At 42.6% G+C, this 60,948-nt stretch overlaps 2 protein-coding genes across 4 annotated transcripts in view; one reads left to right on the forward strand and one right to left on the reverse strand.

The window, feature by feature from the left end:
* Positions 1–18,535, reverse strand: part of Atad5 (ATPase family AAA domain containing 5) — a 47,340-nt gene extending 28,805 nt beyond the window's left edge. For both annotated transcript variants that reach the window (XM_029483899.2, XM_021177374.3), the window contains exons 1-7: positions 18,109–18,535; positions 12,196–14,075; positions 10,114–10,210; positions 7,852–8,013; positions 5,756–5,885; positions 4,139–4,220; positions 1,013–1,197 (exon numbers count right to left, since the gene is read on the reverse strand). In XM_029483899.2, the coding sequence (XP_029339759.1) occupies positions 1,013–1,197; positions 4,139–4,220; positions 5,756–5,885; positions 7,852–8,013; positions 10,114–10,210; positions 12,196–14,075; positions 18,109–18,174 (2,602 nt within the window). In that variant the 5' untranslated portion in view covers positions 18,175–18,535. The remainder of the gene's footprint in view (positions 1–1,012; positions 1,198–4,138; positions 4,221–5,755; positions 5,886–7,851; positions 8,014–10,113; positions 10,211–12,195; positions 14,076–18,108) is intronic.
* Positions 18,536–27,768: 9,233 nt separating this feature from the next.
* Positions 27,769–60,400, forward strand: Crlf3 (cytokine receptor like factor 3). 2 transcript variants are annotated; one of them, XM_021176551.3, is made up of 8 exons: positions 27,769–27,947; positions 44,303–44,510; positions 47,556–47,643; positions 48,364–48,541; positions 49,728–49,950; positions 51,364–51,496; positions 58,202–58,314; positions 59,152–60,400. In XM_021176551.3, exons 1-8 carry the CDS (start codon positions 27,819–27,821, stop codon positions 59,406–59,408), a joined length of 1,329 nt encoding a protein of 442 aa, XP_021032210.1. In that variant the 5' UTR covers positions 27,769–27,818; the 3' UTR covers positions 59,409–60,400. The 2 variants fall into 2 exon arrangements, with proteins under 2 accessions (XP_021032210.1, XP_021032211.1); XM_021176552.2 differs by lacking the exon at positions 58,202–58,314.
* Positions 60,401–60,948: the final 548 nt, after the last annotated feature.

Here is a 60,948-nt window from a genome sequence, read left to right on the forward strand (position 1 = left end):
GTTGTGAGCCACCATGTGGTTGCTGGGATTTGAACTCTGGACCTTCGGAAGAGCAGTCGGGTGCTCTTACCCACTGAGCCATCTCACCAGCCCCTATTTATCTCTTTTTAAAGCCTTCTTTTTCCCTCCTTCCCTCCCTCTCTTCTTCCCTTCCTCCCTCCCTTCCTTCCTTCCAAACAGAGTCTCATAATGCCTTGAACTTGCTGTGTAGACCACACTGGCTTTTAATTCACAGAGATTCTCCTGTTTATACCTAGTAAGTGTTGGTACTATGATATTTTTGTGTGTGCACCTGAGTGTATATATATGTGTACCACATTTGTACTGTACTTATCAAGGACAGAAGAAGGTTTTTTTCTTCCTGAAAGCAAGAAACATAGATAGATCTCCCGGAACTGGAGTACAGGTGGTAATGAGCCCTTCATGTGGGTGCTGGGACTCAAACCCAGGTCCTCTGCAGGAGCAGTAAGTGCTCCTAACCACTCAACCATTTCTCCAACCCTTTATCTTTTTTAAAACAGAGTCTCACTATACAGCTCAGAAGGGCCTCAGTCTCCAGGTGTTTGGAGAGCAGGTGCATGCCACTACCCTTATGGCTTTTACCTTTCCGTGTGTGCAGAAGATCAAACCAATGGCTCCCATATGCAGGCAAGCATTCTATCAGCTAGGGACATCCCAAGATCCTTTTTTTTTTTTTTTAAAACAATGCATAGTATCAGATTAGTTCTAACAGGGTAAGCATAAATACTTAACCAGGGAGGGCCCCTGCCTATATCACAACACTTGGAGGGCTAATATAGAAGTACTGCTAAGTTTCAGGCCTAGGATAGATGCATAATCAAGGTCAGACAGGGCTACAGAATAAGAGACCCTGGCTCAAAAATAAATACATTTGAGGTGAGCCTGGTCTATGTAGTGCGTTCCAGGCTGTCCAAGCTACACAGAGACCCTGTCTAAATGAACACACACACACACACACACACACACACACACACACACTAAACAAACTTACCATCATCCTTCTGTTGTACATGAACAACCCTCTGGAAACTGGTACTCACTGCATTGTACACATCTAATGCAGCAGCTTTCTTTGCAATCTGACGTTTCAGTAAATCTGGCAAACCACTCATTAGAAAATCACGCTTTGCTTTAAATTGTACATCACAATCCTGAGTTTGTTCTGATGAATCTTGACTTTGAAGAAAATTATTTAAAAAGTAAAACCAAAAGTTATAAGCAACTGAAGGAATAACTACCCAAGTTCAATTCCCAGGAACCACAGCATGGGGGAGAGCCAACTCCCACAAACTACTGTCCAGTCTCCATATGCGAGCCTTGGCATGTGTGCACATGTAAATTATTAATTAGTTAATATAATAAAAATAATTAAATTAGCCAGGAATAGTGGAGCACACCCTTAATCCCAGCATTCAGGAGGCAAAGGCAAGTACAGCTCTGTGACTTTGAGGCCAGCTAAGTCTACTAAGTAAGTTCAAGGCAGCAGAACTGCACAGTAATACTATATCTTAAAATAAATAAATAAAGTAAAATTAAATTAAAAAATAAACTATTATTGCCAGTGAAGTAGCTTGCAGGTAAAGGTACTTGCTACCAAGACTAATGATCTGAGTTCAATCTCCAGGACTAACATGGGAGTAGGAAAAAACCCCAAACCTCTGCCCTCCACACACCCATACCCACACATAAGCAAGTGAATAAATGCAAAAGAATAGAGAATGAACCATCTAGACAGTGAGATGGCTTAGTGGGAAAGGCACTTGCCAAACAAGCCTGGTAACTTGAGTTCCATTCCCAAAGAGAACAAAGGGCCAATTACAATTTGCCAACATAGGCATACACATGCACAGACAAACAGACACACACACAATAAAAATGAAATCTAAAAAAACTTTTCAAAATTAAGCACACCCAATATATTAGCTGGTAAATTTCTCTTTTGCTTATCTACTCATGTTCATAAATTAAATGGAGACAAATATGTATACATTAAACAAACAAGTGTCTTAGCTAGGCAGTGGGGACCCATGCCTTTAATCCCAGCAGGCAGAGGCAGGCAGATCTCTGAGTTTGAGGCTAGCCTGGTCTACAGAGTGAGTTCTAGGACATCCAGGGCTATCCTAAGAAACCCCTTCTGGAAAAATCACCACCACCACAATAATAATAGTAATAAATAAAAAACAACAAAAAAAAAGTCTTTAAAAAAAAAGAGAAAAGAATCAAATTCACAGCCAGGTAGTGGTGGCATGTGCCTTTAACTCCAGTACTTGGGAGGCAGAGTTTAAGGCCAGCCTGGTCTGCCGAATTAGTTTCAAGACAGCCATGGCTGCACAAAGAAACCCTGTCTCAAAAAACAAAAAAATAAATGAGTCAAACTCAGACCTCAATGGGCAGTGGGGCTCCAACCTTAAATCCCAGCACTTGGGAGGCAGAGGCAGAGTGGTCTAAGACAGACAGGGCAACATGGAGAAACTCTGTCTCAAAAACAGCAAAAAACAAGGGGGCTGGAGAGATGGCTCAGTGGTTAAGAGCACTGACTGCTCTTCTAAAGGTTCTGAGTTCAACTCCCAACAACTACATGGTGGCTCACAATCATCTGTAATGGGATCTGATGCCCTCTTCTGGTGTGTCTGAAGACAGCTACAGTGTACATATAAAATAAAAAAAAAAAACAAATAAACAAACAAAAAAACAAATAGAAAAAGATTCAGAAAATAGGAGATGTGCTTTTCTACTGGTAGTGGAGGGAGCAGGGGTGATATAAAGGTAAAAATGTAGGGGAAGTTGTAGCTGAAGGTTAAGGGAAGTGGTACAAGGTATCAATGCATTTAGCATTTATCATCTTATACATATTGCTTCCTCAATTTATCTACTGAAAACCTAGAAGTACTGTCTACCCAGGAATGGTGAGCACAGAAAGCATGATTTCTGTACAGTTTCATAAGACAGAGTCAAGGAGTCAACAGCCCTTGGAGAAAAAGCTATTCTCTAGATGGTATGACTAGAAGGTGTACTCAAACAGTTAGTGACTGACATATAAGGACACAGGGTAAGCAGCTGTTTCCACTTGCTATAACAACCCCCCAAAACCTAGGTCATTTATAAAGAAAGCTTTATCATAGCTGTGTGTGGTGACACATGTCTGCAACTTTAACACTCTGGAAGAGGCAGGAGAATCAGGAGTTCAAGGACATCTTTGGCTACATAGTGAGTTCAAAGCCAGTCTATGCTACATGAAAATGTTTCAATAAAACAAACAAACAAACAAACAAACAAACAATCACATCTGGCATGATGGCTCGACAGGTAAAGTACTTGTTGCCACGCAAGCCTGGCAGCCTGAATTCAATCCCTGGAACTCACAGAAAGGTAGGAGACGACCTACTTCACAAAGCTGTACCCTGACTCAGGAGGCTGAATTTGAAGATGGAGGAAGTTAGCAAGACCCTGTCTCAAATAAAGGGCTGGAATATGGTTGAATGTCAGAGTGTTTATTAAGTAAGGACCTCTGTTCAATTTCCAGCACTGAGGAAAACACACACACACACGCACACATACACACGCACGCACCCGAGTCCCACAAAGATTTTTTTTTTTCCGAGACAGGGTTTCTCTGTGTAGCCCTGGCTGTCCTGGCACTCACTTTGTAGACCAGGCTGGCCTCGAACTCAGAAATCCACCTGCCTCTGCCTCAAGAGTGCTGGGATTAAAGGCATGCGCCACCACCGCCCGGCTTAAAATAAATAAATCTTAAAAAAAAATAAAAAAATAAAAAAAAATAAAAAGGTCCTCAGAGGGCTGGGGGTGTTGACTCAAGTGAGTAGAGCACCTGTTTTTGAAGTGTGGAGACTGGAGTTGGGATGCCATCGCCCACTTTACCCACTGCTGGGTAATGGAGGAAGACCCTGCCATCTGCCTCTGGTCTCCATTTACATATGCATGAGCACCTGCACACAAGTACATGTAAGCACAGACACCACAAAGAGGCATACACACACCACACATATATGCATATGAAAAAAAGGACTTCATATGCCCATTGACATCTAATTAAACAAATAAATACAACTTGTATTCCATAAAACATTCAATGTTTAAATATTTGTATTGGACTGACCTGCTTTCATCCAAATCAAAGACAGGAATGGCTGTTCTTTTGGTCCTTTTGGCAAGAAATAAAGGAGCAATTTTCATTTTTCCTTAGAAAAATCAATACTTGGATTAGTATTAAATGTTTACCATCTCCACTTACCTTCAATTGTTTTCAAAGTTATCTTTTAAATTTTTTAGAAATTTAACTTAATTATTAAAATGCTATATAATAATGTTTCATTAGCTTTGTAATATCAAATCCCCTGGGAAACTTTGATTTTTAACTATAGAATCCTATAATGCACATCTCAAAATTTTGCTCAGACGCTGGCTCAATAAATAAACACTGGTTTTCTTTTCTTTTTTGGTTTGTCTTTTCTTTTCTTTTTTTCTTTTTGGTTTTTCGAGACAGGGTTTCTCTGTGTAGCCCTAGCTGTCCTGGAACTCACTTTGTAGACCAGGTTGGCCTCGAGCTCAGAAATCCGCCTGCCTCTGCCTCCCAAGTGCTAGGATTAAAGGCGTGCGCCACCATTGTCCAGCAATAAATAAATACTTAAAAAACCAACAACGAAACCCCAGGGACTGTAGAGATAACTTTGTGGACAAAGCCTGACCGACACCCTGGGTTTTTATCCCTGAAGCTCATAAGATACAAGGTGGAAGGTGAAGACCCACACCTAAACTGTCTTGCACTCTCATATGGGAACATACAAATCAACCAATTAATAAATAAAGAAATGTTTTAAGGAGCACAGAAAAAATTGAAAGACATGTTTTAAAGCTGCTAAGTATATACATACAGAAGTACAATAATTTAAAGTATGTTCCCTGCCAGGCGGTGGTGGCGCACGCCTTTAATCCCAGCACTTGGGAGGCAGAGGCAGGCGGATTTCTGAGTTCGAGGCCAGCCTGGTCTACAAAGTGAGTGCCAGGACAGCCAGGGCTATACAGAGAAACCCTGTCTCGAAAAACAAAAAAAAAAAAACAAAAACAAATAAAGTATGTTCCCCCCCAAAAACTTAAAACATAAACAACATGCCCAATTTTTCTTTGAAAAACTTGATCAAAATTTTACTTATCAAAATGGAAATAATTAGACAGGCAAGGTGGCACACACCTATAATCCCAGCACCTGAAGGTAGAGGCAGGGAGTTGAGGTGTTCAAGGCCAGCCTCAATTATATAGTAAGTAGCCAGCCTGGTGTGATAGGAGATCCTGTCCCACAAAATATAACTGAGAACCCAGAAGCAGGCAGATCTCTGAGTTCGAAGCCAGCCTGATCTACATATTGAGTTCCAGAATAGTCAGGGCTATACTAAGAAACTCTATCTCAAAAATCTAAAAAACTAAAAACAAACAAACAAACAAAAAAGCAAAACCAAACCAAAGCTAGGCATTATGGTATATGCCTTTAATTCCAGCACTTCATATGCAAAGACAGGCAGATCTCTGTAGCCAGTTCCAGACCAGGAATACAGAGTGCAAGCCTGTCTCAAAGAAAACAAAACACCTAAAATTTATGATTTATGGGATAAGACACCAGAATATTCAAGATGAATTGCCCCCAAACACTTATGGATAGTAATCCATAAAACAGTACTGAATAAAAGAGTATCCATAAAACAGTATTGAATCCAATTACCAGGGACATTTTTAGAAGACTTGTTTAGAAGTTTTTTTCCTAGTACATCATTCAGATTCTGAAGTTTCTCCTGACTCTTCTCTGGTTCTCTTAGAGAAGTTGGACTTGAGTCTATTAGTATCACAGAGTCCTAAAACAAAAATACGAGAAAAAGCAAAAACACTTTAAAACAGCATTTTCCGTTACTCTCAGTAAATCCTAATAACCCCAGTGAATGTCTAAGACAGTTCTGAGCTAAGCTGTTTTCACATATACACATACTTAATAACACACAATGTCTATAACTTTTACAGAGATGTAACAGTGAAAATGAAGGATTTTCCCTTTTCTTCATAATTTCAGATAAAAGATTCTTATTACAGATTTTTGTAATTTCAGCATATAGTCTGCTCGCTCGCCCTCCCCCCAACTCTCTCTCCCTTCCTTTCTTCCTTTGAGACAAGTTATCTCAGTGTGTAGCCCTGGCTGCCCTGGAATTCACTCTGTAGACCCGGCTGGCCTCAAAGTCAGCACTTTTGTCTGAGGGGCTTAAAGGCACACACCACCATGCCCAGCTTCTTTCCTTATTAACTGAAGATGTTCACCTTTTCTACACTTTTCTCTTGTATACCCAAATTGCCAGCATTATTATTCTTGTACTATGAGGCCATTATTGAGCAAAACAAGGATGCTTGAACACAAGCACTGTTAATCCTGCCACAGCTGTCCAGATAACTGACGTGGCTCCTAAAGGGGAGATAGCAAGTAAAGCGAGGATACAGTGATAACAGAGTAACTGGTCTCACGGAAGGGTGGGGTTGCGGCTCAGTGGTAACAGTCTTTGGTATTCTATCATACAATATTTTATGAACTATCCAGAACAGACAAATCTATAGAAATAGAAAGCAGCCGGGCGTGGTGGCACACACCTTTAATCCCAGCACTCGGGAGGCAGAGGCAGTTGAATTTCTGAGTTCGAGGCCAGCCTGGTCTACAAAGTGAGTGCCAGGACAGCCAGGGCTACACAGAGAAACCCTGTCTCAAAAAGCCAAAAAAAAAAAAAAAAAAAAAGAAATAGAAAGCAGATAAGCAGCTATCATAGTGAGATGTGAGGACGGGGAAGCGACAGCTAGAAGAAAGGTAGAAAGGTGTCCTCCGTGGAGGTAACAAGAATGTCCCAAACTGGCCTGTGGCACATAGTCACAATCCCAGCTCAGGCAAAAGGATGGTGAATTTGAGGGACCCTGGGCTACACAGCAAGACCTTATATCAAAAATGAGAGATTTTTCTAAAATTGGCCATAGTAGAACTCTGAATATATTCAAAGATACTGAACTACATACTTTTTTTAAGACAGGGTACCAGGTAGGCCACACTGTCCTTGATCCTCTTACGTAGCCTGAAGATCACTTGAACTTCTAGTCCTCTACTTTACCTCCCTAGTGCTAAGGTCTCGATATGCACCGTAATGCCTTAGATTTTGAATTGTATACTTACATGGCATGTGAACTATAGCTCAATAAAACTATTTTTAAACATTTCCCAAAATAAGAAAATACTTTTATTGAGCTGTAATTCACATGCCATTTAAGATAGAATTATTAGCCGGGCGTGGTAGCGCACGCCTTTAATCCCAGCACTTGGGAGGCAGAGGCAGGTGGATTTCTGAGTTCGAGGCCAGCCTGGTCTACAAAGTGAGTTCCAGGACAGCCAGGGCTATACAGAGAAACCCTGTCTCGAAAAAACCAAAAAAACCAAAAAAAAAAAAAAAAAAAAAAAAGAAAAAGATAGAATTATTATCCTTTAGCAGGATAGTAAAAGCTAGGTAGAAGACAATACTTGGAATGTGAATTTCCAAGTTTGGAAATGAAGTGAAATGTGAGCTATCTGGGAAAAACTCAGAGTGCCTGTGATAAAGAAACTACTTAATGAGCGAGCAGAACAGGCTCAGTTTACAAGGCACCTTGAGAGACCTGAGACTCAAGAGCACTGTACCCTGTAAGCCAAATGCTCTTCAAACAGCACGCCCACCACACCCTGCGGCTGTCAAGTGGAAAGGTTTCCTTCTTCCACTCTTTATAACAAGGAAAACTAGCGGGAGACATTGGGATGCTTACATCTATCTCTGGCGACTTCTCCTTTGCAGGATGTGCCTGGTGCCTAGAGGACCGCCTCAAGGACACCACTGTTTCTTCAGCCTTTGATCCACCGACTTGGAATGCTTTTGCTTTCTCAATCACTTGTTTTGCTTTTGATATATTTTTTGAAGTACTATTTGCCTAGATAAAAATTAGGACTATTAATTGAGATCACAGCAAGAATTTCATATTTAAGAAAAAAATATAAAAAAAGAATTTCATATTCACAGAAAAAATAGAAATGTATAATAGAAAAATATATTTACATCACATTAATAGTCAACCAAGAAAAGATCATTCAAATCTTACCAGGGACCCCAAATGCAGATTCAGTGATAATTACTAGTTGTCCTTATAAGTGTATTTGCATGTCTGTAAAACACCCAGGAGGGCCAGAAAGACAGTTCAGTGCTGTGTGAGAATCTGAGTTTAACACCCCAGAACCAGCTGGGCCATGGTGGCTACACTGTTAGTCTCAAATTGAGGCAGAAGCACAGAGGCAGAGGGACGGAGAGGAAGAGAGGCAGACAGAGGCAGAGACAATCTGTGAGTTCAAGGACAACCTGATCTACAGAATGAGTTCCTAGACATCTAAGGCTACACAGAGAAACCCTGTCTCAAAAAACCAACCAATCAATACCTATGAATGAATGAGTGAACAAAACAAAGTCCCAGAACCAGGTGGGCACGGTGGCCCATGCCTTTCATCCCAACACTGGGAGACAGAGGCAGGTGGATCTCTGGGAGTTTGAAGACAGCCTGGTCTACATAGTATGACCCTGTCTCAAAAAAAAAAAAAAAAAAAACCCAAAACACAACTAAAATGAGATAACCTATCCAAGAATTCTAGGCAAAGACCAACACCACAGTGTGCTGTTGCATACTGCTATGAATATACATATGAGAGGCTGGTGAGATGGCTCAGGGGTTAAGAGCACCGACTCCTCTTGCAAAGGTCCTGAGTTCAAATCCCAGGAACCACATGGTCGCTCACAACCATCTGTAACAAAAATCTGATGCCCTCTTCTGAAGTGTCTGAAGACAGCTATAGTGTACTTACATATAATAAATAAATAAATCTTAAAAAAAAAAAGAATGTACATGTGAGTACATACATACAAACACATAGTATACAGATTCAAAAAACAAAAACTCAAAAGAAGGTCGATAAGTTACATTAGAATTGGTCAGGCCGGACGTGGTGGTGCACGCCTTTAATCCCAGCACTCAGGAGGCAGAGGCAGGCAGATTTCTGAGTTCGAGGCCAGCCTGGTCTACAAAGTGAGTTCCAGGACAGCCAGGGCTATACAGAGAAACCCTGTCTCGAAAAACCAAAAAAAAAAAAAAAAAAGAATTGGTCACTGTTTTCCTACAACCTTGATGATAAAATATGTTGGCTAATTGTATTTAATGTTAATTCTGTTTTCTCCATGAGGGGCTGCGAACAAGGAATGAGTCAGCACTCAGGTGATTTCCTGTAAACCTCCTTCCCAACTTAATTTATAAATAAAGGTTAGATCTGGTGATTGGACGGAGAAAGAGGGGAAGGTGGAGCTGAAGGTTTGGGGAGAAAAGGAGGTTGGGTGGGGGGGATGACAGAGGAGGAAGAAGAAGGAAAGTGGAGCAGAAGCACATGGCCTGGAGAAACTGCAAGCTGTAAGGGGAAGATGGGGAAGATGGTAGTGTAGTGGCAGATCTGCCCAATCTAGGCATGCAGCTTATATTCATATTAATTGAGTTGTTTTCATTGCCCAGACTTATTTGGATTGGAGATTTATCATAACAAATCTATTCTTTGATTTTAGTCAACAAATTCAGGTAAAGTATTAAGCTCTCATTACATAATATAAAGGAAAAATATATAATACATGTACATTGCCTTTATAGAATCTAGTATGACATGACAGGAAAGAGTTAGGAACAAAGCTGGGGACTGGGTGTGGTAGCACACACCTATAATCCTAGCTCTCAGGATTATAGATCCAGAGGCAAGAGGATCTCTGTTGAGTTCAAAGCCAGTCTGATCTGCATAGTGAGACCCAGTCAAGGACATATAGGAAGGGGCTGGGGAGGTGGCTCAGTAGTTAAGAGCCCTGGCTGCTCCTATAAGAGGAATGGGAATAAATGGCACAAGTTCTAATTAAGGGACCCTTGGGAATCTTCTTTGGCATGACTTTCAGTAACTACTGCCAGTCCTTTAAGGAAACAGTACTGCCTTCAGGATTCCAGTACTTTCCTTACCTTTTTCTTCTGAGAAGTGAGCTCTTCCTCAGTTGTTTCAAATTTCTTAGAACTTTTCTTGGATTTTTTGGGAGTACTAATTCTAGTGAATTTCATTCTAGAAAAAAAAATGACATTTATAAACATTTTCATAATATTGTACAAGAATCTTAAATATAAAAATAAACCAGTTGATATTACAATTTAAACAAACTGCAAAACCGATTGTCATCACTTTGATTCAACAGTAAGCTAAACTTTATTTATTTCTGGTACTGGGGATGGAACCCAGGGTCCTGTACATGCTAAGCAACCATTCTATTACATTGCCAGCCCCAAGGTTTATCATTTATTATTTCATTTAAAAATAGTAAACCTAATCAACACATTTTCAGGACCCCTTTCTGCTGCAGAGAGCTTACTTTTCAATAAAATCTTGCTTGTTACAAACAAAAATAATAGCCTTACCAGGTGTGGTGATAGACACCTATAATTCAATCACAAGGGAACCAGAGACAAAAGACCACTCATGGGGGCTGGAGAGATGGCTCAGCGGTTAAGAGCACTGACTGCTCTTCCAGAGGCCCTGAGTTCAATTCCTAGCAACTACATGGTGGCTCATAGCCATCTGTAATGGGATCTGATACCTTCTTCTGAAGGTAGTTACAGTACAGTACAGTATAGGTACTCCTATACATAAAAATAAAGAATTCCTTAAAAAAAAAACCAGATCACTTATGAATTCAAGGGCAGCCTTATCTCTATAGCAAGTTCCAGGCCATCCAAGAGAGACCCTGTCTCAACAAAACAAAGAAAGAAGGACAGAGGAAGGAAGGGAGCAAGCAAGGAGAGGCCAAGGGAGGGAGGGGAAGAAAAGAAGAGAGGCAAAGAGAAGAAAATAAGCCTACCTGCCTAGTATGAGCCCCATGGAGCATAGCAAAAGAAGAAACAAGAAGAAAGTAATACATCTTGAAGAAAGTTAGAACTTGTGCCAGGATCACTGTAACATTGGGCAAGGCCAGTATGCAAGCTCCATCATCTACTGGTCAGTTTACCTAAGGAATAACACTCAGCTGGCTGTGCTGGTGCTTGCCTTTAATTCCAGCACCCTGACCGCAGAGGCATGGGGATCCCTTTGAGTTGAAGGCCAGATTGGTCTACATAGAGTTCCATGACAGCCAAAGGTATACAGAGAGGCCCTGTTTCAAAACAATAATAAAAAACTGCTCTTATAATTTATTTTTAATCTCATATTTGATGAACTCATATTTGAAGACTATTTCTCTCCAAGGATTATCAACTATGACAAATAAGAGTTTAGAACTCATCTGAAATCTATCTGCAAATCTTCTGAAACGGACTTTAAACTATATTTAAACTATATTGTGGTGATACACACCAGGAATCCCAGCACTTGGAAGAGGATTTGAGTCCTAGACTAATTTTGTACATAACAAGAACAAAACTGGGGGGCTGGAGAGATGGCTCAGTGGTTAAGAGCACTGACTGCTCTTCCAAAGGTCCTGAGTTCAAATCCCAACAACCACATGATGGCTCACAACCATCTGAGATGAGATCTGACGCCCTCCTCTGGGGTGTCTGAAAAGAACAAGTCTGAATAGACAAAGTTGTGTGCAGACGTACACTAGATTTCCCAGCACTCACAAAACTGGAGCAGGATTGCTACAAGTTTGAAGACATTCTAGGCTACATACTGAGTCCTAGGCCAGCCTGGGCTACTGAGTATGACCCTATCTCAAAACAAAAGGCCAGTTTGGTGGCTCAGGTCTGTCAATCCAGCTACTTGGGAGAGTACAGAGAAGGAATACATGTTTAAGGCCTGGCAGGAAATCAGGGCCAGCCTAAGTAACCTATGATCTTTGTCTCGAGATGAAAAGAGGACGAGTATGTGGTTCAGTGGGGAGACAGACCACTTACCTAACCCATGAGGGCCAATCCTCAGGGCTATATACACATTAAAAATCATTTACAAATAAACTGTATTCTAGAAAATAAATGGACTCTACAATGCCTGAAGAATTTTCCTTCCCAATTAATAATACATGTAGATGCTCCATCTTAAGAAGAAAAACAAAATTTTACCTAATGGGGCTCTCGGAATCAGAAGATACTATTATTAATTCTGCTGTATACAGGCTGTGCTTTTCTGATGTTCTGGCTGATTTTGGAGTGGAAGCCTTCACTGGAATAGTGTCCTGAGCATCCTCAGACTCAGTACCTCCCAGAGCAATTGTGGCAGGTGTGCTGCTACTTCTCAGAGATCTCCTGGTTGGTTGGCGTGTAGAGACATACTCCAGGCTACTTCCAGGCTCAGCTTTGTGATGTGTAACCACATCCCTGGTTGGTGTGCTGCCGCTTCTTGATTTATTTCTATTACACAGAGACGTTTGTACAGAGTCATGTGCTGTATCCTCACAAACAAGATTTTCACTGTTAAGTAATGCATTGCTTTTGAGAACTTCTGATTTCTGTCTTACACTCCTTCGTAGGCTATTTTGATCCTGTTCATCTTTTAAGGAAAAGGCTGTTTTTTCCTTTTGTATGTTTTCTTCTCTATTTCCACCTGCAGTAGTCCTAGTTTTCTTACCCTTTTTATTTGGCTTTTTACTTTTCTCCTTAGGAAAACTTCCTCTATCGGCATGTGACTGTGGACAGCCTTGGCTTGAAACTCTTTGAATATTAGGATTTTCTATAATTTTTTCAGAACTGCTATCTCCTTCATGGACAGATTTTTCACTTGGGTCTTTCTGCTTCTCCAGAGGTTTTTTGAGTCCATTTTTGAGCGTGTCTGGCGGTGGCTGCCTAAATGCTCTCATGAACTGCTGTCTTTCCTCCATGCTGCACTTTGGTACTGAAGCCTCAGAGCTCCAGGCTTCCAGCACCGCCAGTTCTAATTGGCCCTCCTGGATCACAACGTTAGATTTCCTCTTCTGAACTGGTTGCTCATTTTCTGGATCAGAGAGACTATTCTCCAGCTCAGGCTGCTTCTGTTTCAAGAAAATTGGGGGTATTTTCCCTTTCTTCTTAGGGGGAGTGGGATGAACTTGTGCAAGAACAGTAACTGTCTTGAGGTGTAGCTGTGGAGATGGTTCGCAGCTTTCCGACGATTCACCTTCAGAACCACTTTTGACTGCTTCACCCGGCCCAGAAGGAACACAGGCTGGCACTGCAGGGTCAGGCATCTCTTCCACTTTAGCTGCCTTGTGACTTTTTAAAAATTCCTCATAGGAGACAGTAATTGTACTCTCCTTTAAATCAGCTCTTTTGGTTGCATGAGTCCTGGAGTCGTTTTCCTCAGCTAGGGAAGGTTTAGTCCGCTTGCTGTCTTTGCCACCGTCCTCAGGCAGACTAAGTTCATCTACTAAGGGCACACTTTCAGACTGACCTGTTATCTTGCTACGCTTCCTTTTCCTCAGTATCCTCCCATCACTTTCTGTGGTGCCTTGTTTAGGACTTACTTTCTTTTTGGAGTTCTTTTTGGAGGACTTAGTATTTGACTGGATTCTGCTGTCTTCAATACTTTCTGCGAGAACGTCCACATGTTTCTTGTAAAGGGAAGCAGAAGTACTGTTTTCCACAAAATCACTTAAACCACAGTCCTCCTTGCTATCATTGTTACTACTTTCAAATGGACACTCATCCTGAATTTTAATATCATTCAGTTGAGAGGATAAACTAACTCTCTTTCTTTTCCTCTTAAATTCTCTATTTGAGAACACTTCCAATGGCGTCTTACAGTCTTTGCTGTTGCCAACAAGCAATGGGGGAGATGGCTTTATCTTATACGCCTTTGTCGATTGTAGCTTCTCGGTTGTGGGTGAGGATTTTCTAAAATAATGTAGAATATTACTGGGTTTTGGTGGAGAGAAAACCTTGTCTCCAGTCTTCCCAATTGGTGATAAATATTTGGTGATTGTTTCGCAGGAAGAGTTGTCATCATCTTTTCTCCGCTTTTTGCATGGCTAGCAATTTAAGGAGAAAAAAAGCCACAATTCATTTCAAGTAAAATATGAAATATGACCTGTAAACCACAGATAACAGTTTAAATAATTGGATAGAAAAACTACAGAAGGCTCCATTGTATATACCTGTGAAGTGTGTGTGGTACACTAGAGCATAAACGTGTGCAAGGATGCTTGCAGAGGCTGAAAGAAGATGTCAGGTGTCCTGCGATGTCACTTTCAGCCTTATTGCCTTAAGACAAGTTCCCTCATTATATCTAGAGCTAGGTTGGGGGCCAGCGGGTCTCAGCAATCCTCCTGGCTTTGCTGCCCCACAACTCAGGGATAAAAGGCATACCTTTTTGCTAGGGATTTTACCTCAGATCATTATACTTGTACAAGAAGCATTCTTACACACTAAGCCATCTCCCTGCAGAGAAGGCTACTTTAGGTGAAAAACGAACATATTAAATGACCTTTAGTGTTAAACCTACATTCAATTTTTAATGTTATATTAACTTGTATATGTAATTTATATTACACACATACATACACACACTATACTTTAATAAAAAGTTTATATGGCCAGGAGGAGTGGTTCATGCCTTTAATCCCAGCACTAGAAAGTCAGAGGGAGAAAGACCTCTGTGAGTTTGAGGCCAGTCTTGTCTACTGAGTGAGGGTTCTAAGTCAACCACTATATACAGAGACCCTGTCTCAAAAACAAACAAAACAACAACAAAGCTTATATGGTCCAGTACTAAGGAATCTGAGACTGACAGATGTCTATGAGTTTGAGGCCAGCCTGGTCTACATAGCAAGCTCTACGCCAGTGAATATAGTGAGACTCTGGCTGAAAAAAAAAAAAAAAAAGCTTATATTGGAGCAAAGATATAAGAAAACATAAATTCCTACTATCTTCTATTTTATTTTACTTCATTTGTTTTATTTTATTTATATATTTTTGAGACATGATCTTTCTATGTAACCCTGGCTGTCCTGAAATTCACTATGTAAGACCAGGCTGGCGTCAAACTTAAGAGATCTGCTTCCCTCTGCCTCCCAAATGCTGAGACTAAAGGTGCACCAGCCCTCTATTCATAACCTTAAAAGTGCACCATCTACCTCACAGAAGCTGTAATAAAAATACGTGGAAGCCAACACAAGGTAAGGAACCTACAAACAACCCCTTCCGTTTTACTTTTGTGGTTAAAAATATACACATCATTCTAAATATCTCTAAGAAACAGTTAATATTTCTATCAGAACTCACAGTGAAAGATAACCAATGAATACTTGCCTCAAGTCTCTACCATGATCCACTGCCTACCTCCTGCAGTAGCCATCGCCCCCCTGGAGTCAAGGTGGTTATGACACTGAGGACAGCCATAGTTCTAGCAATCACTTGCAGTCAGCAATGATCCTTGCACCGAGGCGTGTTCAACAGAGATTATCGCGAGCCCACATATGGCTGATGAGACTCAGCAAGGCAATGGATGCCAGGACAAGAGCATTAGGCTCAAAATGAGAAATCATGAGCCAGGAGATACTGTCAAGATAACCGTCATTGTCATTGTCATAACTAAGTCTGGGGAGAATACTGCCTAGGCAGGTACACAACCTTAGATTTGACTCCCCACTATTACGTAAAATCAGGCATAGTGCACTCCAGCAGTCCCAGCACTGAGGGCCTGTTAGGGCTACATGATACTACGGGGGGGGGGGGGGGCCGGGACCAAACCCTAAAACCCAGTGTCATAACCTGAACAATTAACCATCTTCTAGAAGTAGACTCTACTTGGACACCGAGCAACACAGATTCAATGCTGTTCTCTGTGGCCCTACTGCAAAACTGGTGAATACTGAATCTGACTAGGGCTCATCCAGCTGCTGGTTCACTAACAACAGTCATCCCATTTTTGGCTGGACATATATCTTACAAAGGTTTAATGGATTTACCTTGGAGTACAGGTGAGATGAAGTGTGAAACCTATGGGGCAGCACAGGGGAAATGAACTGGCCTCATCTCCTGTGGTCTGTATTTGTTTTCTTGACTATGTGTAAATGGTACCTTGATCTTGCTACTACACTAAGAACGTATCTCACTGTTCTGAATTGACTAGATTAGAATTTCTAAGCCTGTCCTTAGAAGAATATTATTTCTCATTTTGTTTCTATGTGTATCGTAGGCTTAAGTATAAACATGGGCTGGGCATGGTGACTCATATCTATCTTCCTAGTAACTTGGAAGCTGAGGCAGGCTATAGTGAACCCAGGTTGCACTCCTGGGCTACAAGATGAGAGCTCAAAGAAGTCTAAATAATATTATCTACTTATAAAGATCCTTAAACCTGGTCTATAAATTCACTAAATTAAGCAAATATGTTGTGGTGATGGTTTGATTAAGAATGCCCACCATAGGCTCATATATTTGGATTATTGAATTGTGGGGGTTTTGTTTGTTTGTTTTTGTTTTTGAGAAAGTTTCTCTGTGTAGCTTTGGCTATCCTAAAACTCTCTCTAGACCAAATTGACCTCAAACTAAGAGATTCACCAGCCTTCTCTTCTCACAAGTTGTCCTCTGATCTTCACACATATGCTGATCCTGGCACATACAATAAATAAATAAATGTAACAAAATAATTTTAAAGGGTAAGAGGAATTTGTAAGGGGTCAAAATAACATTCAAAATAACCGGCAGGAATAATAAACGATATTGGGACAAATTCTGACCATTTAGATAAATGAGGTAAAATTAAATATGTTGAAATAATAAGTGAATTAGAAGTGAATTTATTATTATCATCTTTAAAGCTTTGAGATGGCATCAGAGGCACCACACAACAGACACTCAAGTAAGATCTAAGTTCAAGTACCAGCCCTGACATCTACTGGTATGGAAATCTTAAGCAAATTAATTTTTAAATATAACTTGGGGCTGGAGAAATGGCTCAGCTGTTAAGAGCACTGACTGCTCTTCCAGAGGTCCTGAGTTCAATTCTCAGCAACCACATGGTGGCTCACAACCATCTGTAATGAGATCTGATGCCTTCTGATGTGTCTAAAGACAGCTACAGTGTCCTCATTTAAATAAAAATAAATCTTTTAAAAACAAAACAACAAAACTTGATGAGCGGGGTGTGAATGGTGCATTCCTGTGATCCCAGAACAAGCAGGCTGAGGTGAGTAGGTGATGAATTTGAGATGTGCTGTGCTACACAGTAAATAATATAAATATTCTGTAGTTGAAAAAGTTACTTGATTATAAAAATTAAGAATTAGAATTTAAGTGAATACACATCTTAGCTCACATTAAGGGCACCAGAACACATCAGAAAGCTAGCCCGAGATATGGTTTATAAAAACCATAGCATCTATGAAGAGGCACAAGCCTGTAATGATGACAGAAGAAAAAGTAGGTCAGAGATGTACTTTAAGATCCTAAAAACTACTTCTAAATGGCATAGAATATCTTTATAGTTGTTTAGTATATATTTCTCTTTCTTTCTCAGAAAGCAAGGGCTTCCTACATTAAGCACTGTCCTCTGCTTAGTGTATTCTCTAAAACATGGTAAATATTAAGCACCTACATGTCACAGAGACTCTTAACTACATTACATTAAGCTCTGCGGCCACCGTAAGTTTCTTACTTGATCCATTTAAGTGACATTCTAAATGGAATTCCTAGGACAGGTATTTGTACGGGACTAGCTGGACTTAAAGCTTCATCTTCTTCGCCGTTCTGTGATCCCACATCATCATGAACAAAGAAAGTGACCCTGAAATCCTTGGTGACATGCTATTCCACCAACGTTTCAAGGACCCGGGAACTGTGGTTTTCAAATCCTGACTTAACAAACAGCCCGAAAACACCTTAAAATTACAACGCTTTTGTGAGAGCTTTACACGGTACACTGAGGCAACTATCCCACACAAAACTATGACTGTGGGTCATCGTGTCCCTCCTTCCTCGTTCCAGAAGCACGCAGGACTCCCCCCATCCTCACGCCACAAATCCCCAACACTGGCAGAAAGGAACTTGACGGATTCTCACCTCAATCTCGTAGTCCTTCACAGGAAGGGGTGCTGCAGCCGCCGCCATGGTCAGGACCCCCACCATGATCTCTGCCTCCTAGAACCCGGGCTCCTAGGCCTTTCAGAGGTCCGGCCCAGCCTGGCTGGAGGCCATAGGGGCGGCAGGTCCAGTGGGAGCGAGCAGCGAGCCGGGGAGCCCGTCTCGGGTCTCCTAGAGACCACCGGCCGGACGCGAGTGCGAGGCTGGGCCCAGGGCCGCCGAGCCGGGCTCAGACAGAGATGTCGGGGAAGCCGGGGCGCAGGCCCCGAGGTGGCGGCAGGACAATACAAGGTGCCCCCGGGGCAGATTCTCCAGAATAAGCGCTCGAGCCCCGGGAAGCAGGGGGAGCGGCGCACAGAACGCAGATCGGACTAGTGGGGCTTCGGCGGGAGTTCTGTCAATTGGGTTTTCCCGCCGTCCGGAGCGCAGGGGGCGGAGCCTACGACCGCTGTCGGAGGCTGCGCAGACGGTGAGTCGCGAAGGCCAAACTACTTCCTTTGGCGAAACTGCGCAGCAATTTTAGCTTAGGAATCTAGTTGAATTTCAGAGATTCGCACTTCCGTGTTAAAGTTTGACTTATTGAAGACGTGTTTTGTCTAAGGTTACATAATCATTTGGTGGCCGAATTAAAACTTAGACTTTAGCCGGGTTTTTTGTTTTGTTTTTTTGTTTTTTGGGGGTTTTTTTTGTTTTGTTTTTTCAAGACAGGGTTTCTCTATGTAGCCTTGGCTGTCCTGGAACTCACTCTGTAGACCAGGCTGGCCTCCAAGTGCTGGGATTAAAGGCGTATGCCACCACTGCCCAGCGACTTTAGCTATTCTTAAAATTATATTTTTGAAGCCAGGAAGTGGTGGTGCACTTGGACGGCAGAGCAGCAGATATCTTTAAGTTTGAGGCCAGACTACGTAGAAAGTTCCATTTCAGCCGAGAGACTCTGTCTTTATATAGATAGACTGACAGACAGACAGACAGACAGACAGACAGACAGAAGTTAAAAAGACATAGAGGCTCCAGGCAACTGTGGTACACTCACACCATTAATTCCAGCACTCTGGAGTTAGCAGAAACAGGCAGATCTCTGAGTTCGAGGCCAGCCTGGTATACAGAGAGAAATCCAGGACAGCCAGGGCTACACAGAGAAACTCTATCATGAAAAATCTAAAAAAAGAAGAAAAGAGGCAGCCAAAAGACACCTCATGTTGATCTCTGTTCTCTGCATGTATGTATGTACATCTGCACTAACCCACAGGAACATATTATACACATCACACACACGAATACACTTTTTCTTGTTTTTTTTTGTTTGTTTGTTCATTTTTTTCAAGACAGGGTTTCGCTGTGTAGCTCTGGCTGTCCTGGAACTCACTTTGTAGATCAGGCTACCTGGAACGCAGAAATCCGCCTGCCTCTGCCTCCCAAGTGCTGGGATTAAAGGCATGTGCCACCACTGCCCGGCTTTTCTTTTTTTAATTTTTAAAATACTTATTCAGGGCTGGGGAGATGGTTAAGAGCACTGACTGCTCTTTCAGAGGTCTTGAGTTCAAATCCCAGCAACCACAGGGTGGCTCACAACCATCTGTAATGATATCCGATGCCCTCTTCTGATGTGTCTGAAGATAGCTACAGTGTGCTTTTATATAACAAGTAAATAAATCTTTAAAAAAATTACTTATTTCACTTTATGTGAATGAGTGTCTTGCATATATGTGTGTGTGTATGTGTGTGTGTGTGTGTGTGTGTGTGTGTGTGTGTGTATTGGAGGCCGGAAGAGGACATGGAACTGGAATTACAGGCAGTTATGAGCTACCATTGTGGATGCTGGAAACCAAACCAAGGTCTTCTGCAAGAGCAATAAAGCCCTTTACAACTGAATCATCTCTCAGCCCTCAGAAATCTTGGGCTGGGCTACTGAGCTACATACCCAGCCTACAACTTAACCATTATAAACAGTCTTTGTAAAACCCAGTCACAGTGGTTAAAGATTTAACTGCTGCTGGGGCGGTGGTGACCCATGCCTTTAGTCCCAGCACTTGGGAGGCAAAGGCAGGTGGATTTCTGAGTTTGAGGCCAGCCTGGTCTACAGAGTGAGTTCCAGGACAGCCCAGGGCTACACAGAGAAACCCTGTCTCAAAAAACTAACTAAATAAATAAATAAATAAAAATAAGAACAAGTAAGTGGACTGTCTGTCAATGTTGTTGGAGTGCCACAGTGGATCAGAGAGCTTGCAGCACAATCATGAAAACATCCCAGCCCCGTGGAACACACTGGGCATTGTGTGTATCGCTGGAATGCCAGCTCTGAGACCAGCAGAGATAGGAGGGCCCGGCCTCCAGCCTAACTGGGAAACCATGAGGCCAGGTTCCTGGCTACTCACAACCATGGGTAACTCCAGGCCCAGGGGATCTGAAGCCCTCTTTTGGCTTCCATAAGCACAAAGGCTCTGAATGAATGGGGTACAGAAACATACATGCATGCAAAATATTCATATACATAGCACACACACACATATATACCTGGGGCTAATCGGATATAGTAACACACACCTGTAATCACAGCACTTAGGAAGTAGAGGTGAACGGTCAGCAGTTCAAGATTATTCTTCACTGCACAGTATGTTTGAGGCCAGCCTCAGCCTCAGGAAACCCTATATCAAAAAACAAAAACTAAAACAACTTAAAAAGCAAATAACAACAACAACAACGAAAAACAAAACATTCCGTCTGGGCTCTTCTACCCTGAGTTCCTCAGGCATCTTCAGATGGGAGGTAACCCAGTTGTGAGTGGTTCCTCTCTGTGGATTCAGCTGCAGCTTCCTGCTGTAGACATAGGCAAGTACACCTCTTTCATCCGCTTCCCAACTCCCAACCATTTCCAGGCCTCTCTGGTAGTCTTTTGAGCCCTTTCAGGCACCAGTGTTTCTCCTGTTCCTTATTCTAACATTAAATTCCTTCACTACTATTTGACAGATTTTGGAAAGAAAAGAAGAAAAAAAGGCAGACAGCCAACCCTGGAAGCACTACAAGATCTAGCTTAGGGGTTACTTGCTTTCTCTGAGGAACTGTCCCTGGAACCTCTGCACACCTACTTTGCCTCAGTCAGGATTCTGTGCCTTAAACTTAAGGTTTCTGAGCTTCCATTGTACCTGATGCATTATGTTCCACCTTTCCACTTAGTCTGTGCTGTCAGGGCTGGGCTGTGAGAGCAAGCAGAGCGCCCCCTGCTGGTTTCATTCCCAGTTGCTCTCTAAACATTTTGTGCCTGAGTGTGTGCTGTGTGTGCTTGTACACAGCCACATGATCCAGCCTTTCACGTAAGCACTTTGACATTGCAAAAGAGAAGCTTTAACTTAATCCCAGCACTCCGGAGGCAGAGGCAGGCGGATTTCTGAGTTCGAGGCCAGCCTGGTCTACAAAGTGAGTTCCAGGACAGCCAGAGCTATACAGAGAAACCCTGCCTCGAAAAGAGAGAGAGAGAGAAAGAGAGAGAGAGAGAGAGAGAGAGAGAGAGAGAGAGAGAGAGAGAGAGAGAGAGAGAGAGAGAGAGAAGCTATAACTTAGAGATGTTTACTTTTGGTGGTTGGTTTCATGTTTGTTTTTGTTCTTTTGAGACAGGGTCTATGTAGCCCTGGCTGTCCTGTAACTTGCTCTGTAGACCAGTCTAGATCACCCCAGCATCTGACTCCTGAGTGTGGGAATTAAAGGTGTGTGCTACCATGATCAGCTATTTAAATTCTCTTTTTGAAAGATTTATTTATTTTTTTTTTATGTGAGTACACTGTCACTTTCTTTAGACACACCAGAAGAGGGCATTGCATCCAACTATAGATGGTTGTGAGTCACCATGTTGTTGCTGGGAATTGAACTCAAAACCTCTGAAAGAGCAGTCAGTGCTCTTAACCGTTGCGCCATCTCTCCAGTCACTATTTAAATTCTTTTGAAGAATTTTTTTGTTACTCTTTTGGGCCCTCAAAACAGGGTTGTTTTTTTTGTGTGTGTGTAGCCCTGACTGTCCTGGAACTCACTCTGTATACCAGCCTGGCCTCGAGCTCACAGAGATCTGCCTATCTCCTGAGTGCTGGGATGAAAGGCATGCGCCACCACCACCACCAGGCTTACTGTTATTATTCTTATTTATGTGTTTGAGTGTGTGTCTGTGTGTGGTATGTGCAAACATGTGAGAAGGCCAAGGCATCACATTTGTCTGCAAGTAACAAGGGGGTTGGGCGCTACCCTACATGGGCACTGGGAACCAAACTGAGTTCCTCTGCAAGAGCAGTATGCACTTTGAACTGCTGAGCCAACTCTGGAGTTCCTCTTTTTCGTTGTTTTTGTGCAGTGCTGGGAGGTGGTGACATGTCAAACCAAACAGGGCCTTGCACATCCTAGGAGAGTACTGTCACCAAACTGTTCTTGTGCTCAGAGATACTTAAACCTCTTGTCATCATCCCTGCTCTTCATAACCCTTTCTCTTGTCCTTTTGGTGTCAGTGCAGTCCCCTGGTTGTTCCACTGACTTAGGGAAGGCTAATTCTATCCCCTGCTCTGAATCCTTGTAATATGAGCTGTTCCATGGCCAGTTGGCATCTGCCCTTGCTGCTTCTAGATTCTCTTCCTCTCTTGTCACTCTAGCCACAAGATGATTCACTCTAGAAATTTCCTCTGTTAGGTTGAAAATAGCAGGGCCTTCCAGGTGTGGTGGCACAGACCTTTAGACCCTGCAGACACAGGGCAATCTCTGAGTTCATGGCCAATCTGGTCTACAGAGTAAGTCCCAGGACAGCCAACATTATTAAGAAGGAAGGGAGGGAGAAAGAAAGAGAAAAAGAGACAACAGACAGACAGACTGACAGACTCTGCCTTAAAAACAAACAAACAAAAGCTGGGCCCAAGAGTGGTTAAAGGTGCTTGCTGACAAGACTGATAACCTAGATTTGGTTCCTTGGACTCACATGGTGGAAAGAGAAAAACTGACTTCTGTGAGTTTTCCTCTGATTTCTACACATGGCACACTTAGAATACATACATACATACAAACATACATACAAAGGTAAACAAACAAGCAAATAAATAAATGTAAAATAAAATTATAAAGTTCAAATAGCAATGCACTCCCTAACCTCATGGCTGTGCAGAGGAGTTTCTCAAGAATTCATTCAGGTGCCTTTTTTCTTCTTTCTTTCTCTTTGTTTCTTTCTTTCTTTCTTTCTTTCTTTCTTTCTTTCTTTCTTTCTTCCTTCCTTCCTTCCTTCCTTCCTTCCTTTCTGTGTGTATGTGTGTGTAGTGAGGATATCCTACATACAAGTTTTTGCCTTCCATCCCTCCATCCCTATATTAAGAAAATAGGGGCTGGAGAGTTGACTCAGTAGTTAAGGCTGCTCTTCCAGACTGTGGTTCAATTCCCAGCAACCACATGGCAGCTCACAGGTGTCTGTGACAACAGTTCTAGGGGAATCTAACACCTTCACACAGACGTGATTGCAGATAAAATAAATTTTTAAAAATTTTAAAAGAAGAAAAGAAAAGTAGGAAGGAAGGACGGACGGACGGAAGGAAGGAAGGAAGGAAGGAAGGAAGGAAGGAAGGAAGGAAGGAAGGGAAGGAAATAAAACAATGTTGGCCAGATTTGGCATCTCACACCTGCAACCTCAAGAGGCAGTGGTAGGAAGATTGCCTCAAGTTCAAGACCAGCCTGGTCTGCATATTAAGTTCCAGGTCAGCCAAGGCTACAAGACTTAGAAACAAAAATCCCAAACATTTTTACCAAGTTTATTGCCAAAGCCCTACTATTCTCTTGGACTGTTTGACTAAATTTTCCCTTCTTTCTAACTGTCAAATCTCACTAATGGTCACCATCCTAATTCAAGCCTCTTTTATCATTATCATAATTATATTAATGCCATAGGTATATATATATATATATATTCATTTTACTGAATAAACATTTTTTTAAAGATTTATTTATTTATTATATGTAAGTACACTGTAGCTGTCTTCAGACACTCCAGAAGAGGGCACCAGATCTCGTTACGGATGGTTGTTAGCCACCATGTGGTTGCTGGGATTTGAACTCTGGACCTTTGGAAGAGCAGTCAGGTGCTCTTACCCACTGAGCCATCTCACCAGCCCCTGAATAAACATTTTTAAGGAGTAAGCATATGCCAAGCTCTTCATTATCTTAAGTTATATAAGGTGGATCTATGGCCTGCTTATAATTTCTTTCCCTAAGATATTGGTTTATAAATGGCAGTGCACATGCCTCCCCCATGCCCTTCTGTGTTTGTATTTGCAGGGGCTAGACACTGAACCTAGAGCCTTGGAAATACTAGGTGTGGTGGTTTGAATAAGAATGGCCCCCATAGGCTCAGATATTTCAGGGTTTACTTCCTAGTTTGTGGACTCTTTGGGAAGGATTAGGAGGTGTGGCCTTGTTAGAGGAGGTGTGTCTCAAAGGGGAGGGCTTTGTAATTTCAAAAGCTCACTCCAGGCCCAGTCTCACTCTCTGCCTGCAATTTATGGACCAGATATGAGTTCTCAGCAACTGTCCCAGTGCTATGCCAGCCTCCCTGTTGCCACAGTTCCCTGCCATGATGATCATGGACTAACCCTCTGAAGGTATAAGGAGGCCCTCAGTGAAATGCTTTCTTTTATAAGAGTTGCCTTAGTCGTGATGTCTCTATGGCAATAGAACAGTAGTTAAGACACTAAGCAAACACTCTACCTCTGAGCTACATTAGTACCATAACTCTTGGCTGTTTGAAATATGATCTTAGTGGGTAGTTCAGACTGGCCTAGCATGCTATATATGTAGCCCAGGCTGACCTCAATGGATCCTGCTACTTCAGCAGCGTTCTGAGTGCTGGCATCACAGGCTTATGTCAACATGCCTGGCTAAGGCAGTGCTTATCCTGCACTCTGAGGCCCTTGCTCTCCCCCTGCCCCAAGATAGTGTTATAGTGTTTATACACACACACACACACACACACACACATACATAGCCCTGGATATCCTGGGATTCTCTCTGTAGACCAGGCTGGCCTTGAACCTGAGAAATCCACTTGCCTCTGCCTCTGCCTCTGCCTCTGCCTCTGCCTCTGCCTCTGCCTCTGCCTCTGCCTCTGCCTCTGCCTCTGCCTCTGCCTCTGCCTCTGCCTCTGCCTCTGCCTCTGCCTCTGCCTCTGCCTCCTGAGTGATGGGATCAAGGACATGTACCATTACTGCCTGGCTGGCCCTTGATCATTAAAACTTGGGTTTTTTTTTTCTTAAAGATTTATTTATTTTATTTATGTGAGTACACTGTTGCTGTTTTTCAGACACACCAGAAGAGGCACACCAGAAGAGGGAATCAGATCCCATGGTGGCCCATTTGTGAGCCACAATGTGGTTGCTGGCAATTGAACTCAGGACCTCTGGAAGAGCAGTCAGTGCTCTTAACCGCTGAGCCATCTCTCCAGCCCCCAAACATGATTTTTATTTTATTTTATGAGTGTTTTGCCTGCATGTATGTATGTGCACTATGTGTATGCCTGGTACTCTCAAAAGCCAGAAAAGATGGTCAGATTCCCCAGGACTGGAGTCAGAGACAGTCCTGAGTTACCATGTCAGTGCTGGGAATCTAGCCTGGCTCCCCAGGAGGAACGACCAAAGCTCTTAACCACTGAGGCACCTCTGTAGTTCCTTCCAATCTTTACCTGCAAATATAGTATTCTGCTCTATCTTTTCAGCAACTCTTGTCCATATATTTATTAGACTCTCCTCCTATTCCTATCCTTAAGTTTGTCTTTCCTACTTTGTCCTACTGTTTTCTACTCGCATGGTTAATGCCTTAATTCATTTAGCAGATACCAACTATTTACTAAGGATCAGGCTATGTTATCTTTAGGCTAAAAACAGCTCTTCTGGCCACTCCATTTTTCTTTCAAAATGGCTTCCTTCTATTTTTTTAAAAAGATTTATTTATTTATTATATGTAAGTACACTGTAGCTGTCTTCAGACACTCCGGAAGAGGGAGTCAGATCTTGTTAGGATGGTTGTGAGCCACCATGTGGTTGCTGGGATTTGAACTCCGAACCTATCAGAAGAGCAGTTGGGTGCTCTTAACCCACTGAGCCATCTCACCAGCCCCTCTATGTTCTTTACTTTCTTATTTTATTTATTCATTTTTGTTTGTTTGAAGATAAGGTTTCTCTGTGTAGCTCTGGCCATTGTGGAACTCAGTCTTTAGGCCTCAAACTCAAAAGATTCACCTATCACTGGCTGGGATTAAAGGGGTTTGTCACCACTGCCCAGCTTTTTCTTCTATTCTTCTCCTCTCTTCCTTCCCCTCCCCACTTTATTTATTTATTTATTTATTTGTTTGTTTGTTTTTTGGAGACAGGGTTTCTCTGTATAGCCCTGGCTGTCCTGGAACTCACTTTGTAGACCAGGCTGGCCTCGAACTCCCCCTCCCCACTTTTGAAAGTGTCTTTTTTTTTTTTTTTCCCCTCCAGACAGTGTCTTATATCACTCACGTTTCTCCCAGACTCACTATGTAACAACCAGATAACTATTCTGAGTTCCAGATCTTCCCGAGAGCTGGGAGTACAGGGTATGCCCCTATGTTTAGCCCATGTGGGAAGAACAGTCTGGCCCGGAACATCTTCGATTTGGCCTCTAATACAGATCCATTGCATGATCCTGAGACAATCCCGTACCGCGTCTGATCCTGCTGAGGACAATTTACACACCTTGGGCTTGTGGCTCATTTAAGGACTCAAATCCAACCAGTTTTAGGGTGGCTTTTCAGCAGATCACTTTTTTACCGTTTTAATAGTTTGGGGGGAAAATTACAAAGGCCATATTGTGACACGTGAAAGTTATTATGCCATATCTAAAATTCAGTGTTGAAAGGTTTATTTTTACATCCTTGTTGTCCAATCTGCCTTTTTTGCTCCCCATTCCTTCCCCGGCCTCTCCTAGGGCTGAAACTACAGGAGCAAGCTGCTCCTCTTGTTTTTACTATACATGGTCACACCCATTTACTTAATACAGCGAAACATACACTTTATCACATGCCAGCAGATATTTATCGGGAGGCCCTTACAGAAGAAAACGTGCCGTCACCTGCCTTGGACTTCTGCCAAGATTGCTGTACAGCTGGTCATCACTTGGGCCTCTCTCTCTCTTTCACCTCCCTCCTAAGAGTATCTAGGTGGTGGCGCCTGGGTCAACTATGCTCCCAAAATTCCCGCCTCAGCTGGCATTTACTAGGGAGCTAGTACAGCGACGATTTAAGGCCCAGAGCTGTAGCCTCGGCCCTGGAGAGTAGATTCCCCCTCTGTGTCCCTCCACTTCCTCCTCTGTGCATGGCAGATAAGTAGTGCAGTAAGATAAGAAGTGGGAAGCACTTAGAGACGTGTTCACGTGTTTCTACTCTAGCCTCCACTTGTTTCCTGAGGAAGTGTCCAGGCGGGCGCAGCTCATAGGCCGGAGGAGGAGCTGAGACAGACGGCGCAGCAGGTTCCACTCACTCAGACCAAGGCGCCATTAGTGCGTGTGTTTCCCCCCACCCCCGGCGTCTGTCAATCAAGCGGCAGCGGGGGCGGGGCGTGAAGGACAGGGCAGGGCGGGGCGGCGCTTCCGCTGCGCGAGGCCGCTCGGGGTCGCTCGCGGGAGCTCGGCGCAGTCGGGAATCCGGCGGGCCGCGCGACCAGATGAAGGGCGCGATGGAGCCGGAGCCCGAGGTGCTGCTTCAGGAAGCCCGCGAGAACGTGGAGGCGGCGCAGAGCTATCGGCGGGAGCTGGGCCAGCGGCTGCAGGGGCTGCGGGAGGCGCAGAGGCAGGTCGGAGGGCCGCTGCGGGCCTTGGAGGGCGCGGGCGGGAGGGTGGGCGCGCGCGGCGGGGGCGCCCCGAGGCTCAGCGGAGGAAGGGAGTCGCAGACCTGTGGGAGACGTGACATGAGGAGGTGGGTCCTGCAGAGTTCTTGAAGGGAAAGATAAGTTTGGCGGACTGAGAAAGTTTGGGGAGCGCTCCTGAGCCGCCGCGCGGGGCACTTGGTGAGCGTAGGGGTGGTGTCCGAGGATGAACCACCGGAGCAAAACCCGAGGGATCGCAGAGTGAAGATCGGAAAAGAGAGTTGGGAGGAAGAGGGCATAGTGAGGGGAAACCTGCGACAGATACTCGCTTTAGAAAGCCTGAGGGCAGTGACCTGGGGACAGTAAAGGTGGAGACGAAGTAGAGGGAGAGGGAAGAAGTAGGAGAAATGGAGAGGTTGAGCAGCAGTAACCTTAATGCCGAATGAATGGGGGCGGGGGGGGTTGTTATTTGAACATCTCACACGATTCCCGTACGCCTTGAACAATCTTTTAGACTAATCTCTAAACAGGCTAGAACTGAAGGTGAAGGATGTTGAAGGGCAGAAGGAGCAAAACAAGATGTTTCAGGGAGGGTATACAAAGGTGAAGGGAAATGGAAAAACAGATTTGAAGAGAGGACTGGTAATAGAAGAGGCTAAATACACTTTCAAGTACTGCAGTTATCTCTCCACAAGGAAAGGTCAAACAGAGATAGCGGAAAGCCACATGGCTCCTCTCCACTCTCAAAGGTATACAGAAAAAGATAAAAACCCCTGCTAATGCTAGATAAGATATATAATCCTCACGTTACTATTAAGTGCTTTAGTTAATGCTTTTTGAGTAAATGGAAATTCATTAGAATTTCTCTAGGCCTAGTTTTGTAGAGTACCCTCACACTGGTAACTCCAGTGCTGCTGTGCCGAAGCAGAAAATAGTGAAGTAGTGCTGCGATAATCTTTGAATATTGTCATTGCTAATAATTTAAACCTCTCTAGAGCTGGTGTAGGCCAGGCATCAACAGTTGAGCAAAAACTGGGATCAGAATCCAGATACAACTTATGATTTAAACCTGATTTGGTGAATACTTTCAAGGTCTTCCAATGCAGACATCTGGATTTCCTTTGGAAAGAATCTGCATTATTCCTTCTGCTATTTTGAAATAAATGTTGAAAATCTAGGATTAAAAAAAAAAGGTTTAGAATACCCTCTTTTATATAGTACTGCTTAGTCTGTGAATTTCATGTATGTATACAGTGTATTTTATCTTAGTCACCTCCCACTCCACCCCCTCGAACATTTTTAAATTTTAATTTTTTTTTATTATTCATTTATTTTTTGAAACAGGGTTTCTCTGTGTAGCTCTGACCGTCCTGGAACTTGCTTTGTAGACGAGGCTGGCCTTGAACTCAAATATTTGCTAGCCTCCACCACTTAGGTTTTTTTTTTTTTTCTTTTAAATTTATTTATTTATTTTTTTATATATGAGCACACTGTTGATATCTTCAGACACACCAGAAGAAGGCATCAGATCCCATTACAGATGGTTGTGAGCCACCATGTGGTTGTTGGGAATTGAACTCAGAACCTCTGGAAGAGCAATCAGTGCTCTTAACCACTGAGCCATCTCTTTAGCTCCTTTTTAAAAAAACAAACAAACAAATAAACAAACAAGATCTTGCTAAGTAGCCAAGGCTATCCTGGAACTCACCATGTAGCCAACCAAGGCTGACAACAGCTGGAAATCCTCCAGCCTCAGCCTCTGGAGTACTGGGATAACAGGCATGTTTCCACCATTCTTGGCTAAGGTACCCTGTAATAAATGACTAATGTGTCAGCAAGTTCATATATCTTACACATGAGCATGGCTGCTGTTCAGCTCCCTCGGCAATTAAGAGGCATTAGGGTTGGCACTAGAAGAATGGGTGTAGTACTTACTAATGTCTTGTGTGTGTGTTGAGTGCATTTTTTGAGTGATTCCCACCCTAGATAGTTAAATGTTCAGTTGCTAAACCCAGATGTATAATTATGACTCCGTGATACTTGCCTAATCGATCTACAGCCCTGAAAAGGAAAGTTAAACTTATATTCTTTCATTTTACATTTACTTATTATTTCTTTATCCATTGTGTTGGTGATAGAATCCAGTGTTTTAGACTTACTGGGAAACTGCACTACCTCTTGAACAATTAAGTTTTGAATCCAGTAATTGAAATTCAAACATACTCTGATAATGAGTTTGGTTCACTGTGGTTTTCTTTTTGAGAGCCCTCGTCTCCTGCTCGACACAGCACATTCATCACAGTTTAGATTTCTGGTGACGACGTTACTGCTGATGCTAAGAAATAGTGTCAGTCTCCTTGTCAGCTGGAGTCTGTTTTGTTCCAGTTTCAAGTTACCACAGCTACTTCTAGCCCATTGTGCTTGTTCAGATTTGTAGAATTAGGCCCCTGTCAAGTCGGGTTTAAAGAAAGGTCTGTGCTCCAAAAAATGTTATCAAAATAAGCAGGAACCTTTGCATGGTGGCTAGGATATTCTTAGAGTTCCAGTCATTTGTAGATCATGTATCACCAGATACATGGCTTTTGAGTAAAAACGCTGCTTTGGGAAGGGTGAGAAGAGCAAGGAGGAAGGGAGGCTGCAATGGGTATACTTTTTACCTGCTTTTACTGTTGTTTGTTTGTATTTACACTTTTTTTGAGAGATAGAATCCAAGGCCTCATGCATACCAAGCAAATGCTTTGCTGCTGAGCTACTCCCCCAGCCCATGATGTTTTGTTTTTTTTTAATTGAAATCAAATTCACGAAATGAAATTCATTCAGTGGTTTTTTTGTTTTGTTTTGTTTTGTTTGGTTTGGTTTTTGGAGACAGGGTTTCTCTGTATAGTCCTGGCTGTCCTGGAACTCACTTTGTAGACCAGGCTGGCCTCGAACTCAGAAATCCTCCTGCCTCTGCCTCCCAAGTGCTGGGATTAAAGGCATGCGCCACCACGCCCGGCTTTCATTCAGTGTTTTTTAGCATACTTATAAATTTGTTTAGCCATAGGGCTAGAGGGACGGCTCAGAGGTTAAGAGAACTGGCTGTTCTTCCAGAGGATGAGGGTTCAATTCCCAGCATCTACATACATGGCAACTCACAGACCCCAGTAACTCCAGTTCTACACCCTCTTCTGGCCTCCATCGTCACCAGGCACACACATTGTACACACATTGTGTACACACACACATACACAGAGACAAAACACCCAAATCTGTAGCATAAAATAACAATTAAATGTTTAATTAAAAATTATTTAGCCATCATGATGTGTGAATTCTAGAATGTTATATTAGTCTCTAGAAATACCCTGTATTCAGTGTCGCTCTGACGAACCTAATAGCCTAGCGTCCATTTTTAGGGCTTTACCTGTTCTGGACCTCTCTTTCCCTTTTTCCTCCGCTTCTTTCCTTCAGACAGGGTGTCGTGTAGCAAGGCTGGCCTTGAATTCTCTGACTAGCCAAAGGTGACCTGAACTTTTGATCCTCCTGTCTGTATTTCCCAAATTTTTGGATTACAGGCATATACACCATTCCTCCAAATTTAAGTGGTTATCAAAACTAGCTACATCTTTAGCCCCTATTCTAGACATATTGTGTAAGCAGAATCATGCAATATGTAGCCCTACCTGAGTAACTTCCTTGGGTTAGAATGCATTTCTAGCTAAGCAGTTCCTTAGCATTTGGGAGGTAGAAGCTGGCAGATTTCTGAGTTTGAGACCAGCCTGTCAACAGAGTGAGTTCCAGGATAGCCAGGGCTACACTAAGAAACTCTGTCTCAAAAAATAGACAAACAAATTAGAGAGAGAGAGACAGAGAGAGAGAGAGAGAAAGATAAAAAGGAAGGAAGGAAGATCTTATTTTCAGGGTTCTTCTATGTGGTAGCATTTCTTAGTGCTTAAGTCCTATGGCTGAGTAATACTTGTGATATGAATGCATCTTGGGTTATTTATCTGTTCACCAGTTGGTGGACAATGAGATCAGTTCATCCCTTTGACAATTATGGAATACAAATATATCTATATTGTTTTTTGTGTTAACATGTTTTCAATTTTCTTTAGGACATACCTATCGATTACTGAATCACATAACTTTCTTCACTAAAGATTTGTTTAGCTGAATTCATAAATACAGCTTTATCTTTTCTTTCGTTTCTTTCTTTTAGAAAAAAATCTTTTAAAACAGGTAAAAAAGCTGGGCAGTGGTGGTGCATGCCTTTAATCCCAGCACTTGGAAGGAAGAGGCAGGCAGATTTCTGAGTTTGAGGACAGCCTGGTCTACAAAGGACAGCCAGGGCTGCACAGAGAAACCCTGTCTTGAAAAAAATAAAAATCTGTTAAAAACATGTAGCAGTTTGTCCTCTGTGGTGTGGTTGAGTTCAGGCCCTACCCTGTTTTTGTGAAAAGGAAGTTCTGTGTAGGAATGCAAGAGTTGTGTCTCTAACTTAATACTTTGTGCTTTTTGCTATTGTTTTGTTTGCTTTGAGACAAGTTTTCCTGTTATCTAGGCTGGCTTTGAACATGTTTTTTAGCTGAAGATGATCTTAACTCCTGCCCCCACCAAGAATACAGACGTGTCACCCAGCTAATCCTACTGCTTAAGTTAAAGGCTAGGGATATGTTCAATTGGCAGGAAGCCAGAAATGTTCACAGCCAGCCTATTTTCTTTTTAAAGATTTATTTATTATTATACATAAGTACACTGTAGCTGACTTCAGACACACCAGAAGAGGACGTCAGATCTCATTATGGGTGGTTGTAAGCCACCATGTGGTTGCTGGGATTTGAACTTAGGACCTTTGGAGGAGCAGTCAGTGCTCTTACCTACTGAGCCCTTTCGCCAGCCCCCACAGCCAGCCTATTCTTACATAGAAATCATTCAGAATAGTTTTCTATATCTCTCTGGACTCCTTGGTACTAAGAACTAAGTATCAGGTCTAGAGAGATGGCTCAGTAGTTAAGAGCACTGACTACTCTTCCAAAGACCCTGCATTCAGTTCCCAGAAACCACCAGGTGGCTCACAACCATCTGTAATGGGATCGGATGCCCTCTTCTAGTGTGTCTGAAGAGAGCAACAGTGTACTCATATATATAAAATAAATAAATAAATCAATAAGAAGAAAAAAGAAACTAACCCCCACTTCCCTTTAAATAATCACTAGGTAGGGGCTGGAGAGATGGCTCAGAGGTTAAGAGCACTGACTGCTCTTCTGAAGGTCCTGAGTTCAAATCCCAGCTCACAACCGTTCGTAAGGAGATCTGACGCCCTCTTCTGGTGCATCTGAAGACAGCTACAGTGTACTTAGATATAATAATAAATACATCTTTTAAAAAGAATACTCACTATTTCATTCACTCAGTGTTTATTGTGTTTCAGAGATACTTCTACAACCTGTATACTGAGAGAAACAAACCTTCATGAATTTATTCTGACCTGATAAGTGTATATTGTCACCCTTAAAAACAGAATAAACAAGAGAAGCCTAAGTCGTGTATTTCATTTTAGGATATAACTTTTGCTGTATTTTTCATTACTTGTGCTATTTGTAGAACATTGATGTTTCTGTTTGTAAGCAGAGATTGCAGATCAAGGATGCCAGCAGTCCACTCAGGCCTCAAGCAGCAGTACCTTAAGGCCACTGTGCTAGAGTTCTAGGCCTAACAATCTAGTTTTGCAGATCCAGAAACCCCATCTTTCATCACTGAAGGGAGGGTCAGAGTGAGGTACCAGAAAGTGTATATAGTGAGAAATGCCAGTGTTTTAGTCGTCTGTGTGTAGCTTACCTTCTAAAATGACTCTCCTGCCTTTCCTGTGTCTTTTAGTAGGGTGATTCCTTTAGCCTGTAGGCACTCACACATTCAAGTCTTTCCTCCCTCAGAGTGTATGTGAGATCCTAATTGAGATATTATTTGGTGACGGTTCTTCCTAGCTCTGGCCAGTGGTGACCCCTGAGAACTTGCTATTGTAACTGTGGCCCATGACTTGCAGCAGTGACTTCATCCTGCAAAGAATGCAGAACCTTGTGCTTCTGGCCAGACTCATTACATCTACTTGAGCAGGGTCCCTAGGCACTATAAGAAAACACACTGTAAAGGGCTGGAGAGTTGGTGTAATAGTTGGGAGGGCATGCTTCTGTTGTAGAGGGACCTAGGCTCTCTTCCCAGCCCCATGTCAAGTGGCTTATAGCCATCTCTAACTCTAGCTCCAAGGGATGTAATTTCCCTGGTCTCCACAGTGTCTGCATTGACTCCATAGTACATGCACTCACTTGTACATACCCACTACATACATACATACACACACACACACACACACACACACACACACACAAACACATACGTACATACAAATAAAACAAGAAGAATAAATGAAATAAAAAGAATATAAAATTTGAGAATATATATTAAAGTACTCAGAGTGACCACTTCACTTCAGCAAATCTTCTCTAATCTCTTTGGTTTAAACTAAGATGATTTTTATATGTTGCATTTTTTTTTTCATTCAAGATTGAAATGTTGTTTAGGCATGGTGGCGCATTTTGGAAATCCTAGCACTTAGGAGGCTCAAGGAGGAGGAGGAGGAGGAGGCTGCTGAATTCCACACTAGTCTGAGAGACCTAGTGAGACTGTCTCAAAACAGTGTTGAAAATATCAGACCATGCAACTGAATAACTGATAATTTTATTTTAATATTTTTGGGGTGTTTTGTTTTGTTTTTGAGACTGGGTCACACTAAAGAGCTCTGGCTGTTTTGGAGTTCACTATATAGGCCATGTTAGGCTGGCCTCAAGGTCACAGAGATCCACCTGCTGTCTTTCAGGTTCTGGGACCAAAGGCTTGCATCCACATTTCCAGATGAATAGCGCTTACCTAGCTAGCATGTCTTTAGTGACAGTAAGACCTATAGGGCAGACTTGAACTCCTGCTAGCAGTTCTGCCCCAATCATTCCATGTCATCATTCTGGTTAGCATCTTTTATATTCTAATGTGGCTAGTCAGTGGATACCTTTCTGTGAGTTTTTACTTATAATTTATTTTTGTATGTTTTTTTCTTCGGTTGGTCGGTCTTTGAAGTATGGTTTCATTGTCTCTCCGATGGGTCTAGAACTCACTGTCCAGTGCAGTGGGTTCTAACTGTTGTTTTTCTGTCTCAGTCTTTTTTTTTCTTTCTTTCTTTTTTTTTTTTTTTTTGGTTTTTTCGAGACAGGGTTTCTCTGTGTAGCCCTGGCTGTCCTGGAACTCACTCTGTAGATCAGGCTGGCCTCAAACTCAGAAATCCGGCTGCCTCTGCCTCCCAAGTGCTGGGATTAAAGACGTGCGACACCATGCCCGGCTGTGTCTCAGTCTTAAGAGAGCTGGCATGATAGACAGTGCTGCAGACACGCAGTTTGCTTTTGTGTTTGAGGCAGGGTCTCACTGAGTTCTCTCTCCCTGGGCTCAGAACACTCTCTTGTCTAGTCCTGTTAGTGACTGTCCAGCAGTGATCTACCTAGCTTAGTATTGGTTTTGTTTTAGAAAATTGATTTCGGGCTGGTGAGATGGCTCAGTGGGTAAGAGCACCCGACTGCTCTTCCAAAGGTCCAGAGTTCAAATCCCAGCAACCACATGGTGGCTCACAACCATCCGTAACGAGATCTGGCGCCCTCCTCTGGAGTGTCTGAAGACAGCTACAGTGTACTTACATATAATAAATAAATCTTTAAAAAAAAAAAATTGATTTCAGATTACTTTTTGAAGAGTTAATTACCACCCTTGGGGTTTTTTTTTTTTGTTGTTGTTGTTTGGGGGGGTTGGTGTTTTTGTTTGCTTGTTTGTTTTCCTTTTGTATAATACTAGGTTCTCGATAGCTCTTTATTCCCACGGGATTTGAAAACACACAGTAAACTAAAGACTTATGAAGAAAAACATAGGTTATTTCAGAAAACTAATACAGGAAGTCTTAGCTCAGTGAAGAAAGGAAAGCAATTATTGCCGCCTTTATCTTTCACTTCCCTTTCTGTTACTGTTTTCAAGACAGTGTAGGAATCTGTTTAGATGTATCTTGGTACAGCATAACACTGTTATAGTATCTTAAGAAAATATCTAAATCTGGATTTAGGAAAAACTAGAAACAAATAAAATCATTTGGAAATAAGCTATAATTACAGTCACAGATAGCTGTGGTTAATAAACATTTTGATGTATCTGTCAGTGCATATTCTACAGAGATGAGAAATGTTTTTTCTTTTGACTAACAGTATAAGCATTTATTAAGAATATTTGTCCAGGCTTGGATGTTGCTCCCTTGTGTATGTTATGCAAATACTCTACCAACTGAGATTCATTACCAGCTCACAAATGGCCTTTATTTCATTTTATTTATTTTAAGACAGTCATGGTGGCATATGCCTGTAATCATAGTACTTGGGAGGCAGACTCATGTGGCTCTCTGTGAGTTCAAGGCTAGCCAGGTCCACACAGAGATTTTCAGGGAGCATTGTATTCACAGATAATTGTGACCTGACTCTCTGTGTGTGCTGGGAATTGAACGTTAGTCCTTTGCAAGACCAGCAAGTGTGCTTCTTAATCGCTGAGCTTCCTCTCCATCCCACAGTCTTAGAAGTCTGTAAGCTACTTGTAGTTTGTTTTTAATATGGATTATAATATATACATACTTTTTTTCTTACTCTTGGGTTTTTTGTTTTGTTTTGTTTTGTTTTTTGTTTTGTTTTTTTGAGATGAGTTTCTCTGTGTAGCCCTGGCTGTCCTAGAACTCAATCTGTAAACCAGGCTGAACTCGAACTCAGAGATCCACCTGCCTCTGCCTCCCAGTGGTGCTGTGATTAAAGTCCTGCACCACTACCACACAGTCTGTATTTATTTTTGAGAGAATGTTGGGGGGCGGGGGCATGGGCACAAATGGATGTCTGTGCACCCACATTCATGCAGGATCTGCCTAGGCCAGAAGAGGATGTTAGAGCCATTGGAACTGAAGTTACACTGATTGTGATTGTGAGAGATGCAGGTGCTAGGAACTGACTCCTGTTCCTTTAGAAGAGCACTGAGGACTTGTAGCTTCTGAGCTATCCCTCCAGTCCGTGTGTGTGTGTGTATGTGTGTGTATGTGTGTGTGAGATGTATTTTATGTACATGGTGTTTACCTGCATACCTTTGCATCACGTCCTTGTAGCGCCTGTAGAGGCCATCTGATCCTCTAGAACTAGAGTTACAGATAGGTTTTAGGAACCATGTGGGTGTTGGGAACTGAGCCCAGATCTTTCCCAAGACTAGCATGTGTTCTTAACCACAAGTCATCTCTTTAGCTCCCATCATATATATAATTTTAATAGAGAAAAACTGTGTTTATTTTTAAACTGAAAGTACAGCTAATTTGCTTCCTACATAGTCCATCAAGTGTAGGGATAATCTTTTATTATTGAGAGCTGTAAGTGAGCCTCTAGTTATCACAGTTATTTTGCCTATCCTTTTTAGTCAGGAAATCTAATAAAATTTAAAATGTGACTTTTTCTTTTTCTTTTTTTTTTCTCTTTTTTTTTTTGGTTTTTTGAGACAGGGTTTCTCTGTATAGCTCTAGCTGTCCTGGAACTCACTCTGTAGACCAGGCTGGCCTTTAACTCAGAAATCCACCTGCCTCTGCCTCCCAAGTGCTGGGATCAAAGGCGTGCGCCACCACTGCCAGACAAACTTGATCTTCAGTTTCCTTATCTGTAAATGAAGGTTAAAAATACTGCTTACTTTACCTGACCAGTGTGGGAACTGAAGTAGAGCTGGGCTTGGTGGCGGCCCTTTAAACTCAACACAGGAGGCAGACGCAGGTGAGTATCTGAGTTTGAAGCCAGCTGGGTCTGCATAGAGAGAGGCCTGTCTCAGAAAACAAAAAAGTAAGTAACATAAAAGAAGATGTACTGTGGCCAGTGAGATGACTCAGCAAGTCCAGTGCTTGCTGCCCATGTCTGAGGACATGAATTTGATCTCTGGAACATGCGAAAAAATGGAAGAAGAGAACCTAATCCACAGCTATCCTCTGACCTTTACCTGTATACTGACGCAGTGTGTGCCCGCTTCTATCATACACACACAGAATTGTAAGTAAAACATTTAATAGGGCTATTTAAAATGTTTAGCACAATGCCCAGGACTATAGGATGTTCTCAATTAATATTAGCCACAATAAAACTACTATAAATTGTTGTTCAAGGTGACATCTTTTGCTTCTACTGACAGCTTATTTTTTAAATGTCTGCTATGTTTTTCCCCAACAAAATGCCCTTTTTAAATTTTGGTGGTAGTTTTTGGCTGTCCCATTTATATAAGAACTTAATATATTTTATTACAGTTACTAGTGTGTAAAACCTTCTGTCTCCTTTTCCAAAATGAAAGGTTTTTGTTTTGTAAGGTAGGCTGGCTTGAAACTTGAGGTATTCCTGCCCCAGGCTCTTGAATGCTGTGCTTGTGAGTGATGTGTCACCACGTCCAGAGAATGAGTTCTTTAAGGTCAAGATCATGACATAGTTATTGTTTTGTTTTTGGGTTATTTTAGTTAATTGATTAACTTTTCTGTGCATTAGTGTTTTGCCTGCGTTTTTGTCTATGCGGGGGTATCAGACCCCCTGAAACTGGGGTTCCAGAAGGTATGCTCACACAGCTGCCATGTGGGTGCTGGGAATTAAACCTGGGTCCTCTGGAAGAGCAGCCAGTGCTCTTAACCACTGAGCCAGCTCTCCAGCTCCACCTTAATCGTTTTTACAACCCAGATTCCTGGCACATAATAAACTCAGTAAACATGTAAATGAGAGCCTTTATGAATGTGTGGGTGTAGTTTTGCAGAGATCCTTCTTAGATTGTAATCTTGATGATGTGCATTTTCTTCATTAATGCAGTTAATCTAGAGTTAAACATCTGTCTCCTGCTGGATAATAAACTGCAAAAGTTCAGCAGATTAGAAGGTGTTAGTTCTTCAGTGCAGCACATTCATAATCTTATCACTAAAGCTGAGGGAGGAGGATTTCTAGGAGTATAAGGGTAGCCTGGGCTACATAATGAGTTCCAGGCCAAGGCTACTTAGCCAGACACTGTCTTATCACATCTGACTCTGCCTCCTGAGTGCTAGGATTAAAGGTGTGGTCTTAATTAAGGTTTAAATACATTTTATAGGGGCTGGGGATATGGCTCAGGGGTTAAGAGTATTGACTGTTCTTCCAGAGGTCCTGAGTTCAACTCCCAGCAACCACATGGTGGCTCACCACCATCTGTAATGGGATCTGACGCCCTCTTCTGGTGTGTCTGAAGCCAGCTACAGTGTGCTCATATACATAAAATAAATAAATAAATCTCTCGGTTTGTTTGTTTGTTTTTTGTTTTGTTTTGTTTTTTTGAGACAGGGTTTCTCTGTGTAGCCCTAGCTGTCCTGGAACTCACTCTGTAAACCAGGCTGGCCTCCAACTCAGAAATCCCCCTGCCTCTGCCTCCCAAGTGCTGGGATCAAAGGCGTGCGCCACCACTGCCCGGCGATCAATAAATCTTTAAAAAATACATTTTATGAACTTTTTAAATGACTTATTTATTTTATGTGCATTGGTGTTTTGCCTGCATGTATAGCTGTGTGAAGGTGTCAGATACTCTGCAGCTGGAGTCTTGTGAGCTACCATGTAGATGCTGGGAATTAAGCCTGGGTCCTCTGGAAGACCAGCCAGTGTTCTTAACTGCTGAGCCATCTCTCCAGCCCCGACTTTATGACCTTTTGATAACTAAACTCTGGAGGAAAGTAGGTCGGTTGTGTGTTGTTTGTATCAATGGATAGTATTTTGTGAGCTCATCATCCTGTTAACTTCAAAAGCTTAAACAGTGAGCTTAAATAATCTTGTCACTTTTAATAATCTTGCAAGGATGACAGCAAACTTTTAATCCAGCACTGAGGAGGCAGAGGCAGGCAGATAGATCTCTGTGAGCTCCGGGACAGCTAGGGCCAGAGAGAGAGAAAGAGAGAAAGGAAAGGAGGAGAAGAGAAGAGTTTTAATGATCTGTCACACTGGAGGCTTCAGTAGGAGTTCAGAATGTGACTGATGAATAGAAACTGTATACATTACAGTTTCCTCCTGGAGTCCTTGAGTTGCCTGCCATTTATACTTTCTTTCTCTCTTGGCTGGCCTAGAACTATCGGCATTGTTTCCTAGTATAGCACTGGCTACTCTGGAACTTACTCAATAGATCTCTGGCTCTTGCCTCTACATTTGAGTGTTTGGGTTACAGAAGTGTGCCATCATGCTTGGAACTTGTTAAAATCACATTTGTAAGTCAAAATCACCTCGGTAGCAAGAACATGGCTCCTGGACACAGATGTGGGGCACAGTGAAGTCTTTCTAAGTGGCTTGAGTTTTTTCCCTCCATTGTAGACTGTGCAGGTATGATGCTGTAGTCAGATAAGAGGAAACACATTAGCCCACCTCAAACTGGGACACTCATCAGTGAACTGTTTTCATAAAGCCAAGAAACTTGATACTTGATTACTATGCTTAGATTAATGCTGACTGAGCTTTAAATTGTGAGCTGTTTTTTGGAAGAAGAAAATGATCTAAGGGGAAACCAAGGAGGTTTGAAAAGGCAGTGGTTGGTGTTCTATGAACAACAGACACCACGTGCATGCCCGGCGAGCGCCTGGGGGGCGGGTTTGGACATGGAGGCTTCCCTCCACAGTCCTCACTAATGTTTACATACTTCCTCTTTCCCCTAAGGTTCTGAGACAAAACCAACATAATAACATGGGCTTGCAATTTCTGAGGGAGCTTTTGAATTCTTTCTAAAGAGGAAATTGACTTTACCTAACCAGGGTACTTCCTGCATATGCTGTATCCGTTAAAGAGCCAGGCAGGGCCTTGCTGGTTCACTGCTCAAGTGCAGAGTTTCCTCTTAGAGGAAGGTCTGAAATGTGGCATAGTGGACTTTATTCTACCTACATTACATTTATAAATCAACCATGATCTTAAAAAATTCAGGTTCTGCCGGTCGTGGTGGCGCACGCCTTTAGTCCCAGCACTCGGGAGGCAGAGGCAGGCGGATTTCTGAGTTCGAGGCCAGCCTGGTCTACAAAGTGAGTTCCAGGATAGCCAGAGCTACACAGAGAAACCCTGTCTCGAAAAACCACAAAAAAAAAAAAAAAAAAACTACAGAAAGAAAGTCTTATGACTTTTATATTGTTAGTAACGCACAGTATCAGGCTCTAGACCTGATGCATTTTGTTGTTGTTGTTGTTATTTTGAAAGACAAGATCTCATGGATACCAAGCCTCAATCTCATATGTAGTTCAAGAGGATCCTGAACTTCTGATCTTTCTTCTTTCACCCCTCCAAACTGCAGGTAGGTCCCCCCATGTTCAGCTTCATGCATGCTAGGCAAATACTCCCCCAACTGAGCTACATCTCAGCCCCAGCCCCAGAACCTGAAATTTTTTTTTTTTTTTTTTTTTGGTTTTTCGAGACAGGGTTTCTCTGTGTAGCTCTGGCTGTCCCGGAGCTCACTTTGTAGACCAGGCTGGCCTCGAACTCAGAAATCCGCCTGCCTCTGCCTCCCGAGTGCTGGGACTAAAGGCGTGCGCCACCACACCCGGCTCTTTCTGTAGTTTTTTATTTTATTTTTTTGGTTTTTCAAGATAGGGTTTCTCTGTGTAACCTATTCTGGAATTAGCTCTGTAGACCGGGCTGGCCTTGAACTCAGAGATCCACCTACCTCTGCTTCCCAAGTGCTAGATTAAGGGCTTGTGCTGCCACACACACACACACACACGTATATGTATATATTATTCATTCTTGGTAGGTGTGTGTGTGCACATGTTAATACTCCAGTCAAGAGAAGGCTGGCAAGAGGATGAAGAATTAAGAATAGTATAGACTATATCATAAAACTACTATGGTTTGTAAAACAAAATGATGGTTTGGGGAGCTCTTTTTTTGTTTTTTTGGTATTTTTTGTTTTTTTTGTTTTTTTTGTTTTTTTTGGTTTTAGACAGGGTTTCTCTTTATAGCCCTGGCTGTCCTAGAACTCACTCTGTAGACCAGGCTGGCCTCGAACTCAGAAATCTGCCTGCCTCTGCCTCCCAAGTGCTGGGATTAAAGGCGTGCGCCTTTATTGCTGGAGATTGAATCTGTATTTGAGAGGAATCTGTATTTGAGAGGAAATGGACTGTGTTTTATCCATTACATTTTATAAAACATCTGGTGACTACAAACAGCTTATTTGCTTTCAGAATATATGTGAGATACAAAGACTTTTCTGTCATAACTCCTAGCACCAAGATTTTTGAACTTGGCTCTGTGGACCGAGGACAGTGCATCTTAAAATGTGGGCAGACTCACCAATGTGCCTGTGACAAGTAAGAGTTATGAGCATATGTCCCTCCTGCTCCTCCTAAGCTGTGTCTAGTTAGTCTCAACCCTGCAGTCTGAGTTAGCAGCGAGCACACAGAATCCCTTTGCAAAGAACATTTCATAATCACAACTCGATCCGGTTATCGGCCAGCTTGTCCCACCAATCACTGAGGTTTGTGATTAGTGGGAGATTGTGTTCACCAAAGTGAAATGAACAGTGATCTAGGAAGACATCTGTGCCCCTGCACGTATGCGTGAGTGCGTGCGTGCTCTTACGAAGACAGACAGACAGACAGACAGACAGACATAAAAGTAAAGCAGATTTAAAAAAAATAACAGCAGCAGCAATAACAAAGCTGATTATGGTGACACATGCTTGTCATCAAGAGGCTACGTGAAACAAGCAAACAGGAGGGAAGGATTCCATGATCTCATTTCTGTGGAATCTGAAAAGGTCCCGATTCATAGGAGCATGCAGTAGAATACTGGTCAGCAGGAGCACAGTTGGGAGAAATAGTGACACGTGATACCACGGTACAGTGTTTCTGTGATGGGATGAACATATTCTGGAGCATTAATGTATAGGGACTGTGGCCTAAACTATATTGTATTTTGCAAATTGCTAAGAGAGAGCTTCAGTGTTCTTACCACAGAAATTAATCATTGGGTTGGCAAGATGGCTTGTTGGATAAAGGTGCTTGCTTCAAGTCCAAAAACCTGAGTTCAGTCCTTGAGGCCCACATGGTGGAGGGGGATAACTGACCCTCAAAGGTCATCCTCAGACTTCTACATACAGGTGAAGGCCCAGGAGCTCTGTACACACATTCCTTACAAATGTGTTCTCTCTCTCTCTCCCTCTCTCTCTCCCTCTCCCTCTCCCTCTCCCTCTCCCTCTCCCTCTCCGTCTCCCTCTCCCTCTCCCTCTCTTTCTCTCCCTCTCCATACAGTTTTAAAAGTTTTCTTTAATTACATCAAACCAGGTGTGGTGGCTCACATCTTTCGTTTCAGCACTCTTGGATCTGAGTTTGAGGCCAGCTTGGTCTACAGATTGAGTTCCAGAACAGTCAAAGCAATACAGGGAAACTTTGCCCCCCCCCCCACACACACACACAAAAAGAGGAAAAAATAAATAAAGTAACTATGTCAAAAGATGGATACATTGATTAGCTTGACAGAAGTATCAACTGCTTGTATGTGTATCAAAACACAGTGTACCTTGAGTGTATATAACTCAATTAACAAAAAATTTCTTGTGAGAGCAAGCTTCAAATTTATGAGCATTTAACCTCAGCCTTCTGAGTGCTGGTATTATAGGCGTGTTCTCCCATGCTTAGCTACATTAAAATTTTCTGCTAAGCTGAGGTCAGAGGGTCACAGGATCAGAGCAAGCTCCAGGCCAACCAGAGCTATACTGAAGACCCTCTCATCCCCTACACTTCTTTTTAAACAAGCGTGATCTAGGTTGATGATGCACCCTATAATCCTAGCACTTAGAAGGTAAGATTATAAACTTGCCGGGCGTGGTGGCGCACGCCTTTAATCCCAGCACTCGGGAGGCAGAGGCAGGAGGATTTCTGAGTTCGAGGCCAGCCTGGTCTACAGAGTGAGTTCCAGGACAGCCAAGGCTACACAGAGAAACCCTGTCTCACAAAAACAAAAACAAAACAAAAAAAAAGATTATAAACTTACTATGTAACGAAGGTTATGTGGTTAGATCTCGTCTTAATTAAGAAAAGCAAGGGAAGGGAGCACTGTGGTTATATAATAACTCAGCAGTAGAATGCTTGCCTAGTGTACATGAGGCCATAGGTTCAATCCTAGTATAACATACAGTCTTTTTTTAATGAGTGGAAGATGGTGGTTGTGTGATACAATTTGGTAATTATGAATGATGCCTGTAGGCTAACTCTGTGTAAAGATTCTGAACTTGAGTTTTTATTTTCTTTTTAGATAAAGGAGAGTGCTTCACAGACAAGAGATGTCCTCAAACAGCATTTTAGTGATTTAAAAGGAACCCTTGGGAAGCTATTGGATGAGCGATTGGTGACCCTTTTGCAAGAGGTGGACACCATTGAACAGGAGACCATCAAACCACTAGATGACTGCCAGAAGCTCATAGAGCATGGGGTCAACACTGCAGATGACCTGGTCCGAGAAGGTGGGATAAAGGGAACCTGTTAAATCCTTACACTCCGATTGATGCCTGGGTGATTTCGTAGGATGCTAGCAGATTTCTTACCATCTGAAGAGTCCCTGGGATGTTTTTGCCTTGAAATAGTTTATAATACAGGACCATAGAGTGATTGTTCCAGAAGGTGCTATGGTATCTAATACATAATTAGATTGTGAGGCACATACTTATTTGTCCTAGCACTTAATGCTTGAGGTTTTTTATAATTCAGAAATGTTAGTTCTAAACTTTTGTCTTACGTATCCCAGAGATACAGCTCTCAGGGCAGCAGGCTTGGTGGCAGATGCTTTACCTGCTGAGCCGTCTGACTGGCTCAGGCATTATATTTTCAGTCCCAGCCGGGCAGTGGTGGCGCACGCCTTTAGTCCCAGCACTCGGGAGGCAGAGGCAGGAGGGTTTCTGAGTTCGAGGCCAGCCTGGTCTACAGAGTGAGTTCCAGGACAGCCAGGGCTACACAGAGAAACCCTGTCTCGAAAAAACAAAAAAAAAAAGTTGTGTTTCTTGGGGTTTGTAATTCGTGAGAGTCATGCTGAGTAAGATCTAAAACCTTAAGAACAAAGGACTCTGTCTGGAGAAGTACAGGACAGCCCTCTGTGGGGATTCCACTGAGGCTTAGAGAAATTCATCAAGCAAAGGAAAGAGGCTACTGTGATTCTGAGCAGGACTGGCAGGAGTGGGGTGAATGTTTCAAGTGAGAGTTATGTAATAAGACTGGCCCAGGCCTCACAATTACTGTGTAGCTAATTGTAATCCTCACTGAGCCATGTTTATCTTTTACTGACATAATAGTGCCTTTGAGAACATTCTTTTTAGCAGAACCACAGACCGTCTTCCCCCGGAGGCTGTGAATTTGGAAACAGACCCAGAAGCAGGTCAGCACAGGGCAGGAGTGTGCACACCCATCTCATTGAGGACTGTGCTTTCATTTTTGAAAATAAATCCTTTGAGGCACATACTTGTTTGTCCTTGCACTTAATGCTTGAGGTTTTATTTATAGTTCAGAAATACTTTAAGTTTTAAATTCTTCCCTCTTCCTCCCAAGGAATAAAAAGCTTCTGTGTGTGTGTGTGTGGGGGGGTATTCCTTTTTTCTCTTTCTTTCTTTCTTTCTTTCTTTCTTTCTTTCTTTCTTTCTTTCTTTCTTTCTTCCTTTCTCTCTCTCTCTCTTTCTTTCTTTCTTTCTTTCTTTCTTTCTTTCTTTCAAGATTTATTTGTTATATGTAAGTACACTGTAGCTGTCTTCAGGCAATCCAGAAGAGGGCGCTAGATCTCATAACGGATGATTATGAGACACAACAGAAGAGGGCATCAGATCCCATGACAGATGATTGGTGAGCCACCATGTGTTTGCTGGGAATTGAACTCAGGACCTTCAGAAGAGCAGTCAGTGCTCTTAACCTCTGAGCCATCTCTCCAGCCCTCTTTGTTTATTTTTATAAGTGTTTTGCCTGAATATATGTATGTGTACCATGGAATACTTGGTGTCTGTGGAGACAGGATCCCCTGAAGATAGAGTTTTCAATGTGAACCATGTGGGTGCTAGGAAACACACCTGGTTCTTCTGCAAGAGTAATTGTTCTTGATCCCTGAGCCCTGTCTCCAGCCTCCGAGGTTTGTTTGTTTGTTTTTGTTTTGTTTAGAAGACAGAGTCTCCTAACCTAGACTGGCTTTGAACTTCCTATTAGCTAAAGGTGCCCTTGAACTTCTGATCACACTGCCTCTACCTCCCAGGCCCTAGATTCTTTTGAAGGAGCATTCAGAGTGTCTGTGTTTCTTTCAGTAAAGAAGGTCATATTCTCTCCCGAAAACTTGAGTTGGGGCTAACAAGATGGCTCATTGGGTAAAGGTACTTGTTGCCCAGCCTGATGAACTAAGCTTGATCTTGGGAATCACATGGTAGAGAGAGAGGGCCAACTGTAAGTCATCCTCTGACTTCCATACGCATGCCATGGTGTGCATGCACCCTCCCCAATCTTTTAGAAACTCCAGGATGATATGAGAATATCTTTCATCATTGTGGACCGTGTAGAGGCTGGCCATTTCCATCCCCTCTATGTAGCCTTCCTTCTTAGGCTGTGTTGAGTAATTTCTGATCCAAATAGTGTGAGTGTACAGGATCTCATTATATAGCACAGGCTTGTCGCAAACTCAGATCTGTCCTCCTGCCACTGTCTCACAAGTGGCAGGATGACAGGTATGTCATTGGCATCATTTGGCTGTTTAAGGTCCTATATCCTACTGTTGCTTTTAAGATAGCACTTTGTTTCTACTAGAACTGACAAAGAGGAGCCAGGAATTTGGTGGGAGTGCTGGGATTAAAGGCGTGTGCCACCATGTCTGCTCAATGTTTTACCTTTAAAAAGACAGTAAATCCCAGCACTTGGGAGGCAGAGGCAGGCGGATTTCTGAGTTTGAGGCCAGCCTGGTCTACAAAGTGAGTTCCAGGACAGCCAGGTCTATACAAAGAAACCCTGTCTTGGGAAAACAAAAAACAAAAAAACAAAACAAAACAAACAAAAAAAGACAGTAAAAAGTACTGGTCAGGTGGCTCAGTGTTGAAGGAGCTTGGTGCCAAGCCTGACAACCTGAGGTAGGTCACTGAAACTCACATGGTGAAAAGCAGTAACTCACACAAGCTGTCCTCTTCCCTCCACGTGTGCAGATGTCTCTCCCTAGTATATTAATGTAAGGAAAAAACAGGATGAAAAACTCTTAATTGATAAATAGGAATGAGGAAATGTCCCCGACCTTCTGCTCTGTATAAAACTGGTTGTTGAACTAGATTTTCAGTTATAGAGCAGAATCTTTGGTCTCTTGCAAAATTTTGCCAAACCCCCCTTTTTCCCTCTGGCTTACCAAGTCATTTTGAGAGTTTGTTGGTGCATAGCTCAGCAGTTAACTTTGAACAAAGCTGGAAATCCAATAGACATGAGCTTTGTTGGTTACTGGATAATCCTGACTTTCAAATGTGGCTGGTTTTGTACTCAGCTAGTTTTCTTACCCTCAATTGTAGGTGAGATTGCCATTCTTGGTGGTATCGAAGAACAGAGTGATAAATTGTGGAACTTTACCAAAAAGGCCTCGCACATTCAGCTGGACAGGTAACGACAGTCTGTCTCTTCGTTTAGACTTATTTTTAAGTACTTATTTTGCTTTCCTCTCAATTTTTCGTCGAAAAAATGTGATTACAGGAAATAGAGAATCTGTTTTTCAAATTTATACTGTCCATTATCGTTATTTCTGGTGTTAAACAGTTGTGGTTGGAATCTTTGACATAGTATTATAGATTCTTTTCAAGTCCAGTAGAGAAGAGAATTGTTAAATTTAAAACTTCTGGTGCCTGCTTTCAAAGCATCACACGGTGAAGTTGGGAGCACTACATAGAGAATTGTCATGGTCTCTGCATAAGAAAAACATTTTAAATGTCTTACTGCAATCAACTCTTACTTCAGTAAACAAGATCTTTTGATAAAAGTTCGATAGTTGTGAGTTTATCAATTTTGTCTTTTTTTGTGTGTTTTTTGTGTATATAGCTCAGGCAAACCTCTGGCTTGTGATTGTTGTGTTTCAGTCTCTGGAGTGCTGGGATTGTAAGCACGTGCTACCACACCCTTTTCAGTTTTTTTGTCTTGCTTATAGTTATTGGGGAAGAGAATCTTTATGTAATATGAAGATGAAAGCCCCTCACAACAAAGGCTTCAGCTTCTTACTTATTTGTTGAGGCCTTCAGTGTTCTTCTAGCGTGTGACCGGTCTAAAATAGTCGTTTCATTTCCTTCTCCATGTAAGCATAGTTTAAACACTAGAACTTTGTTTCCTCAGCTTACCAGAAGTGCCGTTGCTAGTTGATGTACCCTGTTTGTCGGCTCAGTTGGACGATTCCATTCTTAACATAGTGAAAGACCACATTTTTAAGCATGGAACAGTAGCTTCCCGCCCACCAGTACAGATTGAAGAATTAATAGAGAAACCTGGAGGCATCATAGTGCGATGGTGTAAGGTATGTGCCAGTTGCAGAAGCGGTATCACCGTGATGGACTTGTGACTGGGGACTTCTACGATTCTTCTTACCTAATACATTTTTCTCTTTCCAAACAAAAATCCCCCCTGCTGTCTGTCTGTGTATCTTCCTTCCTTCCATCCTTCCTTCCTTTCTATTAATAAATAAAATTAAATTCACAGAAAATGTAGACCAAGATAGTTCTTCTTGTATCAAATAAAGAGCTCAAGCTTTGTTTGTTTGTGTGCTGGCAGTCAGAGCCCCTTGGAAGGATCTCTGACGTCAGTGAGACCCCAGGGGAAGCACTTCCATGTAACGTAACAGTTAATGAACTGAGGATTTCTCCCATTCCTATTGCTTCAAAAAGCCAGAAGATAATAGTGCATTTTCAGCTTAGTTCATCTTAATACTTGTTAAGAGTTCTAAAGTATAGTACTGTCATGGAGGTGCAAACTCTCAATCCCAGCACTCAGGCAGTAACACAGCTGTATCTCTGTGACTATGAGGCCAGTCTGATTTATAGTGAGTTCCAAACCAGCCAGGACTACACACCACTATGTATCAAAACAAAGCAAAAAAAATAACGAAACAAATATTTCTGTAGTTTCCTTACACTTGGTATTTCCAAGAATTCTGTTCTTTCTTTTTTAAATACATTTTTATATAAATATATGTGTGTGAATATACTTTTTTTACATATATTCTTTAAATCTGTATATCTGAGTTACTATATTTTAATTAGAAACCATGTCCAAATTAGTCATTGTATCTTGGCTGTTGATAAATCATTCAGAGCAAGAAGGAAGGAACCAGGCACGCTAACATAGCATTGGGATACCAAGGCAGGAGGGTGGTCAGTTCAAGGACAGGCTGGAAAATAGAATAAGACTTACTCTCAGAGAAGAAGGAAAGGAGAAGCAACTGCGTGTGATAATGCAAACCTGTAATCCTAGCCTTTGGGAAGTTGAGGCAGGAAGATCACCATGAATTCAAGGCCAGCCTGGGCTACATATAGTAAGACCCTATCTCAGGTCAAACAAAAGGAAAGGAAAGGAAATATTGATAGCATGTTGCCTGTGCCTTCCCCCAGAATGGTCCATACTGCCCCTGTTCAGCACATAGACCTGTGTGTTGTCTAGATATCCTGGTTCTCTGGATTTTACCTAACTTAAATCCTTCTCCATAGGTGGATGATGACTTCACAGCCCAAGATTACAGGCTTCAGTTCCGAAAATGTACTGCAAATCATTTTGAAGACGTGTATGTAGGTTCTGAAACGGAATTCATAGTGTTGCACATAGACCCCAATGTGGATTATCAATTCAGAGTCTGCGCCCGAGGAGACGGCAGGCAGGAATGGAGTCCTTGGAGTGTTCCCCAGACAGGGCACTCCACACTGGTGCCTCATGGTATGTATGCTCTTACCATGTCAGACCTGAAGCTCCATGGGGTATAGGAACTTTTTTTCACCTCATGTGCTGGGATTCCTAACCACTTTTCCTAAGGATGATCCTGAATTGAGAGACTGTGGAACCATCCTTTCCTTAGATCACTCCTGGAAATGACTTTCATCACATCCGTGTAGTAGGCTGGCCTCTGGAGTCACGATTGAGTATCACCTAAAACCACACACTGAAAATGGTGCCTAGGACACTGACTTTTCTAGACCCTCTAAAAGTCTTATAAACTTGATGTTGGTCTTTCTCCTCCATTCCTGATTTAAAGGGCATACTCTTTTTCCTACAATAGTTAGGATCTTGCTGTGTTGCCCAACATTATTTTGAACACAACAAGTCTCATTTCAGCTTCCCAGGTAGGTGGGCTACCGCCATGAGCCACATACCTGGGTATCTATACACTTAGTAGCTTTATTTTGTTTTTCTTTAAAGATATATTGGGGGCTGGTGAGATGGCTCAGTGGGTAAGAGCACCCGACTGCTCTTCCAAAGGTCCAGAGTTCAAATCCCAGCAACCACATGGTGGCTAACAACCATCTGTAATGAGATCTGGCGCCCTCTTCTGGAGTGTCTGAAGACAGCTACAGTGTACTCACATATAATAAATAAATAAATCTTTAAAAAAAAAAAAAAAAAGATATATTGGGCTAGAGAAATGGCTCAATGGTTAAAAGCACTGGCTGCTCTTCCAGAGGTCCTGAGTTCAATTCCCAGCAACCACATGGTGCTCACAACCATCTGTAATGAGATCTGATGCCCTCTTCTGGTGTGTCTGAAGACAGCTACAGTGTACTCATATACATAAAATAAATACATAAATCTTAATATACATATTTATTTGTGGATGTGTGTGTATGTGTTCACATGTTTGCTGGTTCTGTGGAAGCCACCAGAGTTATAGGCTGCCATAAGCTGACTGAAAAGGGTGTTGGGAACTGAACTTTGATCCTCCACGAGTGTTCTTCACAGCTGAGTGATCTCTCCAATTGTTTGATATATTCATTTTAACGAGGTGCTATGGGTTAAACTCAGATCCTCATACATGCTAATAAATACATGCTCTATTACAGAACCTTGTCTCTACCTCTTATTAACTCATTCTTATTGACATTGGAATAACCTCAAATTATTAAATTTAAACATAATTTCTTTTTCAGATAGAAGACCATCATTTAATTTTTCAAATAGTACAGGAATTTACCAAACTTTTTTTTTTGTAATTTGTGGGTCTAAGCCCAATTCTCTGTTACTAAATCTTTATTAAATTTAGCCAAGATCTTTCTAAGTAGTTACTGTGACTCAGTTCTATTCAATGTGTATCCCTTGAAAAGATCATTATAATTTTTTGTGTCTTTGTCTTGAAAGAGTGGACAACTGGCTTTGAGGGATACAGTCTGAGCAGTCGAAGGAATATAGCCCTCCGGAATGATGCCGAGTCCTCGGGCGTTCTCTACTCCAGCGCTCCAACCTACTTCTGTGGGCAGACACTGACATTCAGGCAAGTGGACTGGGACATGCCTGGCATGCCTCTGGCTGTGTACTGGAGCGTGTGGGGTGTGCCTGAGTCTGAGCTTGGCACGCCCCAGCTTTAGTCCATCTCTTACAGGGTCAGCTTGGCAACGCTTTTGTTTTGTGTTGTTTTATTGAAACAGGGTCTTACTGTGTAACCCTGGCTGGCCTGGAGCTTGCAAAGACCAGACTGGGCTCAAACTTAGAGAAGTCTGCTTGCCTCCTTTTTCCAAGTGCTGGAATTAAAGGCATGCCTAACTACACCAGGCTTTTGACAAGGCTTCATTCAGACTTTTCCTGTTTCAGTTGTCTGTGTCTGTGGGGTTCCGTATAAAAGCTTGGTACTTGATTTGTTTGTCTTTTGCTCTGGTAAGTAAGGATGAATAGAAAACCTTTTAGAAGTTTTTAAAAGTCAGAGGCATGGTGGTGCAAACCTGTCACTCCAGAACTCAGGAGATGGAGGAATTCAAGATGGCCTCAGCACAAAGCATGTCAGCATGGGCTGGGTAAGACCCTGTCTGTACAGCAAAGCAAACTGCCTGGATTTTACCATGCGTACTTCAGGGTAACAGAATCGCCTCAAGATTTTGAGTCTCAAGGTTATCAAATATTTTTATTTCTTTAAAAATGTTCTTAATTGGGCTGGAGAGATGACTCAGCAGTTAAAAGCGTTGCCTGCTCTTATAGAGGTCCTGAGTTCAATTCCCAGTAACCACACAGTGGCTCACAACCATCTGTAATGGGATCTGATGCCCTCTTCTGGTGTGTGTTGACAGGGTGCTGATATCATTAAATAAATAAATAATACTCTTTAAATGTTTTTCTTAATTACATGTGTGTGTATTGTGGGATACAAACTTGCAGGAGTGGATTCACTTTCTACCATGTAGGTTCTAGATTTCAAATCCCGTTCCGGGCTGTGACCAGTGTCTTTACCAGAACCCTGAGCCTCTTACCAACCTCAGATGGTAGGGATTTTTGTCTGTTCTGCTTTTCTTGGTAAGGCGTGGGAGAACATCTGGAAGTTTTGTGTGAGCTAGTGTTGCTGTGTTCCCCTTCAGCCACATCATTTGAGCTGACCCCCACTGTCAGGATGGGTTTATGCTTTCTCTTTCTCCTCTTTCGCCTCCTCTTACCCACTAAGTCATAAAGAAAGAATGATTGAATCACTAGAAGAATGCCAAGAGAGGAGGAAAATGAGTCTGTGTTAGCTTTCCACTTCTACAATAAACACTTGAGATAATGGGCCCACAGAGAAGAGGGCTGTCCCCGCTCACCTCCAGTACTGTAGCCTGTGACAAGTCAGCTCCATTTCTGTGAGCTTGTCAGCTGTTAGGTGGCAGGATTTTCTCCCTAACAGGGCCTGCTGAGAACCAAACCATTGATACTTGTGTGTCTCAGGATCATGGAAATAATTCTATATCTAATTATGGCAGAACCTGAAACCCAAAACCTGCTTATGCCCCACGTAGTGACTTTTCTTTGTAGAGAAATACCTTCATTAGTGAAATTCCTCAAACCTGGGTGCTTCTGCACAGCAGCAGACCTCCTACAACCTGGTAGAGAGAGGCTGACTAGAGTGCCAATGAGAATGACGATAAATAAATTATTGCAGTTGCTATCTAAATCTGGGCCAAGGGCTAGTGCATGTGGTTTCATGTACCAGGCTGAGTAGCTGGGAAAAGCCTTGGACTTCTGAGCCCCCTGCTTCCACTTCCCAAGAGCAGATATAAGAGCTGTGCACTACTCCGCTGGCTTATTGGTGCTGAGGACTGAAGCCAGGGCTTGGTAAATGCAAGGCAAGCACTCTGCTGCCTGAGCTGCGAAGCAAACCTCATTGTTGTCTTAGAGTAACCAATTTAATGAATGTAGTTGACCATTTTAGAAGGGAGAAAATTGAGGCACAAAGAAGTTTATTATTCAGTGTCTCACGGCTAGTAAGTACCAAAGCTGAAACTGAAGTCCGGGGAGCCTGTCTCCAGAATCCAGTGGTTATGACTGCCTCAGCCTACTGAGTGGGATAGCTGTGCATTAATTACCACACCCAGGGCCGTCTTAGCCACTGGCCATTTCGTCTGTCTCTGTTGTCTTTTCTGTGAGGAAGGAGGTGTGAAGGCTGCAGTCCCGCTGGTGTTGGTGCTGTAGCTGCACAGTCAGGCCTGGGGCATGTAAAGCATTTGTTCCTCCACAGGGCTGCCCCCTTCCCTTTCCGATTTTAGTATCTTTTCCTCTCTGTATTTCGTGATCCTAATGCTGTCTTATGGTTTCAATTCCCTCTGTGGATATAAAGGAATATTTGATTGATGGCTTCCATACTTGTCAGTGATACAGACTGATGGGATCTCACTGCCTACCGTCTGCTGACGGGTCTGACAGCAGGCTTAATCAAACTCTGTCTTCCCCAGAGAAGCCGCACTTGGGCCACTCTGGGCAGGGTGATTAACGAGACTCCATTCTGCTCAGTCTCAGGCAGACTTTGCATGGTTGTCATTGAATGTGAATTAAGAGTTTTCTACCCGTGTTCAAAAGCAGCGGCAGGTAAACCAGGAGGTGAATGGGGGCGGGGCAGCTGAGTGTGGCTGAATGAGGGGCTTCTGAAGGACCTGCTCTTTAGGAGGGTGCTGTACACTCCCAGGCACGCCTCTTGTTTAGCCAGCTTGTCTTTGCTGTGGCTTCTGGATGACTTGCAGGTATGGCCAACCTTTTGGCATCGTGACTTAGTGTTGTCATCTAGAAAATGTGCACTTAAGGACTGAGCAGTGCCATTATAGGAGGGTGGGGAGTACCAGGTTTTTTTTTTTTTTTAAGTCTAAATATTTTAAATAAGTATGCAATTCTGTGTTGGGGATAAATTCATAATTACCCTTGGCTGCATGACTGTGGGCATGGCTTGGACATGCTTGGTAGAGCCTCTGAAGCAATGAGGCCTTGTTTCTGGCTGAATGCTTAGCCTCTCTGCCATGGTGCCTGAGTCTGCTGACGGCACTTCTCCGTGCCTCTCCCATCTCCTGGCTGAACATTCCTGTTTTCTTTGCCTGCTTTTAACTTTTCCTGGCATCATCAATTTACGTTTTAGTTATATGTGTCTGTGTGCATCTGCCATGTGAGTGCGGGTGCCCTCAGAGGCCAGTTGATCCCCAGGGGCTGCAATTACAGGCAACAACAGTACATGCTCTTACCCCTGAGCCGTCTCTCCAGCCCCTGTATGGTAACCTCTTTTCTGTCATCTATTTTTTAGTTTGTTTTGAGATGGGGTCTAGTGTATCCCAGGCTGGCCTCAAACTCACTATAAAGCTGAGAATGACCTTAAACTGCTGATCCCCTTGCCTCCGCCTCCGTACTGCAGAGCCTGTGAGCATGCAGCATTCTCCTTTTATGCTGAGCTACCAAACCGAGCCCCATCGCCTGTTTTTTTAAGCAGCTTCCTTTTTTAAGTTAAGAAACAGAAGCACCCAGGGATCGTGTGTCAGGCTTCAAATGTTAGAAGTGTAGTTACCGCAGGTCCTGTGCTCACTGCCGTCTGCTCATCCTACTGTCAGCTTGCCTTCTGGTGAGGGGATAAAACACTGACTAAAAGCATCCTGGGAAGAAGGATGTATTGCATCTTACAGGTCACAGTCCCTCACCGAGGGAAGCCAGGGCAGGAGGTGAGAGGAACCCTGGAGTCGGGAACTGAAGCAGAAAAGATAGAGGAAGGCTACTAACTGTCTTCCTCTGGCCTGCTTAGCTACCTGTCTTGTATACCCCACACCCACCTGCTAAGGAGTGGTACATCTCACAGTGGGCTGGGCACTCCACCAGTCGAAACTTAAACAAACAGACAGTCAGTCGTTCACTTGTGTTTTGAAACAGGTTCTCACTGTGGTATTCTGGTTGGCTAAGAATTTAATATGTGGGCTGGAGAGATGGCTCAGTGGTTAAGAGCACTGACTGCTCTTCCGAAGGTCCCTAGTTCAAATCCCAGCAATCACATGGTGGCTTACAACCATCTGTAATGGGATCTGATTCCCTCTTCTGGTGTGTCTGAAGTCAGCTAAATAAGAATTTAATATGTGCCCATCCCGATCTAGAACTTGCAGCACCCTCTTTTCCCTGTGCCTGGGTGCTAGTATCATGGCAGTACTACCACCCCCAGAGGTTAATAGCTGTGAGATATGTGAATTTGCTTCAGTGCTTGCTTTGGTACCTCCTCCATTCCCCATCCCCAGCATCCCACAATAAGGGTCTTAATTTATAGCCTAGGCTAGTCTGGGTGGAATTCACTGTGTATCCCAGGCTGGCTTCAAATTTTCAGCAATCCTATTTTTGCCTTCTTGGTGCCAAGATTACATGTATCACCATACCTGGTTTGCTTTATTTATTATTTTTATTATTATTATTATTGCATATGTGTGTATACACATATGCGTATTTTGATTTGTATGTGTGCCTTACCATGAGTGTAGGTGCACTCAGCATGCATGCATGGGAAGGTCGGATGACTTTCAAGAGTGTGTTCTCAGCTTCCACAGGTGAGTTCTGTGGGTCAAGCTCACATTGTCAGAGTTGTAACAAGCTTTTTACCCACTGAGCCTTCTCTCAATTCCTTGGGGTTTTTTTGTTTTTGTTTTTTTGAGTTTTTTGTTTGTTTGTTTCTGAGACAGCCTTGTTATGTAGCCCATGCTGGCCTTGGACTCTTTTTTTTTTTTTTGGTTTTTCGAGACAGGGTTTCTCTGTGTAGCCCTGACTGTCCTGGCACTCACTTTGTAGACCAGGCTGGCCTCGAACTCAGAAATCCGCCTGCCTCTGCCTCCCAAGTGCTGGGATTAAAGGCGTGTGCCACCACGCCCAGCCTTCTTTTTCTTAAACCCAGATTCTCTATGATACCCAATGCTGTATACCCACAGTGGGAGAAGAGACTAATGCCATGATGTAGTTTACACAGAATCAAACAACCACTGCAGTCAATCAAGAGTACTGACTTTACATTTTAGAAAAGTGATATTAAGAAACACAGAGAAGGGGCTGCAGAGATGGCTCAGTGGTTGAGAGCAATGATTGTTCTTCCAGAGGTCCTGAGTTCAAGTCCCAGCAACCACATGGTGGCTCACAACCATCTGTAATGGGTGGGATCCAATGCCCTCTTCTGGTGTGTCTGAAGACAGCAACAGTGTACTCATATAAATAAAATAAATAAATCTTTTTTTAAAAAAGAGAAACACAGAGAAAAAAGCCTATTAATTCTGTCATAACCAGGACTGTGCATGAATACCCAAGGCAGGAATGTCCAGTGACTTCATGTAATCCTACCCATGCAAACAAATTAAAAGCCAGGGAGCGACTCCTGGCAAGTTCTCAGCTTATCTCCCCCACACTATAATAAGAGTGTGTCAGAGAGAATTCCTCTGGGTGACATTACCCATATCTGTAATATGAGCCTGTTTCACAGGGCTGCTGCACCTCTAGGGGTTCCCTGGTAGCAAAACCACAGAGCCCTAGCCCAGCTGCACTCTCCCTGGGACAATGCAGTCTCTCCACACAGCATAGGGAGGAGCAGACAAGGTTCAAAGAGGCCAGCCAGGACCACACAGAGAAACCCTGTCTCGAAACCCCCCCCCCCAAAAAAAAAAAACCTCAGTTTGAATGCCCAGGATACACATGAGAACCAGACATGCCATATGAGTCTCTGTGATCCCAATGTCTTAGTTAGAGTGACTGTGCTATGATGACTAAAAGCAACTTGGGGAGGAGCGGGTTTATTTCACTCACAGTTCCTTGTAGCCTTTCACCATCAAAAGCAGTGAGGGCAGGGACTCAAACAGGGCAGGAACCTGGGGGCAGAAGCCATGGACGGGGCTGCTTTACTCACTTGCTCAGCCTGCTTCTTACAGAAGTGAAGCTGAGTATGGCATCACCCACTAATTAAAGAAATACCCTGCAGGCAGATCTCATGGAGGCATTTTCTCAAATTGAGGTTCCCTCCTTTTAGGTAACTCTAGCTCCTATCAAGTTGACATAAAAGTAGCCGGCACGGGCTGGAGAGATGGCTCAGTGCTTAAGAGCCACATGGTGACTCACAACCATCTGTTATGGGATCTGAAACCCTCTTCTGGTGTGTCAGAAGATAGCAACAACGTATTCAAATAAAATAAATTAAAAAAAAAAAAAAAGTAGCTGGCTCACCCAGTGTCCCTATGAGGAGATGGGAGGGGGAGACAGTAGAAGCCCTGGAAGTTTTCAGGTCAGACAGTCTCACACACACACACACACACACACACACACACACACACACACACAGGGGGGTGTTGCAGGAGGGATAGGTAAAGGGTGGGGGAAAAAACCCACAAAGTAGCAGAGACTGTGCCCTGAAAGAGCAGCATGTACTCCTAACCACTGAACCATCTTGCCCATCCCATGTTACATTTATTTATTTATTTATTTATTTATTTATTTATTTATTTATTTATTTATTTATTTTTAAAGATTTATTTATTTATTATATGTAAGTACACTGTAGCTGTCCTCAGATACTCCAGAAGAGGGCGCCAGATCTCTTTACGGATGGTTGTGAGCCACCATGTGGTTGCTGGGATTTGAACTCTGGACCTCTGGAAGAGCAGTCGGGTGCTCTTACCCACTGAGCCATCTCGCCAGCCCCCCCATGTTACATTTAAAAAGAGAAAAAAATGAGATGACCTTTTTACTTCAATTACAGAGTTGAAACTGTGGGACAGCCAGACCGAAGAGACAGTATAGGAGTATGTGCAGAAAAGCAGAATGGCTACGAATCTCTGCAGAGGGACCAAGCTGTGTGTATCAGCACGAATGGTAAGACAAACATGGCTGTGCAGGAGCTGACGGGAAAGCCTCCTCCTTAACATCCAAGTACTGGTACCAGAGGGTGCCATTTGAGCCCTCAAAGGGGGGAAGCAACCACTAGTCCTGCCCAGCTATGAAAAGAAAAACCACACACAGACTACTTAGGGCTGTAACTGGCTTAGCAGGCTTAAGTACTTGCCGTGCAGATCCCACAACCTGGAACCCACATCAAGGTGAGACAAGGGAACCAACTCCATAGAGCTGTCCTTGGGCTTCCACACGCATGCCACAGCATGCACATGCCACATTTACACCCACCCACATTGCACACATAGAGTCATTTATGTGTTTTAGCTCCATATTCCATAGTGTTTATGCTTTCAAAATTACTTCCCAAATCCAGACAGGACTGGCGTACACCTCTAATCCTATGACTTGGGAGTTTGAGGCCACTCTGGGATTCTTTTTCCCTCCATCTTTGGGGGAATAAAATAAATAAATCACTCCTAAGTCAACAGTTTTTTTTTTTTTTGTGGCACGAAATAAAACATTAAATAGAGCAGGATTCCTGTATGTTACACAGGAAACAGTGTTGCTGTTGAGGGCTGAGAGGCAGAGATCGTGTTCCGTTCCATGCTGTTCCTGTGGAAACTCACACCAGAAGTCTGAAGTCCTGATTTTTGCTTCCCTTGTGGGAATGGGGGTGTTGATCTCTTTAAATCCATTGTCAATACCCAGTTTTCTGGAGCCTTCCTTTTTCTGAACTAAGGAGGCGGCTCTTCAATAATCTAGACGCTGTCTTAATTCTCTCAGGCATTGCTCAGGTGACTGACTTTAATGTTTTAGGTGCAGTCTTTGTCAATGGAAAAGAAATGACCAATCAGTTGCCCGCAGTTACCTCTGGCTCCACTGTCACATTTGATATCGAAGCTGTGACTCTAGGAACTTCTAACAGCCATGAAGGTGGGAACGCCAAGCTCCGAGTGACCATCAGCTCCAATAACCGGGAGGTGGTGTTTGACTGGCTGCTCGAGCAGGCCTGTGGCCCTCTTTACTTTGGATGCTCGTTTTTCTACCCCGGATGGAAAGTGCTGGTATTTTAGCATTTGAAGGGCTTGGCTTTGATGTGAGTGTTTGCTGTTTCTGTCCTCAGTTTAGTTGTCTCTGACTTTGAAAAGGTGAGCTTACCTCTCTGTCCACCGGAAATGAAAAATGTTTCTGGGTTCACCTTGTAAGGTTTCAGTAAGAAGTGAGCTGAGTGATGTGGACAAAACCATAGCTCAGTTTATGTTTTTAAGTACAAATATCAAACTAGCTTTAAAAGTCTGCATACTTGTTTCCACTGTTCTTCCTGAAGTTGGTTGTTAGAACAGAAAATGTCACATTAGTAAGTCTTATCAAAATTGAAAGCCAGAAGAAAACAACAGAAGACAACAAGAGGTTCCTCAGTGCTTGTCCAGTCCAGAGTGTTCGCCCCTCTCCACGCCCCCTCCGTGAGTGTCTGGGTCTGAGCCAGCATCTGTGATAGCCAGTGTTAGCATCTTTTCTCTTTACTGGAGTGTGACACAGAGAGGGCAGAGGTCTGCATTCCTCAAGGTGAAGCTTCTTTTGGAAGAACACAGCAGTGTAGCAGGTCACGTGTGCACAGCAGGCCCCATGTGCATCCTTCCTCAGCCGTGCACACGGGCTGTGTGCAGTGTTATATAGTCAATGTAATGGCAGGTTGAGAACTGGTCTTTTAGTGGACCAAAGAAATAAAGGATAAATACTTGACCTATTTTTTTTTAAACTTAAATTTCTGTAAAATATTTATTTGACTTACTTAATATGTAAAAAATCGTGGTCTTGTTATACCAGCATACAGATAATTTTTAATGTGAATTTTTGTTTGTTTTTTATCAATAGTAAAAAAAAAAAGTGGAAAAGCAAGTGTGGTATTTTTGTAAGATAATTTATTTGGGGATTCATGTTCCCTTTGGACAATCATGACCTTTCTTCCCGTTTTATGTATAAGTAAGTGCCCTTTTCATGTTAGAGGTTCTAGAGTGCCGTATCCAGCCTTCTGAAACAAAAATAAAAAATGAAAAATTAACAATGTATTTTGTGGTTTTTTGTGAGTATAATGAATCCAATCTTAATATACTTTTCATTAGAAATTTAATAGAAAATAAAAGCCAGCACTTGGGAGGCAGAGGCAGGCGGATTTCTGAGTTCGAGGCCAGCCTGGTCTACAGAGTGAGTTCCAGGACACCAGGGCTACACAGAGAAACCCTGTCTCGAAAAAAAACAAAATAAAAGAAAAAAGAAAAGAAAAGTTTTTTTCTGGCTCCAGGCATCTTTCTCAGCTGTTATTATAACTTGAAAAGGCTGCTTATCTGTTGTTTACATCCTGTATCTCATCTCACACCCAGCATGGTGCCTTACACATAACACATGGATAATACATGTTATAATATCTAAGTAATATATGTTATATAAATATATACATAATACACATTATATATATAAATATGTAAATAATACATGTTATAATATATACATGGAGATGAAGCATTTTCTCCACACATCTTCATCTCTCTCTTTATATAATGGCGATTGCACATTAATGTTTTAGGTGCAGTCTTTGTCAATGGAAAAGAAATG

The sequence above is a fragment of the Mus caroli genome, unplaced genomic scaffold, assembly GCF_978045245.1.
Source record: "Mus caroli unplaced genomic scaffold, Mus_caroli_1 scaffold_13, whole genome shotgun sequence".
NCBI lineage: Eukaryota > Metazoa > Chordata > Mammalia > Rodentia > Muridae > Mus > Mus caroli.

Excerpts from the sequence above, each read along its gene's own strand:
- Crlf3 (XM_021176551.3), top strand. The coding sequence starts at position 27,819 with ATGAAGGGCGCGATGGAGCCGGAGCCCGAGGTGCTGCTTCAGGAAGCC. Across the intron at positions 44,511-47,555 it reads AGATGACCTGGTCCGAGAAG|GTGAGATTGCCATTCTTGGT; the intron begins GTGGGATAAAGG and ends CCTCAATTGTAG. Across the intron at positions 49,951-51,363 it reads CTCCACACTGGTGCCTCATG|AGTGGACAACTGGCTTTGAG; the intron begins GTATGTATGCTC and ends TTGTCTTGAAAG.